Source organism: Cygnus olor, chromosome 8, assembly GCF_009769625.2.
Source record: "Cygnus olor isolate bCygOlo1 chromosome 8, bCygOlo1.pri.v2, whole genome shotgun sequence".
NCBI classification, from domain to species: Eukaryota; Metazoa; Chordata; class Aves; order Anseriformes; family Anatidae; genus Cygnus; species Cygnus olor.
This window is the reverse complement of record NC_049176.1, coordinates 8,589,443-8,650,390: the sequence shown is the minus strand read 5'-3', so window position 1 is coordinate 8,650,390 and position 60,948 is coordinate 8,589,443. Positions and strand designations below refer to the sequence as shown.

Below are 60,948 nucleotides of genomic sequence, written 5' to 3'. Positions count from 1 at the left end.
GGCTCTGCTTAAACCACACAGTTCTCTGATAGTGGACTCAAGTCTGAGGTAGAAAAGAGATTTTTATTCCCTTGTCTGCTGTAGGGAATTTGATTTTATGACTCAGTCAGTGGACCAGGACTCGCTGTATTCTATCATGGCACTGGGAGGTTACTAAACCACAGTCTCTCTGTTCTGTTCTCCCACACCTTTCATAGAAGGACCAGAATACGCTCAGCCCAATACTTGCCATTGCTTGCACTGTTAATATGGGCTGATAGAAACTTTCTCTTGAAAAACAAGAAGGTTGTCATGTGCTGAATCCCTGTGGGTTTCTGTAAGTAATGCTTAATTCCGGTAGGATATTATGGGCAGAATTTAGAGTACGTTCCCGCCTTCAACATTTCCTGTGAGTATACACTAGAAAAAACACATTTTAAAATGTATGTGTCCTAGGTAAGCACTTCCAGAAGCTGGGCATTAAAACGCATTTGTCTGACAAGCACTGATGTCATTGCTATACACTTGTGGAAAGCTAGTTGTAAACATTGAGTGGTTCAGTGGGGAAACCAGCTTCCTGCAGATTAATTGTGACAGTGACGTATGTAATATGTAAATAGAGCTAATCAGAAATGCAGGCCATATAGCCATGGGGCAGACAGGAAATGAATACTACTGAGAACTTTGCAGACTCAGTTTCTTATTTTGACCTTCCAAAAGACCAAATAATACATTTAGTTTAGCACAGATGTAAACATCTTCCATAGCAGAAGTTCTGCAGAAACTACATGCATTCCCAAAGCCTACTCCAGGTTTGATTTTTCATCTAGGATGCCTTACAAGATTCTTTTGAGACCTCTGGCTGACAGGGCCTACAGACCCTAAATGCAAAGCACTCTGTTTGTGTTTTCTGTGATGCATATCTATAAGCAATGCAATTGCGTTTCCTTCCTTTTAAACAGCAGCAACAAAAGATTTCGTAATGTGAACTATGCATAGACGATATAATGGTTCTCTTCCACTAACTCTTAAGTATCCCACATGCCAAGTTCCTCCATTATGATGAATTTTTAAATGCACCACTAAATAAATTCACTGAAGTAGCAGACTGCAAGCTCCTCTCCTTGGGATTTACAATCAAATTATCCTCCCTGTGGTATTGCTTCATGAAGCTTTTTTTTTTTTTTTAATTTGAAGACAAATAAAACAACAATAGTGTTGTTGATCATAGTGCTATTAAACTGTAGGCCCAATTATGGTTTCCAATGATGGGTAAACAACAAATATTGATGAGTGGTGAATTGTTGAGATGTTTCTGAAGGGCAGTAGAATTATTTTTCAAAGCCAAATTCATTCAAAACATGTAGTTTTCATTTTCATCACTTCAAATATCATTGCAATAAAAGGAAAGAGAAATATGGAAGAGACAAAATGGAAACATTTTTCAGCCCATGTTCTTCAGTAAAAATTTTTACCTTGCTTATTCTTCCCTGGACGATAAAGATACCTTTACATTTTTTTCTTGACATAGGGATGAGTATCACTTCCCTTCAGCAGAAAAAAGAACAAATATAACCCCACAGAAGCCATGTAGGTGGTAGAAAGGGACAGAATAAGAACAATTGTAGAGCTCTACTCAGAAATCGGGGCAGTGCTAGAACATGAACATGGATGTGAAGGAGGCAAGGTTTACACTTACCAGGCAAGTAATAAAAATACTTTGAAGAAAGATTCGGAGGAGTTGCTAACAAAGGAGAACTTCTGATTGTGTTCTAGTTCTTAGTGCTGAGCTGAAGCACTCAATCAGGGCTTCACTTGTTTTCTGCAGAACTGAAAGTCTGAATATTTCAGAGCTTACCTTTTGGAAAAAAAAAAAAAAGACATTCAACATATAATACAAAGTATTTATTGCTAATGCTATCAGTCAATTTTTCTTTCACAGAGGACAGCTATCAGTTCTATACAACTCAAGCATGACTTTATCAATCAGCTAGATGGGTCCCCATCAAACACTTACAGAAGTCAGTGCAGAGACATTTCAGATGAGAAGCAGGCCCAAAGAGATGGTGCATCACCTCAAGGAACTTCCTGCACTTTGTGATCTATTCATTTTTGCTTTTTTGTCAAGGAAAGATTGTTTTGGAAATACATATTCTATTCACCTAGTTGTGAAATGTTTGTGAATACATTTCAGAGTTTAGATAAATGGTTGTGAATTAGGACATCAGTTCTCATCCCAAATTTCTTTAGAGCTTTCTAGGGCTGTAGTCATGTCATCAGTATAATATTCTGGGCCTGTTTTTCTGGCTTAAAATAACTTACTCTTCTAGATTGTCATCTTGCAGTATATAAAACAGTCCAGAAGCATTTACAGGGTCATTTACACCGTTGCTATAACTACTGTAGCCTGCAGTGCAAAACAGAAACGCTTATTAGCACCAGCACCGTCACTGACAAAACACAGACTGACTTTAATGTAATTTGGTTACTTCAGGGACAGGATTTAATGTTAGCTTTCTATTAATGGAGAAAAAAAAGAAAAAAAAAAAAAGAAGATTGATTGCAATTATTCCATATCTTCTTTCAAAATTTCCAAATGAAGTCTCTGGAGATGTAGAGCACAATGCTGCATTTGAGACTGATGCTATTATCACAATACAGTACAGCAATATTTCAAGCCTCTAAGACATAACCTGTTGCTCTGGAGTCATTTAAGAATGGATTGGACAAGCCATTCAGACAAACGCTGGTGAGAGCCCATCATTAGTGCATGCTGGAGGAGGTGTCTCAACCATTCATTTCCATCTATAACTAGAACAGTTACTGTCCACTGGTGTAGTGGCAAGGCCACCAGAAAGTTATTCACTTATGAGTGATGTTTCATGCTACAAATCTTTCTTAAATCAGCTTATATGAACTATTGAGTCTACAATTGATGACTTTTTTCAGGAACTGCAATCACCAGGTAATAAAATTATGACAGATCAACACATAGACAGCATTAAACATCCATAAAAGGTGGAAAAAAGAGCTCACGTGACTACCTCTGTTGCAGAAAAGTGAAACAAAATAATGCATTCTCTATTTATTCTTTACTTATTGGTAAAAGGCAGAATATATTATTAAAGACAGCTGTGGTTAAAGCCAGTTCACAATAAGCAGGATGTGATATATAAGCCTACTCTGAAACTGAAAATGCTGTTTAAAACCATAACCCTGCTTCTTAAAGGTTCTTGGGCTACAAAAAGCAGTTTTGCACTGAATATTTTCCATTCAGTCTGATTTTAAAATTTGTGTCACAAAGATAATACTACGTATTTCTCTCTTTTTTTTTTTCTGTCTCTTTTTAAAAAATAAATTCACAATAGATTTTTTTTTATTATTTAATTTTTTTTGGTTATGCTTCAGGAATACGGAGTCCCAACAGAGGTGGTGGGTTTTTTTTTGTTGTTGTTTGTTTGTTTTTGACTATGAATGCCTCAGCTCTGCAGCCACAAAGAAAGGACCATGGTAAGACTCTCACCAGAACTTACCAGCATTGCATTAAGTGGCAAAAGTCATGGGAAGGTGATGAGGTCACATCACCTCTCCAGGGCTTGGTATCCTACCTGAATAATCAAAATGAGACATTAGCATTAAAAAGAGAAAGACTATATAATTCTGAATCAATGAACTACTGCATAATTTAGCTACAACAAGGAGATTTCCTCTAGGACCATCATGTAGGTTGCTCTTTTCCAAGCCTTAATTCAACTAATAGTGAAGAGGTTTCTTTGGTAGTTGTATTATTCCTGTCACATCTCCAGCACAAATCTTTATTAGAATGAGAAACTTAACTGAGACTGAGCTTGTACATGAAAAGGTTATTTGTGGTGATCAGCCTAAATAAAATAGTACATTTAGGTTATGTGAACTGAAATAAGAATTTTTTTTGTTATTTACTGCCAAAAAGAGAAAAAATCACAAATTTTGTGCTGAAGGACATTTTATCCAGGCTGGGAGATTGTAAATGAAAATAAAGCCACAGGTATAAAAGATAAATGAGAAGCTTTAAGTGGACAAGCTTGAAATTAGGCGTTCAACATTTCTGAAAAATGGTGTAAAAATTAAAATTTCTGCTTACAAAAATATCTGATTAACCACAACATCATCGAGCTCTTGCAGGACAGACTAAGAACCCCCCAGTTTCAGCTTAGCACATTGCAGATAGAACTTTGTCCAGCATATGGCATCTGAGACTGCAGAAAGCAGTTAAAGGTCAGCTAGAAGCTCTGCTAAGAGCTTAAAGAAAATTTTGCATGTTTTTTGATGTAAACTGATTCTCTTTAAAGTTCATTTTAGAGAAGCTATATACACTTCTCACAGGTTTTTGGAAGAAAATGGTGGTACCAGCCTAAGTCTACTAAAATATCAAGTTCTGCAAGCACAAAAGCAGGAGTTGCTCTCTGCTAGTAGCTGCGTTTGTCCGTATGATCAACAGCCATTTTGCAAAGTTGTAATCTCACTTCCCTAAATGACGACTGTAAAAACAGAACTCTACTTAAAGTCCTGTGTGTGTGCAGCTGCAGTGACAGCGAAGGTGGAGAACCTCCTTCTTTCCACTACCTGCTCTGGAAACCCTAACAGCCTATTGGGGGCAACGCAGCCCAATACAGCATGAGCACGCCTTCCTGAGCACACCAGTTACACCAGATGAAACTGCTGTAAGGAAGTTAAAGAAACATTTTCTAAAACTGGGAAGCTTTTTTAGAAGAAGATGGAGAACCCACTTCTTTTATTCCCCCAGCTAAACATTTCTGCTTCGAAGGATAAATCCTATTACAAAGTCACGAAGTCAGCAGTTAAGGAAGAGCCAAATAAAGCAAGCAAGGCTGGGTAAGTTTTAAGGTCATGCTGATGCTTTGAGTGCTCTGTTTATATACAGGATTCTTCTAACATAGCTCGTGGGTATGAATTTAGGGCATAGATATTTTTATTTCTGGCCAATATATGTGAAAACTCATGAATTGCAAGCCTGGGAATTGTATGCATAAAATATTAATTCATCAATTTTTATTTTATTTCATTTTAAGAACAAGAAGCAAATAAACTAAGCAAATAAGAAAGGAAGATTTCATAAAGTTCCTAGAAATGCTTTTTAAAGCCTTAATATGATCCAGGAAAGTTTCTTTTTTAAAGATTTCAAATGTCTGGAAGCAATACTTCCCTTTTCTTTGCAAAATGTTAAAAGTAGAAGATACTGAGTCAACTGTTTCATGTGTTCATGAGTTGCATTCATGTTCTCTAACATGAAATTTCACCCTCCTATCTTTAAAATAAGGGAAAGAGCTGCTGAAAACAGAGAGATGTCCATTTCTCTTTGCCAATGCTTTGCATATAAATTCATGTTAATGTAAGAAGAAGAAATTCATTAATGTGAATAACATAAATAGGAGACTGACAAAATATTACTGTAAGTGAACATTTGAGGGTCTGTGATGCAGAGGCAGAGTATCTTTTTCTTATTCAAAGAAAGAGTTTGGAAAAACCTTTAAATGAGGTTGATTTAAAAGCTACCTGAATTCTGTTGTAGAGCAAAGCAGAAGAGAAATAGGCTGAGCCTTCTCCTGCAGAGATCTGAATACCACGAAGGTGAACATCTTGGTAAACCTGGAAACTTGACAAAAGCATCAAGGTAGGCATTATAAAAGACCAACAACGGGGATTCCTTCCAGGAAGTGTGACTCAGAACGTTTCCTGCATTTCTGTGCGCATTCAGACTTGGCAGAGAGAAATGCTTTCAAGATCTATTTCATTTAAAAATCAGCTACCTAAACCAAGCATACAGATGATATAGAATTATCTGGTATACACCAAGGTAACTCACCACTAATGTTTTCATACCACTAAGTGTAGACTGGTTACCCACACACGCATATGCATAAAAGCCTTTACTCATGTCAACAGTGTTTTTCTTAATCCACTGACTATACTGAGCAAGCATTGACTCAGAAATGAAGCTGACAAATTATTGCTTTGAAGGAAATCATATAGCTACTGGAAAACAGGTTTTCCAAAGAATTCTGTGATGCATGTCTAATACTGGATGGAACTATAGTTCCTCAATAATTGCAGTAATTGACTGAACACTGTCTTGTCTCCAAAATTCAAATATTGATGTTTAAACACTGCTGTAATATCATCTCTATTACACTGTTTTCTATTAAGTTTCAGGGTGAAATCTTGTTTTTATTAAATTCGGTAAGAGCTTAGTTCCTGACTTCACTAGGATACCAAAATCTCAGTGATATACTAAGAATTACATTTGTAGGTCTTGACTGAAAAGAACTGAAAATGTACTGCAACTCCACGGCCTAAAAAATTTGCAGTTCTTTTCTTTCCATCACAGATCACTTCAGAGATTCTCATGTCATTCTTTGGTCTTGTTAAGCCTGATGAACCTTGTTTAAGCACCTACGCATCTGGTTAATTAGGTGGTGTTTGTTGGTATCACGTCCAAATATCATGGGCATCCAAATGAAGGGATGTACTCGTGATCTGGAAGACTTTCCACTCTACCGTCCCAGGGGATTTCATTACTTTTTTTTTTTCTTTTTTTTCCTCTCTCTCTTTCTTTCTTGTGCTGCTGTTGGCAGAAAACTTAATTCAATGGTTTTACAGTTCACTCAAAAATAGAAGACCTTGAAATTATGAACAAAGGTAAAACCGTGTTGAGAACAACCTTTTTCAGTACCTCGGTTCCAGACGTGTAAAATTGTGCTAAGACTGTATCTAACAATAGAAAGTACAATCTCCATATCACCTATAGGTAGACCGTACATTTCCAATACTCATTTTTATTTAAGTGGCTGATTACCCTTGGGCATCTCATACCAAGTACAGAGCCATCAAAGCATTCTTATCAGCTGTGAAAAGGCACTTTCAGACACAGATACAATATTGATAAGGAATTCTCTGAAGAATTTCCCTCTTCTTCCAGACCAACACTTCCTTGCTCAGCCACTACATTTTACCATGTTACTCTCAGCCAGATGCTTGACTAACATGGATTCAATTGAATAAAAGAGAAACTGTTTTTGGACTGCATATGTGCTCTGAAGCTGTCAGGGTTTATCTTTCACTACTGCAAAATTCATTTCTCTAGCTGTAGGAATCCATTGTTCCCAGACGTATGAGTACACACAATTCGGAGAACTGCACTTTTTGTACTTCCCATGATTAAAAAATCTCTGTAAGGGAGTGAGTTCTCTTTTTCCCCCGCTCAAGAATTCCCCTACTTTATTGGCCTACTTTATTATTTTTTTTTTTTTAAATTTCAGTTCTCCCGCATTTGTACCGCTCAAGATCTGTTTGTCTTTCCCAAGCTAAAAATTTCATTCTTATAAGCAGTGACTACCGGAAGGAGACACATGACACCTATAAAAAAATAAAGAAACCCTCCTTTCAGTTTTGTACGAAACCAAGATCAGTACTGACTTAAATTCCTACCCATACTCATTAGAATTTCCCTTCCTCTAAAATTCATGGTTTTAGAGATTTTGCCAAGGAAGCCCAAGCTATGTAAAATCAGGCTACAGAGCATACGTAAGCATCAGGCAAGAAAAAGAAATCATTTCCAGAATTGTTCAATCATAAGAACAGATTGTTCTAGTTCTCAGCCCCACTATCAACTAACTCTGGACAAGTTGCTTACATGAGGACATTGACAGTTTCGGTGTACAATGCTGTGCTACGTCAAAAATGGTTCTAAATATTAATACTCCTTCTTCACCTTCAGGCTTAGAAGTAAGCCATAGTCCTGGCCTCATAAAGTTAATTCCAGGCCTGTGCCAGCTCTGGTCTGCAAAAAATCAACGTACTGTTCAGGGTTAATTTATACAGCACACATAAAAAGTGCTTCCTGAAAATTTCATTTGGGTGAATGAAATAGGATATTGTTTTTCCCTCTCTGTATTGTTCTCTAAGACAGAATATTTGAAATCAATGAAAAATACATGTAACTTAGCATCTTTGATGAATAAGTGGAGTTTTATAAATAGAGTTCAGTGTCTCAGAATAGCACGATATTTGAAAGACGGTTGTGGTGAACAAAGCAAACTGTATGTGCTGTTACCCTAGAAGACTGTCACCTAAATCATAGTGCTACAACTTCATCTTCAGCTTATAGAATTTCCCGTAGTTCTTTAAAAATAGGCTGTGGCAACACAGCCTCAGACTCCGTGCATTCAAAACCACATCTCTGCAAGAGTATTTTTTACGTTTAAATAGGTGTCTGAACGGCTTCCCTTGTAAGTTTTGCCATACTGCATCATCTCTATTTCCTTAAAGATTAGTAGCACAACACAGACACTGAAGAGAAAAATCTCCGTTCTGACCTTATTTTTAAAAGGGAAAAAAGTGCAACTCTGCATGAAAAATGGCAGGAAAAATTTTGCCATGTGTTTCTGAAGTCTGTAGTAGAGTTATTAATAATAATAATAAATAAAGAGTTCCTTTAGCAATATAATGTAATCAAACACTTTGTGAAACAGTGTAGAGCAGTAACAGCAATTTATAACGTATATCAAAATAGCTTTGTATATACACAATACATACAATTCTTCAAAACTATCTTTTGTTTCTTAAACAGTGTGTCTCCCGAAGAAGCAGTGAAATGGGGTGAATCTTTTGACAAATTGCTTTCCCAGAAAGGTTAGTAGTTTTTTTTTTTTCCTCTTCCTGAAGACTATTATGACGGAAAATTACAAAATCCAGTTATGCATTTAAGTAGACATGGCTGTTACCTAAATTAGGTATGATGGGTCATTTATAGCAGCATGTATTTCTGCTCTGCTCCTGTGCTTAGGCTATAGCATGCTGTCAACTACTGAAAATAGTTGAAAGTAACTTTTATGTTGGGTATTTTGCTGAACAAAGCCAAATAACAGGAAGTGAAGATTTCTTGCAATAAACAGTAAAAGGCAGTCAAAAGTTATTAAATTGTTCTATTATGAATAACATACTTTTCTGCTCTATCAATTCTTATCAGGCACTTGGAAAAATCCATTATAATAGTGGCATACTAATAAATTATTTAGAACAGCACTCACATTAACAGAAACTGATATTATCTTTTCTGGACTAAATTTTTTGACGTTGCCAAGAAGAATAGCTATTTTCTGATGAGGTAACTGCTATATTAGCATAAAAATACTGAATGACAGTTTAAAAAATGCTTGGATATCTGCTGGCTACTGTCTCATCCATCATTTTGCCTCTGCCTGGAATCACACTGTATTGTTTCTGTCCTGTCTTATTGGCAGGCTTGTATAATGAAGGCTGAAAATGAATTTCTGTATTATTGTTATTATTGTACTTGGCATGAAGCAGTAATTTTTTTGTTCTAAAATACTTCATAGTGATTATTTTCCTACTAAGGATAACTAGCCATGTGTGGCATACAGGCAGTATTAAAATGAGCTTATAATAAAAAGAGGACTTGCAGACAGAAAGTGCCTCTATATTTTTATCAGGAGAAATATAAAAATAGGAAAAAATCCAAGTTTGCATGGAAATCAATATCGCATCTTTGGCCTGCATCTTTGTACAATATATGCAAGTTTGATTCTGAACTTCTTAATCAAACAGCTTATTAGCATTGTGACTTTGTCTGAAGGCTAGAACTCTGAATTATCATTATGGACACATTGCTCTTAGTAAAACATATCAATTTAAACATAGCAGAAAACGGGGAGTCTTTGCTTCTTATAAATGTCTATTTCTCATTGCTACATTGGACCTACCCTATTTAACACTTCTGTTAACCTTGGGAAAGTAAGAGATGTTGAAATGGACTTCAGAAGATCTAAAATGTCTGGAAATGTCAGAGCATTGCCTATTTCTAGTCCACATTTTACTACCCTCTTTCAGGTAGATAAATCCTTCCAGTTTCAGTGGTTTTAAATTCTTAAGAAACAATGGTGAAAGGCAGGTGAACTCAGTGCTGAGAGTATTTAGCCATATGTTCGTAGAAATACAAAGAGTCCCAAGGCAGAAATCATTTGCTTCAGATATAAGAGGTATAGGAGGCAACATTTGGCCAAATAATTGATTTTTCATGATGGGTATGAGAAAGACTTATTACATCACCTTCATTTGAATATTGCTCAAATATTCCTGACAGCAAGACCAAAAACTTAAAAATGAAAAAAAAAATTCTATGTACCTAAAAGAAGAACTTGTAACTTTTGACACAGTTGGTTTCTAAAACAGTGGTAGGATCCAAACCGGCCATTGTTTGCAAGGGCCCATTGCTTACATAATTATCAAATGCACATATGTCCCCCTCTTCCCACTCTGGATGGATGCACGTATGATCCCACTGCACTACTGGACACTCTATGGTTTTCAAATATGTTCCTTGAACAGTTGACTCCAATACAATTGCATTACTTACCCAGGCTAAGCATCTTTAGGAAATAAAATATCTTCAGCATGTGATCAACACTAGGATAAAATAAAGAGAAACAAAAAGAAAAAAGAAAAAAGAAAAAAGAAAAAGAGAAAAGAAAAGGAAAAGAAAAAATGTTACTGGAGAGCAGTCTACTTGTGAGCAAAGATTTAAACAGTGTTTGTGTTAACCTAAATCTGATATTCGGCTGGAGCAAAATCCATCACTTCCAGATTCATCTAGATCTTTTGATTGCTTCCATTTATAAATTCATAAGGTCTTGGTAATAAATTTTTACAGATGCTGAGAATTTTGTAATGGGAGTTACAGCACTCAGGATCATAATCAAAGAAATGCACTTAATTAAAAACCTTGATGTAATTTAAAATAATTATCTCTAATAGGATGTAACTCAAAGGGAGCACAACCCATTTTGTTACTTTGCATAGACTCTTTGAAAATATTAACTGTCTGATAAGTATTTATTTAACATAATTCAATATTCCTTTCTGTAGCTGGACTGGATGCCTTTACAAACTTTCTGAAAACTGAGTTCAGCGAGGAGAACATCGAGTTCTGGATAGCTTGCGAGGATTACAAGAAAAGCAAAACTACACATGAACTTTTCCCAAAAGCTAAGACCATTTATGAAACATTCATACAAAAAGATGCTCCAAAAGAGGTACAGTAAAAACATTCTTCAGTGTACACAGTATTTGTCACAACTGCATCTGTTGAAATCTGCTTTTAAGAAGAGCATGCCCAGAAGCAGTGGCAACAGTTAACTGTGTACTCACTGACTTAGGAAGACAGTATCTTAAATGTCAAAACTTTGGAAGGAAGCCTGGAAGCAACTGCATAGATTATTCTTGCTGTCCTCCAGGCTCCTGGTTACAGGCAAAAAACAATGCATTTTACTCTTTTAAGTGTAAATGTTATATCTCTGGAATCAAAGATTCCTAGGGGGCTATGGAGCCAGGATGGCTATATACAGGCTACATTTATACAGAATATATATATATATATAAGGGCAGTGTGTATATACATACACACATAAATATATACATACATACACATACACACAGAGTATTTTAAAGGAAAAATATTAATGATAAATGTTAATGTTGCCATGGGGACTTATCAGCCAGTGTTCATGAAAAAGTATTATATGTCTTTAAAGCTGCCTTCAGAACAACAGAATAATTCTTTCATTCTCTTTAACTAGTAACATTTATTAAATTATTACATAGCTGAGACTCAGAAACTTTTATTTTAAAGACTAAAGGAGAGTAGAAGAAACTTTTAAGTTAAACATGTCCTTTAAAGTAATAATTATAATGTTTTAAGCATAGATTTTTCTTGATTGATCTCCCTGCAAAGCCAAAGCTCTGGCTGAGCATTCTCACTATGTTACTGACAGCACGAACACAAATAAGTTAATATGTCAATCCTCATTAGCACTAAGGCCTTTTTGTGTTACTGTAGTAGTACAAAGTCTTCATATTTATGTCTTCGCATTGCTGAAATGTATTGTAAAGGAATCATATTATAAATGAGCAAAAAGAACATTTTTTGCCTGGTCTAGGAAGGAGATGAAGAGGTTGAGAAATGATGAACTCTCACTGAAATCAGGATCAGCTTCTTCAAAAGGCCTTTTGGACTTCCAATTTCATGTAATTCTATCAAGTTTGAGTAGATTAAATATGTCACTTGCTAATGCTCCTTTTCCCTTGTATTATTATGACTCCTATTATTACTTTTACTATTTTTTTTGTATTTATTTGTCAGAATAGAAGTTAAACCCTAACTGCTACTTCCCTGTAACAAGGGTGAAAAAGGTCTAATTCTTATTTTAAGAAGATTGCAAAATGGTGTAATTTCCACCCATAATTCCCACAGATTATCTTTAAGGTTCAGATCTGCTTTTGCTAGGACAGGGGGCCAATTTGGTAGGTCCACTTGCAAAACTTATAGCTGTTTTTATTTCTTTTCCTGCAGCATCTCAGCGGGGTGGACCTTACATAAAAAGAAAACCCCATAATTATTTGAGGTGCAACCGGTCAGTGGCAGCAGATCAGTCTATAAGCAATTATGGTAGGGCAGCAAGCACTGATGCTATCAACTCTTGAGAATGACATAAGCAAAAGGATGAGCAGGATGCAAGCTGGAGAGGGCATAGGGTGTGAAAGTCACACCTTGACCAACAGTAACGGAATGATTTCTTTAACTATCGTACTTTTGGTCTGGTGCGTGTGGTGTGGGTGCTGTTGTGCGAAAGCAGATGGCTCTGGTGAGACTTCCTTCCTTGGGTTCAACCAAGCAGCTGAGCCCAGCCAGCAGCATCTCCCTGCAGACCACTCAGCTCTGGAACTTGCATCTCCTCTCTGACTTCTTGTCCTTCAGTCTTGTCCTTCTTGTCCTCTTTTACAGACATTTTTTTACTGAGCATAGTTAGATAGGATCTTAAAGTCATAGGTCTGATGGAATGGACCGTTTTACCATCATTAATTACTCTTCAGTTTTTAGATCTAAGCTATTTGTTATAGCTTTAAGGAAATGACACGTGTCATTTCCTTAAAAAAGAGCGTGTTATTGAAGCGACTTTTGACTGGATCAGGCATTTCTCTTTTCTTTCAAAATAGCATGCTCAAACCTGTATCTGACACTTCAATAAAACCCTCATACTAAGTAAATCTTCCCAGGATTAATCCAACAGTACATGGAATAAATGATGATTTTGATATGCTTTCCACATCTCTAAAGCCTCCAGAAACCTGTTAAAATTATTTTAATATTTTAATTATTAGAATTTTCTCACCTTCTTGCCACCAAAACTCTATACAGGAGCTAGAAAGTTTAAATATGCACCAGCATATTCTAATGAGATGAAGTCCACATGGATCCTAAATGAGAATGGAGGGAGTTCTGCCTTAAGCTGGTGTTGCAAAGCTTGACAACAGGAACTATATAAAGCTCACTGTTAGCAAGTCACTTTTACTCCAGTGCTACCACAGCAAACTGGATCAGTTTTATTTTAACAGTTATTTTACCAGTTTTTCATTGTACCAGTGACATGTCTGTGAAGACTTTCTGACAGCCATTATTCAACTAATTCTGTGGCATTCCTACCCAGTTGTATAAGGGATTCAAAGGCCTCTTACCAGAAAACACTTTCACCCAAGTACAGTATCATTGCTACGGATAATAACACAGGAAATACATTAATGTACATTAAAGAAATACACTTTTCCTCATTCTCCAGGTGAATTTGGACTTCCAAACCAAAGAAGTTACAAGTCAGAATATTGAACAGCCCGTCATCACCACCTTTGATGCAGCACAAAACATAGTCTACAGGCTGATGGAGCAAGACAGCTATCCGCGTTTCCTAAGATCTGATCCTTATTTAAATTTGGTTAAGGGAAGAAATCCCAGTCGTCCCACTCTTAGGAGGAGGTCACGATCTTTTACAGTCAATGATTTCCAGGGTGTGCGACCAGACTTTACTGTTTGGTAATAGGAAACTCAACCCTTACAAATTCTAGCTACTGCAAGCAAACTGTATGTGTGTTCTAAAATCCAAATCGTTAGCTGGTGTAAATATGTAGAAAGCAAAATTGCGTGCATTTATACCAGGTCACAGTTCTGTAGCCAGTGAGTAATCTCATTTATTGTAGCTAAGTGGGTACTATATATTGCCAAGACATGTTGTGTGAACCTTTTGTACAGTATTTTTTTTAAACTCAGTCAAGAGCTGTTATCATATCTGAATTCCAACATGAAAATATTGTTTAAAAGGCCATTTGATAACATCCATCATATATTCTGAGCCTGTATTATTTAAAACAGAGTTTCATCACAATTTGAATCTATAAACATAGCCTTTGCACATAACTTTGTTTTTGCAGTATTTCCTACACTAAGCACAGAATATTTGTGGTATTTCTCATATTGCAAAACACATGGGAACATTAGTTAGGTGAAATGTAAAAATTATATGGATTTTAACTACAGCCACTGCATAATTAAAATTTAGCTATTGCATATTTTAAGAGAATCATAAGAAAGCCTATTTAATTTTATAGGGATACATTTTATACTGTTTTCTTATTATGTGTGTCTGTTCTCTCTATTTAAATTATTCTGTATAAATTCGCTTTGTCATCAAATGTGTTCTATTTTTTTGCAAGCAAACGAGCAGCAATCAAGAACCAACAATGCTATTTTAACGCAATGTGTGTTAATATGAAGTAATGTATATATATAAATATTTTTACTTTTATTTGTAAATATTCATGTTGTACCAGCTTTGTTACTTAACTTTGTTCTAAATTTTTTTTGCCTTTTATTTTGAAAAAGAGTCTGAAAATTAACAGCTCTTGGACTAAGTAGAATAACGTTCAGTTCTACCTGTCATTAATGTACTCTGTGGGTATAGAGGAGGAAGGAAGAATCCCCCATTTTATTTGTTTAAAGTAATGCATATCATTTTCGTAGCAAGCATATGCAACCACCCTGTCCTTTTCTTTCAGGATTGATGCAGACATATTTAGAAACATGGGGAAATTCTTAAAATCTTAAACATTGGTTCTGTTCAGCAACTAAGTGACTGCAGGCTTTAGTTGGAACTGTGACTTGTATATTCAGTCACCTTGCATAGAATTTAAGCTTTCTCCCTTTTCTTTCTCTTCCACTAAGTGGTCAAAGTGATGAGGTGCAGCTCATCATGAATTTTATGCTCATTACTAATTCAGAGTATATATGAACTGCTTGTTCTGAGGACTTCAGTGTCTGCTTTACTAACTTTCAATAAATCTGAAGTGATCTACTTAAAAAGTTGTCAGGATTCAGTTTATCACTATTACGTTGATTAAAAACAACAACAACAACAACAACAAAACATGGAGGCTTCACTTCACTTATAATTAAATAGTAGCTGTAATCAATAACATTTCAATCAAAAGTGGTAAGCAAAGCACAGAGATGCAGAACTCCAGGGGATGCTGCCAAGTGGCAATGACCTGGGATCAGTGTTCTTCAAGCTCTTCATTTTACCTGTGAAATAGATAGAAAACATTTGCAGTTGAGGAGTGTGATCCTTCCTGATTTATTCCATTACTCTTCTCTAACCCCAAAACTCTGGGCAGAAGTTTCACATGAGTGAATGCTGCAGTCACTATTTCTAAGACTGTAAATGGTCAGAAACTGGGCACGGTGATTCGGAAATAAACTGAATGTTTTTAGTAGGTTGATATTGTACTTCAGTCACCCTTATCAATATAAAGTGCAGCTTTGGAGCTTGTCAGCCTCCATTTTTAAAGAATCGTCAACATTCCTGTTGTCCTTGTTACAGGTGTCACATGAAGGAGAGAATGCAGTGAAATGCAACTTTCTAACCCAATTTCACTGCTGAAGTCAGTGTATTTGTCTAGATAGTCAATTTACCCTTGCTCTTTGACTGCGTCTCCCTTAAACATGAATCAATTCTCCCCAGAATCCTGCTTTTAATTAAGGAATCTCTAATATCACCAGCAATGGTGCCAGAGTTCTCAGGTATTTAAAATATGCATTTTCTTATGATTTGCATTACTAACTTTGTTTGACATAGAGAACAGACCACCTCAAGGAATTCCATTCTTTGTGGTATAATCAAATTGTTCAAACCCTTAAAAAGGAGTAGCTATTACCCTATTTGGGTATTATTCATATCAACAACTCACTCTGAGTCCTTTTTCTGCAAACATGTAGAGAAGACTGTCATTTTTTTCCTCATTTGTTTGCATGTCCAGCTCCTCACACACGTTCAGCTCTTGGCCCTAAGGTTTTGACGCCTGAAGACGGTCTGGGAAATTTAACTTCACAATTGCCTAAACCTTTACATGCTGCCTATCCCCTTCTTGCCTTGTGCATCGCTACGCAGCCATCCTTTACTGTAGGTCTCACTATTTTTGCCCAACGAGTCTTGCATGGTGTCTGTCTACAAGCAACCCTCCTTTTCTCCCCCCACACTAAGCTATGTATGAAGCCAATTAAACAGCTAAATTAACTGTTGCTCGCAATATGTAGCTCTGTGCACTAAAACTGAGTAGCCTTTACTGCACCCTAAATGTTCTTTTGTGTGCTCACCTATCTGAATGATATCCTGCCAAATGCCTCACTTGGTAGTTCACTTGGGAGGTAGCAGTGGGTCTGTTACAACACAGGAATAAGACCTACATGTTTGCAGCTAGATTCTCAACCGGTGTGATTATGTTCCTCCATACCAGCTAAGAATCTGGACATTTACCATGGATTAAATAAATTTAAAAGAATGTGTATATTCAATACTCATCCAAAACCCAGACAAATGACAAATATAGTGCTTTGAGTAAGACATTTTCTTCTCAGCAATAAAACCCCAGCTGTTAGTCGAAAGTGTCTGTAATGATAAATATAAGTAAGCAGGCGCCCTTTGTTTCATTTCACAGAAACATGGAAAATTTTGCTTATCTCCAGGGAGGCCTTCCTCAAAACCATCACTCTGTGGTACTGACAGTGCTAGTCCCTTTTATGAGTTTTATAATGACAGCAAACAAATAAGATATTCTTGGTAGCTATTTATGCATGTATGTTTTTCAGAGATAATTATGAACCAGAACTGAATTTACAGCAGACTAATGCCATGGGAACTACTGTAAGAAGACAGTCGAGATAAATTCAGAGAAAGGAAAACAAAGGGCACAAAGATAAACCAAAATAACATAATTATCTGGCAAAGGGTTCTTTTCTAGAAGTGGCTCCTTTTAGTTGCAGAAAAATGAGTGTTCTACTATAGTTCTGGAAAACACACTAAACATAGATTTAGGACAAGTCTGTGATGCTTTTCCAGGAGTCAGTGAGACAGGATTGATCAGACTGAGGGCTAGCCTTGCACTGGTGTATTTATAGTATAAACCTCAGAACAGAGCCAGAAATCATAGTTAGCTTTCTGTAGGTTTGGCAGAATCAATGTCATAGTTATGTAAATGTAAATTGTTTATCTGACCTAGTGCAAATAATACATACAAAGCCTATTGGGCATGTATTTTTATTGGGAATTATTTTATGTAGCAGCATTTTAGATGTGTGTGTGCCATTCAGCATTCAGTAAGAGCTCTCAAATACTCCTCTTATCAACACAATACTTCACACCTACAAAAACACTTCACTTTACTCCTTACATATATGAATTCTTGAGACCAAATGTATGAGGGAAATAATCTACTGAATTGTGTAGCATAAAGGTTTGTTGCCTGTTTGGATACCCAGGTCTGATTAGATGCATTGAATTAGCTAAAATTATTATCTGCCATTCTTAGTTAGCTTGAGGGAGATCAAAATACACATATATACATCTTTTCTTTTGGCTTTTAGGATTTGATTTGCAAAAGACAACTAATTTTTGAACTGACAAGGAACAAGAAGAATGAGATCTAACATAAAGAATCTCAAAGGAAAGGATAGATTTCTATCTTCCACTAATGTAGGCAATCAGTAATATGGCTCTTATATGCCTCTACATGCTACAGTTTGTAAGTGACTCACAAAAGGCAGGTCATTTTTTCTCTTTTCTTTTTGTCCCCAGCTGCTCAGCCTGCCTTAGTTGACTACTGCTTTGAATGCAGTTCCCTCTCCTTTCCAAATTCTTTTCCACACTTACTGTCAAAAAAATGAAAAAAATGCATATCATCATCTTCCTCTCTTCAGTGATTCATATGCTCATGCACATACACCTTGCTCAGATACCTGGCCTAGATCCCCCTCTGTTTTTTACATTACAGCCAAATGCCTCAATCAAATAAGCTTTAAGCTCCTGTGTGGCTCTGTGCCAAAGATATAAATAACTTTCCTCTATACAGCATCCAGCTTGCCTCCATTCCTACTTTTTTCTTGCTAATGCCTTGTTGCTACATTCCATTTTTTTTTACACCAACCATATAGAACTGTGTTTGTAAATGCTCCCTGCTTATCTAAACCACAAGGTTTATAATTTGGACTTTATCTTTGCCTTCATTATGAAACTTAGCTAAAATTCACTAGCATGAAATACAATCCTATGGATGGCAATTCATAGTTTTCAAACAGGACAGAAGATTAAACTGAAGCCAAACATAATGACAAGTCCTAAACTGTTGTTTCTCCACCATGCCATTTGCTTGTACTTTAGAAACTCTTGTTTCTACACAACTTTTCAGACCCATTTTAAATTTAAAGCTACTATTGAATCCTAATGTGGAGTGTTCCCCTCTGGGGAACACAGTAAGAGCTTTTCTACAACATACATGTACTTTGCACAGGTGACGTGAGTGCAGGCACACAGGAGAAGTGAGAGATATACTTCCAATAGTCCTTTACAAAAATAAGGCAACCGAGAACACCTATACTTTGGTTTTCCTTTTCATCCATTACCTAGCACAGCTTGGCTTGGGACCCACCACCAGCAAGGCACCACTTAAGAGAAGACTGATATGGGGAATTATGGTTCAAGAGCCTTCTGAGGCATCATGCCTACCTTTCATACATTCTTGTGTTGGTGCAATTCATATCCATCTCCGAGCATAAGGTCACAAAACGGTCTTTTACATTTGCACTATATAGGTTCCTTTCGCAAACTGAAGTTTTGTGAAGTCTGATGCTATATAAATAAGAGTTTATTCATCCAGGACGTGATCTGTGACAAACAATCTGCCAGCAAGTGCTAAACAAGAATCTTCAAGGTTGCACATTTTCTTGAGAATTGTCAATTCTCCTCTACTGTAGATTTGTGTTAGTATAGGACTTGGAAATCATGCATATAAAGAGCCTGGAATGATGTAAAACATTTTGACAGATTGTTCTTGAAATCAAATCTTTTACCTGAAGGGCACGCTTTGCTTGGGTGGAAAATAACAGCTTATTTCCTTATGCAAAAAAAACCCTCAGTGGCACACCAAAGAGATATTCACACGGAAAAAAAAAAAAAAAAAGTAGTAAGTTAACCGCACCGTGCTATTAGAAGGTGGAAGGCAGACATTTGCATAGTGCTGTGATTAAAATGTATTTGCATCCCATATGACAGGTGGTTCCCTTTTACTAGGATGTCGGCAGTACTCCGCTCATCTTGGCTTCTCCCGACATAAGGTAGGTAGTAAAGTCCACATTTACTTGAATTACTTAGACCAAGAGAACATTAACTTTTCTGCTGAGGTTATGTTATACAGAACACTATCCAACAAGGCTCGGTGTGGAATGGATTCAACAGAGGCCAGGTGCTGAAGGGCAATGACATATTGAACCCGATCCAGGGGAAACGCCAAAACTGCTGTTGGAGAGTGTGACCTTTTCTCACGTTGAGTACAAGGTGAGTACAAGGCAACCCTGTTAGGAACATATATGGATGCAAGGGATTTCTTAGGCTAATACACCATCAGTTTGAACATGAGCAGATGTTTTATGCTGCCTGTTGAGATAAGTATCTAGCTCAGGTGTGGCTCAGTGGAACACAAAATGACTTGCTTAATTTCCCTAATCAGCCAATAGCTTTTCATAATGGAAGATAACTTAGTGAAACCAATGCATAAGGATACATAAAAATAAAAGACAAATACCATTAAAAAGTCAAGAGGTAAGCCTTAAAGTTCAGAAGATTCAAATACTTAATAAATCAATGGTTCTTATCAGGTAACGTCAGCAAAGGATGAAATGTGCAACCGATAGATCCACATTCCCTTTCCTACAGTTCTAGCTCTCCTACAGCCTGTCAAAGGCACGAGACTTGGAAATCCATAGCACAGTCAACAGTTTTAAGTCAGAAGCCTCATAGATTTTTATTTTTTTAAAATACGCTGAAATTAGCTAAACAGATAAGGACCTGAGCTACTTTGCAAGTCCAGTCTGGGTTATTAGTGAACTGAAGCTGCAAACATCAACATCAGCTGGATCCAGATTTCCAGAAAGTTTGGAAGTAGTTCTATGTGTAATTTCTAGCCCATCTCTAGTACATCTTCATATTTCTCTTTGTTTGCTTAATACAGTATATTATGAATAATTAACACATCTGCACAAGCAGCTGATGGATTTTTTGTAATACCGAGACAATTATTCTCCTTATGAAATTTCAGTAAAATATTAGAGTTCCTTTTCAGAAATTATTAAATTCCAAACAGAGGAGTTATATGACAAATTCCTAAACTTCTTATACTAACAGCTAGTCATTATGGGAAGAGGTGACTGTCTAACTTCGGTATAGTATAGTTGTGATATCTGTACCGGGATAATAAGAATAGGCCTACTACCTGGTGATGACTGTTATATCTTCTTTGCAAGAGTCACATGCTGCCAAAAGGATAACTGAAAATAGATTGTATTTCTGAGGACCTGGAATACAATCAGCTTACATACACTAAGCAGGCACTGGGCAGCATATTACACGATGGTGAGTCTCTCATTTGTTCTTTGAGCTTTTGTGAACTGTGATCAGGTTCCCATCTAAGTACCTGGCCAGCTGACATCTATTTCGTCAAACCATCAGCACAGAAATAGCATGTGGCTGCCAGTCAAGCAAGGTAAAGGCCCAAATGGGCCAGGGAGCTTAAGCTATCCTATTTACACCAGAGACATTCTTCCAAACACAGGCTGGGGCATGCTGCATGCTGGCAGATGATATGGAGGTGGTACTGTGCTTCCCAAGGTCCCTGGGAGCTGCCTGTCAGTTGCCAGCTTCCAGTGATAAGTATCCCTTAAAATGCAATAGCAATCTGATTGCGTCCAGCTAGTTACTTTGTGTGCTAGTCAGAACACTCGTGGGTGTGAGCACCTACTAAAGGCAGTAATACTGAGCCTGAAAACATCTTCTCTGCATGCCTAAAGACTAAGCAAATCATGATGTCGAAAATGAGGCACTTACTTGCAAATGGAAGTTACATTACAGAGCATCCAGCAGTATCCCCAGCTAGCAGTTCAGTATCAGTTTTAAGACCTGAGCCCTTGCATCTAAATTATTATCCTTCGTGTCTTGCTTTCCAATAGATTTCACAATTACATTTACCATATCTTGCTCTATTCTCAAGGAAAAAAATGTTTTTTCTACACCATAGAAGAGATTAAGAGCATAACACAATAAATGCATCTTTTTAATTATACGTTCAGACACTCTTTATATGCTGTTTACTGTTCACACTGTTTACCATTACAAATATGCACTATCTTCATGCTGGATTTAGCAAGTTCATCTCCAAATTATGAAATCACAGCCATATTATTTAATAACAAATATGTTGGTTATGTGAAAACTGGCCAAAAATAAGTATGTTCAGCTTTGCAGAGCCTTCTATTTCTGTATTAAAATGCTAAATCAGCGATCATAAACCATAAAATAAAAAAAAAAAAAAAATTTCAACAGTCATTGAACAGTAACTAACAAACTAAAAATGTCTCACTGTTAGAAAATTCAAGTTTTAACTATTTATAGTCTGTCCAGCCACAATCTCTATAAATCAATATTGTTTACATTTTGTACTATGTTTATTCTCTTTTACCAGGCTCAAACCTGGGACTGAATCAGTCACAAATGATTTAATGTAAATTCAGATACTGGAGGTTTGCCCCCTGCCTGTAAGATGCTGAAGTTAGTCTTAATAACATAATGGATGAAAGGGTTTTGGTCTTGTCTGGCACTATGTTATAGTCCAGGGTACATATTCTGTAGAAATGAGACAAAATAACTAATTAAGGGAAATGAGAAGCACTGTAGAGAATCAGATTGATAGTTCATATTTCTGACATTCTAATATTACTTGCAGAAGCAGGTGGATTTGAAGGTAAGAAATTTGAAATGGGAAGAAAACAAGATCCACATTTTGCTGCCACGAATCTTGTTTAGCATTAAAAAAGTAGGACTGGGTCATCATTTCTAGTTTTCTACTATCAAAGGCAATAATGTAAAACAATCTGTTTCATAAATATATCAAGCTCTGTCTTTGAAGAACAGAGGAGTAGAGAGGACAAAAATCCTGCTGGGAGACCGTTAACAATGACACTTTCTGAAGCCTCCTTCTGATTTCCAGCCTAAAATTACTCACTGTCTGTTTATAACCATTTGTTCTTTTACTAATATGTTCCTTAAGCTAAAATATGTATATATTTTCCCCTCCATTAAGGGAGAATAAGGGAAGCTGGGTAGACTGGCTGAGCAAAGGATGATGCAGCAGCACAAGATTTGGAGGGAGGCAGGAAACCAGCCAGGAAGCCTGCTTGTTCAGGAAAGCAAGGAGCACAAAGAGAAAGAAAAAAGCTAAGGAGGAAAGAATAGAGAAAGAGCAGAGAGATCACATCAAGAGCAAAAGACAAAATGATATGAGAATGTTTCTGGGGCAGAATGGTGCTCCTAGAAGGGAACAACACAGAATGAGTTAAGAGTGGAAGAAATCACCACATCAAAATTTTCAAATGTCACATGATATCAGTATTTGTAGCAGTATCAATGTGAGCAGTCTTGCTCGAATAAACAACAGAGAATGGTACAAGGGCCTTAGACCTTCAAGATGTATAAGGTAATGGATAAGTTATATATGTACTACATGCTACAATATGCTACTACATGATACAACATAAGAGCAAATAAATATAATGAAAAAATTGCTAGTTATGTGCACTGAATCTGTTTTCCTTCCTTCTTTTCCACTCTCAGTAAGCCAAACACAAGATGATTTCTCTGATAAGATGTTGTTCAGAGCATAAATGTTTTAAAAGATATTTGCATATAAATTGTATTTAATTAAAACTACTTTTGGTAAATTAAGATAGAAGGGTGAAATTCTACTTTTCTGTTTTATTTTTCTGGTGAAAAATAAGCCACATTTCTGAAAGAAAAATTTAAAGGAGGTGTTATAAACAGCTTTTCAATTTGTATCGTACTCTTTGGTGATTCACGTGCTAATTGTATTGTTCCTGCTATCACATTACCTTCAGCTTGAAGATCAGTCAGAAAAAGAAATTCTGCTCTACCTGTGACAGGCAGACAGTGGAACAAAAATGCCAGTGAAGTGAGTTGTTTTTTATGCCTATTTTAATCTTAGGAGATTTGTGGGATGGTCCTTGGGTTTTGAATGACCTGGACAGTTTTTATTTTCTCTCCCCCTTTATAGTGTTATGTGACGATTTTGGTTCCTTGTTGTCAATTCTGCTTGCTATTCCTATTCAAGTAAATCCAAGGAGATCAGTGAGATCATTCTCCAAGAGATAAACAAACATTAAATTAAATAACATTACTCATGAGGAAGAGAAGCCGAATTAGGTTCATACTGTCTTGTCTTCATCTTTCATTATGCTTTTTTGTTTGACAGGAAAGTTCTTAAGTGTTTACTGAAGCACCCCAAAATTTGTTATATTTGATTAGTTTATTACAGTAACTAAAAGAAATTCTCTGCTGATTAATCCCATTAGCACACGACACCTCACAAAGTACTACATAATGCTACATTTAGGTTTCATTTATTTTTAATCCAGACTGAATATATTTGCACTCCAGTTTCCCTCCTGTATGTGTGCATATGTATGTATAAATATATATTTTTTAATTGTGTTTGAATATCATTTTGTGCAGTCTGGATACAAGCAAACTGACAACTACAAAAATGCTTCCTTCCTAAAGTTGTCAGTGCAAAAATCAATTGTAATTTTTATAAATATAACTGCAGTTACATGATATGATGCCATCACATTAGCTTTTGATAAATTTACAATTGTAAATACCATTACTGGTACACACAGTGGCACAAAGTAAGTGTTCTTGTGTAAGTGTCACAAGTCCAGCCCAGAGGAAGCAGCACAGCACGCTCGAGCAGGTGCTCCAGCAGAGCAGAGGCCTTTTCAACCCCATTTTTGGTGCTCCAGCAGAGCTTTTCCACCCCATTTTCAGCACACCCAGTTTTCCCACCCTTCAGTATCACGGCCAGTTAGTCAGTTAGTGCATTGTGGTTCTTTTCCAACCCAGCAACGACCTCCTGTACTTTTGGTTAGGCCTGTCTGCCCTCAGGGACACCAGCTGCGGCCTAGGCTGGAGGCAGAACAGTGCTATGCTCCCTGAATTTGCATGTCTGAAACCAAAAAGACCAGCTTAGAAAAACCTTTCAGTACAGAGTGACTAACCTCCACAAAAAATTAATTTTTTATTTTTTTTTTTTTTTTTGAACAGGAACAAGGACTAATCAGAAAATAAGATTTCTGTTTCTGGTAAAAATTCAGGGATTTGTTTTGATTCTGCACTGAAACAAAATGTTTCCGAATTTTCCAGTTCCCCCTTTCTTACCACCAAATGAGAAAGAGGATTAACACAAATGATTCCAGAGCTGCCAGTATGTCAAGTGACTATTATGTTCACATAGAACGTAAATTAAGTTTCAGATTCCCCACTATCATAACCTATATGAGACCGATAACCACAGGATTAGAAAGTTGGTTTCCTCTCTAGCTATTTGTATAAAATATGACAGTTTCAACAAAAGCAGCATGAGATGGTCTAAACTGAATATGAATGAAACCTTCCCACATTACAAGAAAAAAAAATCCCCCCACTTAGCACACAGTTCCCTTATCTGACACCCTTCTGCCTGTCAGAGCTTGCGGGTGCCCGCTGCTGGCCTCCACACTACGCCTTGCTTCCGAACCACCTTGGACTTCTTCAGAGCACCGAGGCAGGAGCAAGGCTCCATTTAGTTCAGTGTCTTGTTTCTAACAGAAGCCTACAGCAAGTTACAAAAAGCAAAAGCTAAAAATTTTTTCAATTTTTTATACCACTAAGAAACTGAAAAAATGCCTGTTATCCTGCTACCATTAGCATGGTAGCTGTTTAGATAATTCTACTCATTCCAAGAAAAAAAATGTCAAATTAATGGTTAATTCATCTGAACTTGAGAAGAAATTCAGTATATGCTCCAGAACATTTATATCCCTCCTATGCCTTTTTTATAGTTTAACCAATTGCAAGCACTATTACTGCTGTATCTTGGGTGAATGATCAAGTTGCCAATGTTAAATAACATTCTACTTTATGAGTCTATATGGTTCCCTACATGCTTAAAAAAAATAAAAAAGAAAAGAAAAATGTGTCACAGTTTGTGCTGACTTTCTGCTATTCAATAGGCAGGGTAGTATGAACTACCCTGCTCTCTCAATGAATAGCCAAATAATAGAGTAGCTACCGCAGCCTGCACAGGCAAAAGATCGCAATGCTATTTTCAAGGATAGATGTTGTTTCCACAGGTCAAACATCGAGGAAACAATGGCTTCGTCTGAGTCTGTGGACACACTACTAGCTAATAAAGGTAAGGAGTACTTGAAAAATATTAAACAGAACACAACCACGTGTCAAACCAATTCCCAGACATTGCCGTCAGGTTTACACACTGGTGCCCACCCAACTCGCCACGTGCTTTGAGCCACACCAGTGCTATGGCTGGAGGCATCTGAGCTTGACTCAAATTCAGACTCATTCCTTGAAAGGAGATGAAGGTGCTGTCTGGCCAGGCTAACCTCAGCTCTACAAGCAGCACGCTACTGCAGTAAGAACTCATTTTCATTGTGCTTCTTAGTCCAGGGGTCAGCCTCAAATCCTCAGTGATCAACATTTCCTAGATCTCCTTTTGAACTAGCAGCATTAGAGACACCAAACCACACTGGGAAGGTACGAGGGATATTCCTCAGTTAATTCTGAAAGAAATCCAATCAACACCTTACCACTGCTCGTTTATTCTCTTATTTATTTAAATCCACCCAACAGCCTCTTTGGGCTAACTCCTGGATGACAGACAATATCAGAAACATAAGTGACACTACATACCCTGCATGTGTATGTATATACATACACACACACACATATATAAACTGCATTGGTCTTTTGGCTTTCCTCTACCCATCATCTCATGCATTTTTCTCCAGATGGCTTGGAGGCTTTTAGGAAGTTTTTGAAGTCAGAGTTCAGTGAGGAGAACGTAGAGTTCTGGCTGGCTTGCGAGGACTTCAAAAAAAACCAAGTCCTCCACCAAGATCACCTTAAAAGCCCAAAGGATTTATTCTGACTTTATAGAAGCTGATGCTCCAAAGGAGGTAAATACTTTTTTGCATGTACTTTGGGTACTCACTGAAGATGGGAATAAAATGGAAAGTTCAGGTCCAAAATTCCTGGAATGACAGAAAACACTGTTTAACATGGTTTCTCTTCCATTTTTATGACAATTATTTACCAGGTGAAAAACACTCTGAAATTCTGAAGCAAACAAAGACGTCTTATGGTTAAATGCAATATGTCAAATACATTCTTCACATGGGGCATGTGTTTATCTTGCCTTCAGAAACTTGTCTTATGATTTAAGGAAATATATGTTCAATACAATTTGTTTTCCCTAACTGTTTTCATGCAATAAGCATCATTTCCTCCATATTCTAGGTACAAGCGTATTGGGATGTTAATGACTGTATTTGTTCATTTTCTTTTGTACAGGTATTTTTGCCATGATGAATATTAAAATGTAAATTTACAAAAATTTTTATCACAGGATTCCATTTTATCATTATTTAAAAAAAGAAAACTCATTGTGGAGGAACAAATTGCTAATTAATTGTTGCTTAGATGTGTGATTCCTGACAAGCTTTAATGCTGATGTTTTTTGCTTTTGACAGTGACCATGCTTTGAACGTCTCCACATCTTATGCATGATCAAAATCCATTTAATTACTATTAAGAGCAAAAAATCCTTACAAAATGAGTAAGGCCCAAACCTAAAATGATATGGAATATCTTCATCTCTAATTTACTTATTAGTAAACTGTACTTCATAGGATTTTGTCTGGCAAGATGAGATAATCAAAAGCAAGTTTTCCTCTTCTTTTTTTCAGTGATGCCAACTTTTAAAGAACCAAATAAAATGCAAAATTCAGCATGCTAGAAAAGAAGAGAAGACCTCCCTACTAATTTGCATCAGCCAGGATATCTGGGAGGAAATTCAACTGCTGACTGTGTCCTGTACACAGATTTCAGCTTTCCAGTCAAACTGAAATTGATTTTTTCCTTTCTTCCTACAGATAAATATTGACTTCCATACCAGAAACCACATCTCTCAGAACATCTCCGAGCCCACCCTCAGTTGCTTTGATGATGCTCAAAGGTTAATTTATAGTCTCATGGCAAAGGACTCTTTTCCCAGGTTTCTAAGGTCAAACGAGTATAAGGAACTAGTAAAGAAGCAACAGAATAGAAATCAAAAGAGGTGGCTCCCGTTTTTGTGAAAATGGAAATGCCAAAGACTTGAGTGTTTATGAATTTATAAATGCCTCCTGTTGCAAATCAGTACAGCTAGTATTTTATTAAAGTGATTGTACAAACCAGAACTAGTGTGTTTTTAAGTGCAATAAATACATGATTTTTTTCTGCTAAAGTTGGTGGAGAAGTATCCTAGAAACAGAATGGAAACATGCTAAGACATTTGAGCTAACTTTTCAGTAAAAAAAAAAAAAAAAAAGTTTGCTATTAAATTTTCCAATACTTTCTTTATTAGTCAAAGTGTTTTCACATTTTGTAAACAGAATGTTCTGGTTTCCTGGTTTGCCATTGGTTTTTCTTTAGAAGTATGGCCTCAAAAAATAAATTCCTTTCAAGGAACTTAAATACTTTTATTCACCTCTTTATCTGTAATTGATAAAAAAAAAAAAAAAAAAAAAAAATTGAAAACCTCTTATCATACTGTGAATGATAATAAATTAAGGACAATATATAATAAACAGATGCTTTCTGCTCCTGGCATTTAGAATAGTGAATGTTTCATAGTACAGCCCTCTTTAATATGACTCTCTTCCATATTCTTTGCATTTATTTCATTTAAATTTTTCATTGAAATGTCTCATTTATTAATTGCATAGGCATTTTGGAAAAGAAGTGCAAACCTTTGTACATTTTCTATTAAAAATTCATTTTCTTTGCTTTTCCAAATGTATTAATTGTACTGTCTACATGACAAAGTAATGCCAGCAATGATTACTTTTTTTCAATGAAATAAAGGTAAGCAGAAAAGTAGGCCAACAGTTTTAGACAAGTAACCACATAAATCAGAATTTAGTGCATGGTGTCACAAGATATAAAAAAGATTCTAGTACAATCTTTGCATGTCTACAAGCATGCACACTGATCTCATTCATTGCTACTAGAGGATTTATTGCATGTTTTTAGGTGAAGAAAGGAGCTATGGCATGCTCTTCAAGAAAAAAAGCATTCTAAACCGTATGGGACAGGAAGAATATTCACAATAGAAAATAGTTCTAAACATAAGAGACAAAAATAAGATTTAAAAAAAACAACCAAACAACAACAACAAAAAAACACCCACCAACTTTTATTTGATATGAATTTGATTCTTTTGCTTTGAGCTGCTCTAAATCTCCACGGATCCCTCCCTGTTTTGGAACCCTGTTCCTCCTGCCTTCTACATGCTATTGCATCCTATACACAAAAGATCCTCTCTATTTTATCAAACTAAATTAAAGAACAAGTTTGCTTAGACAATAAAAGACATTAAGCAGTCTGAAAGCGCTAGTATGCTGCTCTCAGTTATGTACTTAGGTACCACAGCTTACGTAGGTGAATTTGGTGTAAAATAGCTACTCTCTGATACCCACAGCCTAGGCTATTACCTACATTTTCTTCTTGCTTTCTGTATTTCTTTTTGTTTCTTTATTCCCCAGCATTAGTGGTTAACAGAGAAATGAACACGAGCACTGAGGTTGAGCTACAAGGAGGATGTGGTTTTGTTCTGCAGTCCCACAGCTACCATTCATTTTGCAATGATACTTCAGTGGAAAATTGCAGCTTCCGCCTGCAGCACAGCCTCGGCATCACTTCTGCACTGGGGAATTTCTGCTGATTAAAGTCACAGTGAAGACAGCGATCAGGATTGCTGAAATTATACGATTTACTCAAAAACGTAGCAAGTCATTTTTCCCTCTTACAAATCCAAACCTCATTTTCAGAAGAGAAAATGCCCACATGTAGGAAGAGGCAGGATCAAGTCACCTTTCTTAATAGGTCAAGTAGAAAACCAAAAAATTCTGCTGCATCTAAGCAACCTAAGGACAAAAAGTACCTCGAAAATAGATGTGTGATCATGAAATCTCACACGTCAGTACTCCTTTAAAAATTCCGCACTTCTGACTTCATCACGAAGAGAACTAGAAAGTGCAGACAAGGTGGCTGCTAGGGATCTTTAATTCCTGACTGTTTGAAAACACAGGATAAGGAGAAGTTAAATATAAAACAGTCTAACTTGATAAAAACAATGCATGCTATTTTTCTGATAACTCTATAAAACAATAGTAGGAAGCCCTCGGTGTCAATACATCCTACGTCCACCGCAGATGGAGATCCGACTAATTCTCTTATTACCAGCATAATTGTCATCAAGAGGAAACTGTTCTTAACATGTCAGCATTTGACATTCATTTTAATAATTACTTAATAAAGTACCGTGGATGGTTTTAAAACTATTTCAATTAATTTAGAAAATTTAAGCAGAAATGTACAGTAATTGCACTTTTAAGGGTTATCACAGACTGAAGTGTAATATAAAAATACTAATTTTTCATAGCACCTGATAAAAATTATTAGTGTTAATTAATTAACAAAGTTAATTACAAATTTGCTGAGCAGACCTTTCAACCCTTTTATAAATTAACCTATTTCTGGTGCTTAAATATGAGATGAAACTTCGCAAAGTTTAAATACACGATCAATTTAAATTCGGATATATCCAGTGATAATTGGATGTGTGTGCACAGTTAATTTTTCAAACCATCAGAGCACTATCTCACTACATAACAGGCAACCAAACAAAAGATTCTACAGTATGTTGAAGTGTTTGGAGTTGAGCAATCAAATTTCTGAAAATTTATACAGTACAAGATGTGCATTATCAAAGATACATTTCAGAAAGCATCTGAAAACACCCAGATGAGAAAGCTGGGAGCCGGTAGTCTTTATTTCTGTTTATCCTCTAGATCTAAAACTGATGCTTCAAACTTTCACGTGAAAAAAACTCAAAACCAAGCGTCCAAACTGTGGTAGTTTGGCACAGGAAAAGGCCAAGAACTGAAGTACAACTTAGAAGACTGAATTTTGCCCAAATCCCAGAGCTTTACCAAGAATTTCCAACATGAGCTCGGCCCGTTTGTATAAACTGTTGAGCAACAAACGTGAAATGGAGAGGTTACCTCCCTCTTCCATTGAAATGTAGTACAGATGTGCCCATTAGCATTTAGGGAGCACATAAACACTACAGGAAAGCCGGATCTGTGGTTGGGCTTCAGAGTGATCCCTCAGACCAAAGCCACTTAGCATCAGTCAGAGAAACATCTGCATTGCCAAAGCCACTAAAGTTTGAAAATCCCAGATATAAATTTTGTGGAGAGGGGTCACAACTAATCTTGTATAAGTTACCTATTCCTGTGGAACATCAAGTGCTAACATTTTACCAGAATTACTTATAACAGTTTTGGGTTGTAAGGGAAGAGAAGAAAAGACTGTAGTGTTAACAATATTCAGCATTATGCTTTCAACAATCATCTTACAGAATTTATGGCAGATTTTTTTTTTAAGCTAGTCTGCAATAAAAGGATGAAGAAAATACTGTTGTACCTAAATAGAAAACACTCACAGAAAGTTCTATTAGGAAGAATGTTTGCACTGCAACCCTCCCACTTGCTGTCACTAAGAAATAAGAAATGATTATTTATTCTGTTTTTCTCTATTTACAAGTCCAAGCCAGGCAAAAATCTCAATTTTGAGAACTATTTTTTTTAGAGGACTCAACCTCTTTCAGAACTAAAAAAAAATCCTGCCAAATATAAATGATAGAAATAAAATGGGGTTTACTTCTTAATAACACCACATTTCTTAAAACAAAACCAAACCTCGGCTCCTGCATGCAGTGACAATCCTAAACCTCCCACAACATCTAGACTCACAGACTGCCAGATCCATCATGCACACATCATGACAGGACTGTCCCAGAATTACAATTAAAGGCATAAAAATATTATAAATAAATAATAATAAGCAAGTAACAAACAAGTAATAAATAAATATATATATATATAAATATATATATATATATATAAATATAAATATATATATATATATATATAAATATAAATATATATATATATATAAAATAAAGGCATAATTATGTCCTCAACACAGGACTGATTCCAGGCTTGCCCTGAAGCCCGGGATCCCGAGTTACAAGCAGCCTGGTATATTTCCAATGGCAGACTAGACTTTGCAAGACTCCTACCTATGCTTTGTCAAAGGTTTGTCAAATGCTGCACACCTCTGTGAATGTTGGATCTGAAAACTTTGCATTCTGCTTTTATCAGAAAATTTCCTGCTAAAACTATAATACATAAATGTACTTGAACATACACACTGAGTCCCAGGCTTTGCACAAGACCCTCCTAGACTCATTTCAGTCTTGATCCAAACAAAAAGTTTGAACAAAAATTTCAAAATACTGAATCCCTCCAGTAGTGTCTGATGCTAAATAAGATGATTATCATGCTAAGATGATTAGAGAAGAGTTTAGCACCATTAACCTGTATTGAATAACAGTTTTGCTTGTGTACCCAAATGTGTAAGTCTAATAATATCCATCTCTGGTTACACAGTTGTCATCGTATTTAAGTAGATATTCAGTCAACAAATTTCCATGCAGTGTTTCCTAAGGTATTTTTTATTGATGTCCAAACTCTGGAGATTCATGAAATCATTATAACATCCTTACTCCTGGAACTTTGAAGCACATTGTGGGCCTGAAGCACCGAGTGTATTTTCTACCTTTTTTCAAGCCATGAAAAGAGGAATTGCCATGTTTGTTAACATTGGTTAAAGATCTCAGGTAGCTCAAGAAGTCCCTGTTTTATTACTTGAGTAACAAAAACAAGATCCTTGTGCATATTCTCCTTCAAATACTGTGTGATGTGCAGTCTCTACAGTGTTTAGGAATTATAATTGTTCAATACTGTAATTTTGAACTAACTCATTTAGTGACAAAGTATTTTGAAGGACTGATATGTGGCACTAAAAACATCACTAAAAGTTCTACTTTATATATTCTTAAGCTGTTCATTTTGAGACAAAATGCCTCCTAGAAAACTTTTCCATTTTCCCCAGTTTTTCAACTTCTATAATATTACGGTCTGTAAATTAGATTCAATGTATTCTTAGACATTTCAGAGGAGGCTCTGGATGTTCCGAGCTTTAGTGAAACAAATGAGACAGCACTAGAGTAAATGATTCCCTTCGTTTATTATTTTGTTGCTATGGTTTCTGGCTGCCATGATATCTTTTCTCTGCCCTAAATGAGACATTGCCTTGTATTGTTTTCTGTATTGCATTTATCTTTGCATATAAAATGAGTACAGCTGGACTTGTCTCCCCACCTATACCTGTTTGCATTTAGGTTTGCATGTAAGGTTATATTTGTTCTATGAATAGCTTCCCCACTATGCATAACAGTGCTGGAAAGGCAAACAAAAGAATGTACTCAATAAAAGTCTAGGGAAAACATTATTTTTTTTAATGCAGTGGTTATAACGTGAAGACTCAGAAACCAGAAAGGAAAGAAAAAACTTCTTAAAATTATGTTTCCTGAAGAATTTTGCATGCATTATGTTGTTTTCTAAACATGGTGTTTTGGTAGAGAGAAGAGGGGAGGAAGAGAAGAAATCATGAAATTCAAGATTGAGTATTTTTTGAAGAAATACCTCTTATTTTTATCTGTGTTGCTAGCAACATTCCCCTGCTTGCACAGCTGGGGAATATAGAAAGGCAGGATATGGAGAGATTGCCCAACTCGGACTCCCAGACTTGCCAATCATCCATAGGCTGAAGCTTCTTTTGGTGAGCTACCCTGTACTCACCTTTCATATTTTCACTAAATTCCAGTAGAGAAAAAAAAAAAAAAGCCTTACTTAAAATGCATTACCTTTTTCTCCTCCTGAAATACAGAAGAATTGTACTATGTTAACTACAGGCTACAGTCTCTAAACGACCAGCACACACAAACAATATTATTTAATAATATTTCTGATTTGGATATAGGTATTTCTGCTACTAACCTAAGCAAGTAGCCAACATACATGGCACAAAGGGCATTTGATTCTAAACAGATAAAAGATAAAGAACCTAAAGAAGCATAAATATATCACAATAGAAAATTATAATTTCAAGAAATTCAGAGAATTTACCAGGGTTAGCTCCTTTGAAAGGCTGAACTAGTTTGTTATTTAAAACATTCCATTCAGTAGAGGAGATGCATAGGCGAATGCAGGCTGAATTCGCTGACAACAGAAGACTTCAGAAATATTCTTGACACTGTAAAACAATGCTGCATAAACTAGGAGATATCAGAAAAAAATGCTATTGACTAAGACCAATTCTTGCGTTTTCTCTAAGTTCTGCACTCCACCTACCTGCCTAGGCTCATCACTGTGAAAAGACATCTTCAAGTTCATTCTAAACTTGTACAGCATTATCGCTTCTCTTGAAGCACTATCAGCAAAATTACATACAAAATACATATATATAATCATACAAAGTCCATTATTTTAGATTTGAATTTAATTTCCAGAACAAATGGACTGGATTTTGATCTACATGCAATCATTTTGCCTGCTAGAATGAGATAAAATGGCAGTTCTGAAAGGCCCTTGTATTTACTGATTTTCTTACTAGAGGTTCGTCTTTTAGAGGAATAAAATGAAAAACGTAGCTTGTCAAATGGCATAAAATATTTCTTTGTGACAAATTTATCTTTTCATGTCAAATGATAAGTGCAACATATGCTAGGCTAGACACTAATTCTGACACTTTTTGCAGTCTCAAGTGGTTTTCACTGATGATAGTGAATCGATATTCGAAGTTTTATATACTGAGACAGAAATTACTAAAACTGCACTTCTCTCATACCTCCTACTTTGATATTTATGTCGTTTTTCAGTTAGTCTTATGTTACACTTTATGTTGATCTCTCTGCACTTACAATGTACATACTACAGTGATGCTGAATTCTGTAGCCAGGAATACATTCATTTTCTTAATGAAATTACCTTTTTGCCTAAATTATAAACATTTTTTTTTAATAATAAACTTCCTGGTTGTAGTTCTTCTTATGGTAATTCCCCAAGTTTTTTCTAAAATTTTCAAAAAATATTTTTAGAAGGACTAACACATTACCTAGCCATACATGACCAGGTAATAAGTTTCTACTCTGAACTGAAATTAGAACCGGAGGAATGGCAAAGGTGGACACAAAAGGAGAATTTCAGTAACAGACTGCAGTTTTTAAAAAGTGCTTGTCTGCTCTTCTAAAAAAATCTCCACAGGTTTTGTGAATTAATAAAAAAGAATGCCCACCACCATTAAGGACTTTACCCCCTAAAAATGCAGTTGTGTGTCAACTGTATCTATGGATTTAATAATTACAAAAATAAAAAACATTCACTTCTTTCTTAACAAGGTTGATTTGCTTGGTTTCCTTTCAGAACAGAGTGAAATTAGACTTACTTCATACTTTATTGTCCTCTACGAAAAGCTTTTGATGCATTGGTACTAGAAGTCCATAAGGCAATTCCTTTGAGTTACTGCTTACCAAAGTGCTTATTAATGCATTGTACACAAAATGATGATGTATGTTTCTTTTTAAATTATCTAACACAATTTTTGTAATAAATTTCATTATTATTTTGGTATTACTATTTATTTTTGTAATAATTATGCATTAAAATTCTCCCAGGAGTTGATTCTTTTTAGCAATCCATGTGAAAAAAGAATTGACAGAAGGAAACACAACCCATCAGAGACCTTCTTTAAGTTCTTTGATTATACAAAAGCATGGAAAATTCATATGCAAATGAAACCTGCAGGTTTTACAAAGGTAGGTAGTACGAAGCAGTTGTACAAAACTGCACACAGCAGAATAAAGACAGGAAAAAAGGTAATGAGGCAGTTTCATAAATGTGAACTAATATACTGAAGGAAAAACACCTTGAAATGCAGCCCACTAGGCAGGTGTTACCTAGCAATATCGTTGAAGGACATTGCGCACCTTGACAAAAAAGCTTGCTTATTCAAATGTGTATTTTAATTGTTACCAAAAAAAGCTTCTCAAGATCTGAAGTAAAAACAATGTTTATACAATGCTCTTTTAGGATTTGGCTACCATGTGGAGTGTAGAAATTGAACTCCAGGGACATCACTTTTCATTAAGGACAACCTGCTGCTGAATTTTGCTTCAAGGGCTGGAAGCAATACACATAGAGCTGAGCATGCAGGCCCAACTGCAGCCCTACAATTCCATGCACATCTTGAATGTTACAGCCTGGAGATGTATTCAGGGCTCTTCCCCCCTCATGATACTACTGGCACGCAGAGTTCAGAGAACTCATCTTCTCTCCAAAAGTTTCAAAATTCAGTATTTTGAAATCAGTTGCACCCCATTTATCAGCAAATTACTAGTGAATAGCAGGGAGTTTGGCTACTAGGAAATTAGGGCAAAACACATTTGATTTATTAACAGACATTAAAGAGATAAGCATAAATACAGTGTCTTTGTCGAGGAGGTACGTGAACCATACGTGTTAAAGGAGCATGAAGACAGAAGGCACAGAGTGTGACTCAAGAAACCAGAGTAATGAGACTACAAGTATGCAATACAGATGGATTAGCAACGTTTCCCTATTTTCCCTGAGAGAAGGGACAGAATTCCTATCACATGGGATACTCACTGGAATAAGTAACGGACCAGATACTCACTGGAATAAGTAACGGACCAGAGAACACATCCTCACCACTAAATAATTATTTTCTGTCTGTAATTCACTTCAGTCTGACACTGACACCACCACTACAGCTGGCACAGAAAATGGAGTTAGAGCTCAATTCCCATACTGCAAAACTGTCCAGGTTTCCTATCCCATTGACTCCTAAGTGTCCTGCCATTTTCAGATAAATCCCTTTAAATAATTCAGGCACAACTGTCCTTGACAAAGAGCTGAAAAATGTTACAGCAGCTAGCACACAAGAGAAAGAAGGTGAGAAATCTAGATGAACATGAAGATTATTTTGCTTATTCAGACCATACATTAGGAACCTATTTAATCTGCTTCACTTCCAGCACCTAGGTAGTGCTACCTTGAGTAGTGATGGCAGAACACATTGCAAATGTTGGCGTTTTGTTCAATCAGTGTCATGGACAGACAGACCCAATTGCTCATGCATGTATAGGAGCAAATGAAAAGTACTTCTTCAAAAGTGAAAAGTACTTCTGCAGCATTAAGGGGTTTTATCTTGAAACAAGGGCATGTCTTGTGTATCCACATCTATTTTACATTACGCTGATATTAAGAAAATTTTTGTTTTGATATGGTAATTTCAACATCTTACAAAATACTGTGGTACCACCTTGTGGCAGCTTTTTAGATAGCACTAAGACTATGTATATTTCAAAAAATTATATAACTAACATTTGTACTGATTAGTCTTGAGCTATGTTCAGAACCATCTGCATACCAAGAGCAAGTAATATACTTGATGGATTTATGGTTCTCTGTGTTAGAGAATATTTGAGACAAATTTCAAGTGTGTTTCCATGAAAGCTGGACATCAGTGTTCCAACACTGTTCAAAAATTACATATGTAAGAACTTACTTATTGAATCTTCTCGGTCTGGCATTGCTCATGTACACAAATATTATCAAACCTGGGAAGGAAAAAGACACTGAAACAAGGGTAGCTCCTGCCTCTGTTACGGCCATCAGATCAGTGACAGTGTTTCAGACTCTGAGCTCTGGAAATGACAACAAATCTCTTCTGAGGCCAGGGCTGGGAGAAGCCACAGGTACATCTGTCAGGTAGGACTGGCTCTGGCTCCTGTAACCTCATCCCATTCCATGCAAGCTTGAGACACTGCTGAGCGCAGATGAGCATCAGCGATATGAGAGCGCTAACAGACCTGGAGGAGCCCCTGGTGTCCCTGTTGCCTCACACGTGCAAAGAGGAAGAAGCCAGTAAGATGTACAGAGAGGTGACAGCAGCTTCTGCTCTTATCGTGCTAAGATTAGAGGAAGGTGTGGAAAAGTCCAGAAAGCAAACAGGCATGTAAATGAACTACCACTGTAAAGATGAGCTTTTGGAAAGAAAAACACAGAGATCCAGACACTGCTGAGTTGACAGAAGATGTCGGACTAAGAAAGCATTTGGTTTAGGTGACCTGGCTGGGCCAGTCCTTAGCTAACAAGCCCCTTGTACTCTTCTGGTTTTTGACCTTATTGGAGTCACCAGAATTTAAACAACAATACTGTGTCAAGCATCTTTTAGTCTACTTCTCTGACAGCCATCTTCATCCTTCTTTTTCAGCATCACCACAGAAGATGAAGTTTCTGCTCTCAATAAGACATAACATTTATTTAGACTTTGTGCTTTGGTTTAGGTCCATCTTTGGGTATTGAAACTTAGGTATAATTTTCTCCTACAGTTTTGACTACCAAAAACACAGAGCAGAGCCGGAAGGAGAACTTCTTTTGTTTGAAAATGGTAGTTAACAGGTTGCTTGTTGTGTGTGCCGGGAAGCTCTGGATGTCTTCAAATTAATGCTTTGACTTTGAAGCAGCTTCCACATTCCATCTCCAACTCATGCTTGCTCCTGTTTTGTTCGCTATCTGCAAGCATCAATTCTGTTGTAAAAAAGATTAGAAACTGGCAAAGAAACTATGCATGAATAAGCCATTTTAAAGCAAGGACTTTTAGCTCTGCAAGGTCTGGTTCTCTGCCAGCAGCCTGCTTTCTTCTTTCCATCTGAATCACAAAGGGAGAAGCATTGGGATTATATAATAAATTTCTTAAGTTTGGTAATGAAATAGAAAAAAAATGCCAATAGAGCAGGTGTCTGTGTCAAACTGAAGAGAAGGCAGAAAGCTAAAACATAAAGCAATATAAAACTTTAACAAATGCTCTTGCACCATCTGAAGAATACTATCTTCCTTTCACATTTTTTAATCTCTCCACCGTGAAAGCATGCATTACCTTTCTATCTCAGACTCAAATTAAAAAAAAATAAATCAGAAAGAGGATCCATTAGGTGATTAGCAAAGTAAAAACAATTTGTTCTGCAGATGGATACAGATTCCTGATAGAATAATCAGATGTTTACTCTTTACTATCTTCTTCGTTTTTAAAAGCCAGCCTTCAAAAGCCCACACCACTTTGTTAGGAGCAAATGTCAGGGCTTGTTACTGGAGTAAAACATTTTCCACTAAGTAGGCACTTATGTACCTGAGACATTTGTTTTCCAAACTTTCTCATGCATACTCTATAAGGCAATGTTGACAGTAACCTGCCAAATAATCTTTGCAAATATCCATCATTATAGTAACTATAAGCCCGTGCCTTGATGTTATATTAAATAAGTTGTAACTCATGACAAGAGGAGAAGCAGAAAGAGGAGATATATTGGGCTAATTTAAGGAAGGTTTCTTAAGCAGTTTCTTTAACCTTAACATACTAAAGTCCTGTTTACCATTTTATGCTGTATATTTGTGATATACTACGTCACGTCATCTGCTCTAGAAGGAAGGCCAGTTCAAAACATGCTCAAACACATGCTTACCTCACAGCTGGTGAGCAGTGCAGGGGAAGAGAGGGAACATTAGAAAAAAAACACATGGACACAAGTTCCTGAGGAGAACAGCAGTGTACTTAAGTGTAACAGGAATTTACATTTCTTCTGACACCATCTTAGAAATCAGTTAAGGCCTATGTAAGAAGATAAGTGAAAACCCCTCCAGTCACGGGTAAGGATACTGTCACAAAGTTGTGTGTATTAACCTGAAAAAACAAAACTGAAATTGAAAACTGTTCAGGCTCATTGAGAGTCTTCAGAAGCCACAGAAAGACGACAGAGAGAGAAGGCTGGAGGAGGCATTCAGACGCGTTATTTTTGCCCAGCACCAGGCTAAATGCAGCTACCCGTCCTGCCAATGGCAGCTGCCATGCATCCAGCCTGATCACAAGAGAAACACGTGTGCTGGGTGCGCACAGCTGCGCAGTACCCCAAGGGCTGCCCTCCTGGCCTAGCACTGCACCTCCGGCCTCCTCCTGCACCTGGCACAGCGAAGGGCTTTGTTTGTAGCTTATCTGTACCTCAGTCCTCGGCCTTGTAGGCGGAATCCTCTCACGTTCGGACCGTGCAGCTGACAGACAAATGAATAGTCCGTGATTCTGTTTTTGTATGTAATGGTTTTAAATCTGGCTGGGATTTTTCAGTGAAAGCTTTTTGACTGGAAAAGTCTGAGTGACTGAAACCCTGAATTTTCTAAGGAAAATCGGACATTTCAAAAGGGTTCTATGTTTCAAAAATGTTTCAAAAGATTGAAATTTTCTCAGGACAAAGTTAAAAAGGAAAAAGAAGAAAAATCTGTTTTGTTCACCACCAACACATTTACTCTCTATCTCCAAAACAGCCCCTGATTTACAAGCTAAGCTGGGACACAGAGAGGTGCATGTGGAGCCCAGGACACATGCCTCAAGCCTCCCTCATTCCAGATACCGCTCATCTTGTGACTAAGGAGTGTCTGTCTGTCTGGTGTGGGTTCTTCTGTGACAGCAGTAGTTTCAGTTCTTCCATAATGAGGAGCAGAAGCAAACACTGCAACTACTGTATCCTTCCTGAAGGACAACACTTGTTTTCAGACCAACTTAGTCCTGACACAGTTGCTACCGACTCCTTTTTTTTTAACCCAGACCCTTTGACCCCACTTGACATTCACCTCTTGCCTTTTTATCTTGATTTGGGGTATTTTGGTTTTTGAGGTCCTGATGATGTCACCACCCTGCCTGTTTCTCAGCCCACAGAAGTCTAAATGCTACTCTGCATGGAGGTGAATTTATGGCCTTGCATGCTTTTTTGGTTTGTCTGACTTGTGGGAGGAGGTGGGAGATAGCACTCTGGCCCACATTCGAGTCTCTCCATCTATATATAAATGTATGTGTGTGATGTTTCCACAACTGCAGGTTTTGAGGGCCATCTCAGAACAGCAGAAAGAAGGTGGTGACTCAGAGGGAAACTGTCTGCCAACATGCCCACCCATAAACACACGCCCGAGTCAGTCAGCTGCGTTCTCATCTGTGCCACTCCTGAATTGCCCATCCTAACCCAGCCTGGTACATAATCCCCTCCCCTGCTCAAAGAAGTCTCCTCCTTAGACTCAGAAGTGAAAATGTAGCTTTGGCATTTGCAACTGCCTCTGTTTAACAAGTTGTGGTGAGAACACTGGAACCAGTGAATCCAGTTCTCAACGTGGAAATTGGTGACATAAAGTCTGGCCCTACTGTCACCTTCCACCTAACCCCTAGGCGATGCTTCCGTTTCTTACACCCACAACCCTTATGTTTCACGCCTTCTCCCTCCCACGGCCTGTAGACCTCTGACAAGGCAAGAAAAAGCAGACAGCATGTGGTTTAGAGACATCACGCGCTCTTTGTCAGCAGCGTATGAAACGCAGTCTCTCCCACTGAGCCACCAGTTTCATCAAGCCGAAAGGACCAGACCCATACCCCTCTGCCAAGGCCAGTTACAGTCAGCTGAAACCCAAAAGGGTTACTGTGCAAGGTGGCCAGGTAGACAGAAGAGAGCATAACTAGGCTTCATTTCCTTACGAAAGGAGTCTGATTATTCATTAGCCTCGCTTATTTTGAGGAACAGACCACCTGGGAACAAAACCTGGTTTCAGCCCTGTTTACCCACTCACATATAGTGGCAGGCACCAGCAGACCACTGGCTTTGAGGGCTCTGCCTCAACCTCCTACCAAGCCCACGTGATTGACTAAATGACCCAAATCACTCAAGCATGGGCACAAAAATATAAAAACAAAACAATGAACCAAACCAACCAACGAAACAAATATGTACCAGGTTTTAAAGGGAAAGAATGAACAGTAGTCTGCAGTAAAATAGGCTCAGACAAGACTCTGCAAAAGGTGTTTCAAACAATTCAGATTTACTTTACTCACCAGCAGAGGACAGCAAGACTATATACACACAGAGAATCTTTTCTGCTTTTCTGGTCTGATAAAAAACGAAACAAAACAAACAAAAAAATGTTCACTCTCTACATACCATTAAGCAAAGACTTCTAAGAAGAAAGTCATGAATGCTCAAATTCAGCCAGAGCTGTAGGATAGCAATGGCAAAAGACCCAGAACAGAGATTTTAAGGCTCAGTCTTGGATTAAAAATACAAATATCACCCTATTTTACTCATCCGAGGAGAGGTTTAAATTTTAAAATAAGGGTTTTAACACTATTTTACATGCTGAATGGAATCCTACCCAGCCTTAGTACTATTTCAGAAGGGCAGAGAATTGAACGTTCATTGCCATAGCTGACAGCCTCCATATCTTCAGTATCTTAGGATACCTACAGTGACACTAAACAGCTATATTTAAGGCAGCTGGCTCACACTTACTGTACTTTGGGTGGGGAAGATGCTTAGAAATGTAATTAACGATTCCTGACCACAGCTTTCCTTCCATGATTTTCCATTCCACATGATCTGATGACACTTGTCACCACGGAATGAAAACGTTTACGCAGCCCCCCATCACAGACTGCCTGCACCAACTGTGTCTCAGCAAAAATCAGGACTAGGGATTTCTTATTTAAGTGGAATAGTAAATAGTCTTCTTTTCACTTTGCCATACAAGGAAAAAATGCCACTTTTGAAACAATATCAATAATACATTTTTGGTTTATTAAAAATTTTCAAAAATGTATGTTACCATGTAAAATTGCCAGATACTAAAAATGAATTTGGACCATCTCTCAATAGCTAGCAGTGTATGCATGTGCTGCAATTCCTTTGAAGGAATTTTGCAAAATTAAAAAAGGAAAACCTTTTCTGTTCTTACTGTACAAAATCACATTCAGAAGCTGTTCATATTCACCCAAAGTGAGCAGATACCAGACCCACAGACCACAACCCTGAACTCTCTTTATGGTATACATGTGTATATATGTTTATGCATGTATATATTATATACACACTTGCATATTTTTTGTTTCAGTTATGATTATGAAGTTCTTTTTTTGTATTTTGATTGTCCATACAGAGAGGTATTAACAATCTTGCATACAAAGAAGGCCATAAATACCATCCCATGCCTAATTTTGATCTCCATGTTTAAAAAACACTGTTTCCAAATTTAAGGTGTTTATAAGAGAATCAGGGTTGAGTTCCAGCAATCTGCTTTCTAGGAAAAGAACAAAGAAATTAATGTTTAATCTGTTTAATTTATTGAGGAATAGATTCATGAATAACTATAACAGAGAAAAAAAAGCAAGACAATTTCAAACTAGAATGAGATACTTCTTAACAACAAAAATTAAGAGATGTTATGACTACGCTGAGACTTCAAATCCAGATTGGAGAACATCCTAGCATGTTTTAGTCACACCTGATTCTAAAGCTTTTATTTTACAGTGCGTCAAACTTGGTCACTAAGGTCTCTTTTGGCTTCAAAAAAATCTCTGAATCTATTGTAAGAATTCTTCTGTGAGTATATTTAAACACTGTATATTCTCATCATTACCTCTGATTTGACACCTAGAATTACTCTAGGGCTTACTGTAAACCTTCTGAATCTCACAACAACGCACGTGGACTTCAGAACTTTTTTTGTTTTGTTTTTGTTTTGTTGCTGTTCATGATGTACATGAGATGTAGGATTGTGCCAGATCTCTCTTTTTTCCATCAATAAATCTTTTTTAATGCAAGCTGAGTGTACTAACATTAATAAAATAATGTTCTCAAAAAGAGAAAACACAGAACACCCTAGCTGTTGGACATGTAACCTATGACATGCACTGGTTGCTATTAACAGCTAGAAACAGTCTTCAACTTCTGGCAGTTGTACTGTTTCATTGTCAACAGAATTTGCAAGAACTTGAAAATCAGACCAATGAGTAATGAACTTGATTGAGGAGCACTCTCAGAGTTACATTTATCCAGACCCCAGTGAAGTCTAAAGTTCAAGAACTGACACTGAAGTGCGTTTGCTGTCTCTTACTATTCTGTTCCTTGAAACTACTGATTTTTATTGAGATTCAGTGTATCTACCAGTCTAAAATCCTTTTTAGAGTCTTGAATAAATATTCCCCAGATCTCAACTTTTGCAGAAGCATTGCAAACAGTAGATGGAAGGTTTGCTGGTTCACTGTCAAACATTTGTCTCATTTAATCCACCTTATCCTTTGTTTTCAGACTCTCTCTCTCTCTCCCCTCCCCATTCTTTTTTCCCCCCATTAAATATTTCAACTAAAATATTTCATTTAAGCCAAATATTTTAAATAAATTGAAGTGATGTTAGGGGATCTCCCTGAAGTTTTACAAATTTCAGCCTGGTAAAATAAGTAAATTAATACACACATATATATACTCCTTATCCTCCCCATCCCCTAAACAGATATGTTACATCTCACTGCACAACTAAATGTCACATGTAAATAATTTCATATTGGAATTTTAAAAAGTTTGAATTACAAATCAATTGGTTACCCTTTTATGTACTAACTTTTGTGTTCACAAATCAACAATGTGTGCTTGGTCTTAAAACTGTAATGGATGCATTTTAAAGAAATGCCATTTAAATACCATGAAGATGTTTCTTTCAATGTTAGGCTTTATAAAAACTATTTCATCCTTAGATTCAAGTGCTAGAGTGACTGAGCTAAAATTCATTTGACCGCATATTTAACACATTAGAGCATTTTTCCTCAGGGTTAACTGCAGTTACATTTATTAGAATAGTTCAGGGAAGAGTATTTCCATTAAAAACTGAGTTCCATATACTGAAATACACAGTCTATTTGCTTTAATATCTAGCATGAATTACTACTGATCACACTATAAGAAAACAGAAGAATATCCTCTAGAAAATATTCCCTTAGAAAATGACATAGCATAACTGGAAAAAATATAGTACCAAAATATGTAATGAAGTTCTACTAAGTATGTTGATTTGTTCATACAACAAGGAGACAGTGCGTAAGACCAGATTTGAGTCTGTCTGGCAAGAGTGTGTGGTTATGTGGGACGTATGTCTCAAACGCAGTTTTTCAGACTACTTGTCCCCAATTTCCTTTTTTATGGTTGGTCTCCTCTATAACATGGTTCTCGGTGGAAGTCTTCTGCTTCCGTTTTAAAAGACTGACTAATCAGTTGTGACTTGTGTTACTCATTTCACTCACTATCTGTAATTTCACAGTTAGATAAAGAAAAAGCTGCGTAGGTAAAACACTTTCAGGACGAATCTAAGATCCTATTCTAATGAGGGGGCACTGTAAGAGTATGGAAGAAGCATAGTCTCCCTACATTCCCCTTTTAGTTGGGGAATGTAGGGAAACAGATGGGAGTGCAAATAAGAAAGACAGCTGTAGATGTAGTCAGTTATATATCTAAAACTGTAGAAAAAGAAAGAAGAAAAAAAGGTTTTCCGTTTTCGGTTAATTAAGTGAGCAATAAAGCAAAAAACAGAAGATACATTTTGAAAGACCTCAAGTACCAGCTAAACTAACCCACTGTTAACTGTGATGCAGGTTCAGTCTGTCTAAACCTGCCAGAAATCTACGTGCTTTGGCTATTCATACTCTGAGCAAACCACTTTGAGAAAATCTAGTCAACCCCAGGCCATGTACCTTTGACAGCTTCATAAAACTCATCAATTCACTTCCGATGCACCTTACACCTTAGGTTGGGCTAATAACCTTCTGAGTTCAGCCTTGACCAGGCTGGACACATCTAAACTGGACAAAACTCCCCTGAAAAAAGCAGCTTTTAGCTCAGGGTTATGTGAAATGCAGATATCCTAACATTCTGACAATAAAACTCAGAGTTAGTCTTTGCCCACATGAAACCATGCCAAGGTTCATTTCACATTTTTTCCTTAATAAGTTTACTCTTGGATCTTGATTTTTCTACCACCTACGGCACGTTTGCTAAATCCCATACAAATCCTCACCTTCAACTTTGGTTCTTGCCACTTAGCTCATCAATGGCCAAAATGGGTGTAAATACTTTCAACTTTTTCCTTCTTTTATATGAAAGATTACAGGTTCTGCCTTCCCTGCAATGATGTGCAAGACCCAGGACTGAGAGTTCTATGCCCCAGACTGAAGGTGGTCTCCCTGTGGGTTGCCGAAGAGACGTTTGGTGCTTGCAAAAGGCAGAGCACAGCACTGGAGCCTTTCAGTGTCTAAAGCAGACATAAACAGGACAAGACCTCTCACATCACTGACCAAAGATCACTGACCATCAAGACTCTCTAAGTTAGGAAAAATTAGAATGGCTTTTTATGGTACTGATAAAGTTTAAACTCATATTTATTAAAGACCTTTTAAAAAATCTCTCTCCTTTAAGTGAATAAAGTGACAGCCCATGTTCACACCCTGCCAAATGTTGACAAATTTGTTTTTTCTCTGTGGTATTACTTATGAGAGAGAAATATTTTTGTGAATGCTCAGAAAAGGACTGCTAGAAAGTTGTCACATAATCTCTTTGTTTTCTATATGGCTTCTAGAAAGCTTATTTTACAATCTCATTAGAGAGAACACAAATAGGATGGGGCAAGAAATAATTACTCCTTCCCTCATTTTACAGATAGCAGAAAAGAAGATTCAATTTGGTTGCCCACACGTAGTGGTGTAATGCTATTTGCTATTCACTCAAATATCACCTGATCTTCTTTCTCCTCCCCATAGGTCCTGTGTCATACTTGCCAGCACTGTCTAGACTTTCCAGATGCTCTATGCCTACTCCAGATGGGAGTAGACACCTATGCCGGATAACTGGTCTGAACTCAGAAAGGTTAAGTTTTGCTCTCACTCATACAGGAAACCCATGGCAGACCCAGAAATTAGATCCAGTTCACTTAAGTGCCATCCAGTAACCACAAGACCCCTAATTCTGCTGGCACTGAAACTTACTTAAACAGATCACCACCTTCTGGTGGTGAGAAACAGCCTTCTTTTTATACATCCTTCAACGCCAAAAAAAACCCACGTGCTCTATCTTCCAATCACTCTGACATGACTTCTCAGCTATTTTTGTCCCTAACATTTGATCTACTTCCTTCTCTTGCTCTCTGTCTCGTACTGATCTCACTGCTATAGCAGTAAATAGTGCTGATACATGACCAACATCCAGATTAAGATCCATTGAAGCACTAAGCTGCTTATCTACACGTCTAATGTTCTGGGTATTAGCAGGGTGCTCTTCAGAAGTGAAATCATGTCTTGCAGATTAGAGTTGATCTTCATGTAATGAAACTTCATAACACAATAGTTGAGAGTCAAAAAAACACAAAACAGTAACACCAGATGAAGTTTTTGAATTCAACATACACAAGTTCCAATTCCTCTATTTGTTTTCAAGTGGCAAGCTGATCTGCCTTCCTGTTTCATGTCTCCACAAGACCACATTTTCAACCAATTAACTAATTCTAAATATCTTTAATCTACTTTGATATTCAGACAGGTGAATGGCTGCATCTAGTGAACTGATATGAGTGAACTCAACAGGTTTTAGAATATTAGTGTATCTTCTGAAAGTCAGAGGACACAAAAGGAACAGCAGGCAACCCCTTGTGACAAAGAAAAAAACCACAGAAGCACAAAAGGAGGAACAAAATTCATATTAGAGACACATTAACAGAGTACAGAGGCTGTTCCATGCTAAAAAGTACCAATTAGGATCAACACCTGATCCTACAAAGTAACGTCATTCAACACTTCCGCTCAAAACTACAGCTAGGCAAAGTCAAATATCATATGGTGATACTTGGTAAAGACTAGCAAGCATTTATCTCCAGGTTTCGATCAGTAGGCTCTCTTTATTTTCTTCTCATTCTGTTAATTTTTAATGTTAAAAACATTTCCAAAAAGTCAGCAGTTTAGAACTGTGCAAAGCATTTGACAGTCTCTGAGAACAGGATGGGATCCTCATGTATGTCAACGGGATCCTAGCCCATTTGAAAGTATGGCCCTACGTATAATCTATGAGCCAATGCACAAGAATCTCTATCTTTAGGGACACCTTTCTTTACCAAACTTCAAAGACATTACTGCTTAGGGACTTGACCAAAAAGGAAATGAATTCAAGTTTCGCAGGTCCAAGGATCCTGCAAGAGAGATTCATCTAGCAATTTCTTTTTTTTTTTTTTTTTGAACCTGTAGCAGTCATGCTAAGAGCATACCAAGTTGGCACATCAGCATTTCTTCCAATTTCTTCCATAAATTCACAAACTACTATTTTTTTTTTTTTTTAAACACATGTATATGACCATGGCAGCTTTCTTGCCAGCACGTGGATTATCAGGTAGAGGGAGCAGGAGGGACACATGGAAAGCTGGAACACCTGCAGCTAACAAGAGGTGCATGTAAATAGGTGAACCACACCCCTAGGAGGAGGAACACGTGCTTGTAACATGCATGTCCATATTATTGTTAAGGGAATAAAATAAAGACAAGAGAGGCTTTTCCCTTAATAACTGATAGGAAACAGCTAGGAAATTGAAAGCATCAAGCAGAGCAGGGGCATGAGGATGAACCTTGAAAGACAGCTGTGGTGACCTGAAGTGAGAGACCACTGACTGAGCTGGATCTTAAGACTATGAACCAGTAAATTTGTCTCAACTTAAACTAGGTTGAGAGGGTTTTCTCATTTATATAGATGCATTTCTATGAAATAGTGTTGTTGGTTTCTTTAATTAGAATTTTCTAATGAACCAAATACACAGAAAAAAATCCAAACCTGTCTAACAATGATGAACAAGCTTCCTAATGCTGTTTAAGCAGTGCCACAGATTTCTGAGTCCATAGCAAGATAACTTCCTTTTACCTGCTTATGAAATAAGCAGTGCTTCCCAATGTTGTGGTTGGCTCTTAGTAGTTACTAATTCATATTTATAGAGCATCCAAGAGTTCTGTGAATGCTGCATAAAAGTTCCTCACCTGCTCCTGCAAACTGTTCTGTAATGAGCTGCCAATTGCGCAGAGATCCCAACAAAGGAGGTTGGGTGCATTTACGTGGAAAGAAGTACAGAAGGAAAATGTGAGTTAGCAAGACACTTCTACATACATACTCTGTATAAAACAGACAGTAGACTTTCAAGTTTATTTCAAAGAATCATGGCTTTGGGTTTGTCTTAAAATTCAAGTATGCCACCCCTACCCCATCTTATTGGCTGTTATAACACTGAAAAGGAATCAGTTACCTTTTGAAAAAGGCTGATAAACTTTACACAGACAGCGGAAAACCACATTCTGAAGTGGTTTCCTTTTGCCAGCCCCTAGGGACAGCAGCTGCAGATGTTATAGTGGCCACGACTGCTTCAAGTGTTTCTGAGGGTTGAGCATCATGTCTCAGATCCCATGAAAAAAGAGAGAGATGGATGCCTTACAGTTCTGGTGTTAACTCTAGAACAAATAGGTTTGTGCAGGTTGGGTTTTCTGTGTTGTTCCTACAGCCAGCGTTTGATAATAAGCAGACCTCACCAGCACCCTCAAATACTGAGACATTTAAAACAATGAGTCATTTGTTTCTAAAGCCTCACTGCACATATCCTTACAGCTCTTGGCAAGTTTTAACAAAATGAAGTTCAGTACTGTCCTAAATGTACTTTCAATGGAATGTGAACATGAGGAAATTTCAAGCTAAACTCCACTATCACGTTTAGGGAGAAAATGAGCTTAACACCTCCTTCTTCCTCTCACTATTGACCTCAGACAGTCCAGGCTTTGCACCCTCATTCCACAGCACAGCTGCAGGTCATATGGAAGAGTGTTCTCTCACTCTGTTCTACCTTTGTTTTTCCTTTCTTACCAGCTCCTCTGCTAGTTTTGGTCAGCTGTTACCATTACCTCACACCCATAAGCCTTCTGCACACTGTCAGCTCCTTGAGGTTCCTGTGCAGGAATAACATGAGGGAAAGGCTAAGTTGAGTGGTCTCTTTAGCACTACTGACAGATGCTTCACAGAAAGAAGAGGATGAGAAGCAAGAGTTGATGATCATATGGGGAATAAACAGATAAGTGACAGATCCAGCATGATCATATATATATATATTTTTTTTAAATACTGACATTATTTGTTTCCTAATCTTAGCATTAGCCCTCACTTCGTTTCTTGAAAATGCAAGCATACACAGTGCTGAATAAAGCCCTGTGATCGTCTGTCTTCAGAGACAAAAATCCCTGATGAGATTCTTATAGATTGCACATGCACTTCTTTATGAATACAAGATAAAACAAAAATTAAGCAAAAAGGAAACAGGTGCGAACATGCACCAGTGAAAGCGAGAAAGTAAAATTCACAGAAATGACATTTACAGAAATAGCAATATATACCGAAAACTTCTTTGCTCTTGAACTGCGCCTGTTAACACGTAAATCAGGTAAACAGCATCCTCCTTCATAAATGTAGTCATACACTTTGTAAGGTATACGTTCTGCATACTGTAAGTGCTGTGAGGTCTGTGACAGTCCCTTGGGTTCTGAGATCATATTTTTCCTATTGTTTTGCTCTGTGACTGGAAGCCACATGGAGCCCTGGGCTCTGTTATACCGCAGCTCCCTAATATTTGGAGTGTTCCATAGCAACACACAGTGAGACTAAACCAGATGACAAGTGAAAGTGGTGCTGGTTATTCAGTGAATGCAAAAGGAATCGAAAAGGAAAAATTTGGCTTGTAAAACACAAGACTTGCTGCAATAGAAGACAAAAGCAATAAAAAAAAAAAACCAGAACAATATGCAAACAGTATTCTGAACTTCAAATGACGCAAGCAAGCATTGTTAGGTCTATTTTGTTATGGCCTATCCTCAGAGGATGATTTGCATGAAACAAGAGAATACAGTAAGGATGCATTAAATGCTTTTCAAGCTTCACTGTAGCTTTCTGTTCAGTATATTCTGCTTATACCATCCTTGATAGTCAAAGTTAGAGATGCCATATCAAGCAAAACGTCCAATTATACTTTTTCGTTTTCCCGCCCAGCAGTATTAACACATCTTCATTCTGTAATTGTCAAAGCAGTAATATTTGTATACGGGAGGGGGAATCTGCCTTATTCATGATCCTAAGCAAAATATAACAAAGTAGAATCACTGTAACAGGAAAAAAAATCTCATGGGAAAGAATCCATGAAATAAATTCTGTACAAACAATAATCAGCTGATAAATTAAGTGGTGTGGCATGGCAATTTACTAGAGAAAAATAACCATAACATAGGAAAAATCCTGCCTTTTTTGTTCCAATGGCAGAAGGAATTTCATCAATAATCTTCCACTGTTTATCCATGTTTTTCTGGTGCATTTGAAGGCTGTTATTTCTTATTCAGTTCAGCAATTAACTTACTTGCTGAATTGTCATCCTTACTTATTTGGGTCCTAGGTCCCAAGCTTTATAATAAAAAATCTAGGATGCCTTTGCTCCACACGCTTCTGACTTTCAACAGAGCAGCAAAGTAATGAATTTACTATGGTTTTATGTTCCTCCTTCCGGAAAACAATAATGAGAGGAAGGAAGCGACAAGTGAAAAGAAAGAAAAATCTTCAGCTCTTCAAAGGGAAGTGTCTCAACGTTACAGTTTAGGTGGAGACTTTAAGGTCAGTGTGGCTACACTGATTTTAATTCAAAGTGCATTATCACCTGACTTGATTTTTTCATTAAAAGTAAATAAGTGGGGGGCTATCCTACAGTTTTCAGAAAAACAAATTCAGCAAGTGTTAGCATTTCAAGAGCATTAATGAACATGAAAAATGAGAAAGTCATACCTGAAAATATAGTTATCTTCTATTTCTTTGATTTACCGTGGATATCCCTAAATTAACTGAGTTTATGATAAACCTAAAATGTACTCAGACCCCAAGCAATTCTAAGATCACTGCTGTGCTTCTATACAGACTAGCATTTTATTACATTGTTCTTTTATCTAGTTGCAACACCAACATGGGGTTTGGCGTTTGTCACTGAATGCAGCATGTTCCTATACATTGCAAGTGTTAAAGATGACACTTTAAAGCCTAACCTTAAATGAAAACCACAAATAAAGTGTTTGAGATGACTTGAAAGTTGCAAAAGTGCTTTAAATGACACTAGTAGAGCACATGTAAAGATCTACAAACATTTCTTAACAGCTGTTTTCATCAGACCACCTGCAAACATTGTGATGTGGGTATATATCAGGTAAAGAACAGAACTCTACTTCTACACAAAAGGGATATTTGGGATCAAGTTATACAGACATGCAGATCCATATTTGTAGAAATATCTTCCATTCATAAGACAGAAAAGATATTAAGAAAAAGGTTCAGAGGGTGGATTTTTTTTCTTTTTTTTTTTTTTTTCCTTCCTTTTACACTGCCCAGGCAGTGCCAACCAATAGGAAAGCCATCTTCATAAGGGAGTTGTGATCCTGCGGTTTCTGGGCCCCATTTCTCAGGCTGAGTTTAGGAGAACATACATTGAGCTTTCACGATTGCTTTCAGAGTAACTCAGAGCAGCACAAAAATGCTCAGCAGTTAACAGCTAAACTATTACTGTCGTGAAACTCAGCGGGTTCCACTTCCTGCTGCTCGCATGAAGCCATCCCTCCACATTTGGTTATCTTGGTTTGCATGTTGCATTTTCTTCTGTTCTTGTCTTCAAATTCAGTTGAAAAATTAAAGGGAAATGGACACACACACACATTAAAGCTCACCTGGTTTACAGTACAGCAGCACTGACACGTATAGCATACACTCAATGGGGAATTCCAGGCCTAGCAACGTACAGACCACGCTGCAGAAATGAGTGTGGGGTTTTTTAACCTTTCTATGGACTCTCACAGAAACTAGGCTGAAGTAATTAGTTTTCATCACTAGTGGGGAAACTGGAGGGACACGGTAATCACTTGGTGTTTTAATAATGACACACATTAGGAAAATACATTCTGAGGTTATGACTGCCCCTCTTTTGAGGGAAGATTATATTCAGTACTCATAACAGCCAAAGCCTTTTTCTGGAGGTAGACTTTCAGATAATCTCTGAGGAACTGTACAATGACTTTGAATGACAAAGGCCCACCTTTCTATGCCCTGGAACTTAGAAAGAAATTAAAAGTGTATAATTTCCTACCCATTTTAGAGAGAGGCCAGATACTTAGTGACCCGAAGAGGCAAGTATGCCTTTTAATAAAACTGTTAGCACCTATGCAAGTTACCTAACTCCACAAAGAGAAGTTCTGTAAAGAATTAGACTGCTCTTGGTCAAAATCACGCATCAAAACTTTTCTAAGCATTCAGACTGGTGTCTTGAATGATGCATGCCTGAAAAGTGAGTGCCAAGCATACATAACGGGGGGGATATATTCAGAAATATTTGTCTTGTTAAACACAAAACCACCTGTTTGTTACAAACAGCTTGTGTTTACTAAAAAGCATATGATTAAAGAGGTCAGTTTTCAAAGACACATGGTAGGCTTACGTTGTAATAATCCTTTTGCCCTCGTTCTGACCAGGAATGAAATGCTAACTGCTGGTAGCTGGATTTTCCCTGGTACCAGCAATTCCTAAGTAGCAGCCACCTCTAGCAAAGAGGCTTCTTACAGGGTTCTTCCTTATTACCCTAAATTGACAATAACCACCCTGCTAGTCAAAAGTCAAAATCCTTCCCCGACTAAACTAGAACTTCTCAGCAACTCCATTGTGCAGGGTTAGCTCCACTTTCTTTAAGCATTTGGAGACTCTGAATCCTCAGATCCCCCACCTCCTTCTTTCATCTTGCCCCTTTCAGCACTTCCTTGGCAGCCCCCACACGTGCAGCAGCATATTTAGCACACTAAACATTAGTAGCATATCCACACTTTCCCAGCCAGCCCAAGCACTGCATGGATGAGCGTGCAATCTCAAAGCACAACTGCAGAAGCTTTTGTTTCACTGTGTGACAAGAACTAGGACTGACTGTCTTAGAGGACAAACAGATTGAGGAAGGCAGCACATCTGTCAGGAAACAGCCTTCCTGAGCATTAGGGAAACCAAGTCAGGTGTGAGGCACATGGGAGGGCAGGGAGGCAGACTGATAGGATGAGAGAGATCTCTCCCTGTGGTACAGCTTGTGGAATGTCAAGTTCCCACATAAAAAAGCAAGTACGATGACTCTGAGCAAATTCAAGTCTTTCTGTTGCACACATTCTAATACCTGGTAATTGGAAATAGAGAACAGGTGAGATTCAAAATAAATGACAAGAAAGGGAACTAAACTCTCTTCCTCTGGTTCATCACAAACAGAACTGGTTCTAACATAACATCCCTGAAGATTGCTAGCTCTTATATCTTCATATGTACTTAGATGGAGAATGTATAGCTGTCTTCCATTTTCCTATTTCTTGAAATAAATTGCTGCTACTTTATCTAAATACCAGGCAAGTATTTTCAGAGGGAGAGGGAGGAAGCGATAGTTTGATCGATGCACTTTCAGTATGTAGTTCTCATTCAAGAAAGACAAACTGGAACCCTCTATTAGCTTTTACAATTACCTTTCTTTCCTGAGCAGGACTCTTAACTCAATTACAGTTGTATAACAATATTTGTTCATGCCCCAGCCCTGCCCATCTTGGTTGCCTCCTGCTGAACTTGCTCATGTTTGTCAGTGACATTTGTATTGGTGGGGCCCAAAACTGCACACAGTTCTCACTGTGGTCTACGGAGTGTTGAGTAGGGGGGGGTAAATCACTTCCCTTGATCTGCTGGCTGTGCTGTGTTGATGTAGCCCAGGATGCTGTCGGTCTTCCTTGCTGCCAGAGCACACTGCCAGCCCATGCTGACTGCTGTCTGCCAAGCCCTGAGCTTACCCCCCTCACCCTACCTTTCTGGCAGAGCTGCTCCCCAGCCGGTCAGCACGAAGCCTGCATTGATGCACACAGTTATTCCTTCCCACCTGGAGGGCTCTGCATTTGTTCTAATTGAATATCAGAAGACAACTGCTTTTTCCTCCACCCTGTCTAGTTCTCTCTGGAAGGCAGCCCTGCACTTAGGTGTATCTCCAGGCTCCTCATTTTGGCATCATCTGAAACCTTGACAAGAATAGGATATTGATCAAGATGTAAAATAGAGCAGATCCTAGGATAGACCCTCACAGTGCTCCATTTGTTATTGCCTTTCAGGTATATTACGACCCATTAACCAATGGTCTCTAAGTCCAACTATCCAACCACTTTGTTTATTCATCAGGTGGTTCATCTGTACAATTGTAATGTCCTAACTTTATATTCCACAAGAATACTATAGGACACAGCATCAAAAGCCTTGCTAAAGTCAAGGTGATATCCACTGCTCTTCCCTCATCCTCCCATTTTAGCCTTTCACAGCTAATGTAGTGGCAGATCTGTGTGTCCTTTTACATCCCATGCAAATCTCAACTCTTGGCTTTCCAAGTTTTCCAAGAAGTTTGGCTTTCCAACAGCATCCCTACACATCTGGGTGACATTTCTAAATTCCTCCTTCGCAGTCTGTCCCTTCTTCCATCCCTTGTATGGTGGTGCTTTTTTGAATTCGAGCTGTCCTGAGTGCCTTGATTAGCCAAGCCAGTATATCCCAATACAGCTACTTGTTTTCCCAAGCGTCAGATAGACCCTTCTTGTGTCTGGAATGGCTTCCAGTAACATAGGGCAATTTTCAGGTGAACCCATTCCTGTGAGGATTTTTATGGTCAGAGGGAAAGCTAAGCCTCCATTGAGGTGATAATTCAGCTAACAAATTTATAACAGCAAGTATGAAATAGTTTCCTGAAAGTGTTCATAATTATGCTGAAAAAAGTTTTCTGTAGAACTCCACCTAATTCTTTGGTACTACTTTTCCTGTTCAAAAATGCATAAAAACATTTTCAAAGTTTTAGCTTGCTGTCCATATCCAATCAAAAAAAACCCCATACCACTGTTTTAAAAAAGAAAGGGAACCTCAGTTTAACATGTCAGATCAGTTAAAGAAAAAGCATCTGATTTTTCTCCATTAAGATTCAGATGAAGAGGAAGCCTGCTAATTTCAAAAGCTAAACTAGTATTGTGTTCACATAGCACATTTCCCTGCTCACAGCAAGAACACTCAGCAAATTCTGCTTCACACCTCACCACCTCAGACCTTCTTCTCACATTTTCTTGCTTAAAGAAATGTTGCCCTGCCTCAGTGCACCAATATGCGAGCACATACAAAATGTGGAGTAGGCAATCAGAAATGTGTGCGTTTCCCAGATAGTGCGTGGTGAACACATTTCCTGCACTGCTGAACAACAGACACAGGAAGCATCACCATCAGCCACCAAAACTCACTGTACTGCATTTTCTTCTTCAATCCAGGTGTCAGTCAGTACAGTTGAGAACCAGAAGTCCCCTGAATTCACAGAAATAAAACAGTTAATTTATTTTTGATGGAAAGCCCCAGAATGAAAATGATCTGATTTTTGATAAACTGTATAAGCTTATTATACTCTAAATAAGAAATGGCCATAAGAAAAAGGGGAGTTACCGGGTATGTGCATATCTCAGATTATGAGAGATGTGCTTTGGCAGGAGGAGGAAATAAGCATATATAACTCCCTGCACTGACTCTACAATATAAACAGGATTGCTAAATGCTAACAACATTTGTCATAAAATATTGTTAATATTTCTCTGTAAAGAGAAATCGTGAAAGTTCTAAAAGATGCCACAGAGAAAACAGTAATTTTATAAGAACAATGCATATTCAGCTTTTTTTTTTTTTTCTTAAATTAAGGATTTCCAATAGTTAATGGTGACTCACAACAGCCACATGAAGTACCAGAGAAGCTAGTAACGTGACTGAAGTCACACAGACCAAGAGTTCAGTGTCCACTGGGACAGTGTAAAAACATCTAGAGGTAGACAGCTTTTCTTTTTCTTTACACAGACTGTAGGTATTCCATAATGGATGCAATGAACGGACTATATTTTAATCTCCAAGTGATCCACATGGAACACTTCACTTACAGGCTGTCTTCTCCACAGTGCTTTCAAGAGCTCCTGACAAGTCACCCCTTTGCTGTCATGATGAAAAATTCCATGAGGTCCTCCACAGAAGCTGGGGGAACCCCTAAAAAAAATCCCCTGAAAGTATTTTACTGATAATTCAGAAGACAACAGGGCAATTTTGGACAGAACTGGCTGTTTGCAGGAGCATTTCTATGAAGATATTTTATACTGATGAAGGAAGTGAAAGAGCTAAAAACTCAGGAAAGGTCTGGTTGTTTATCCTCCAGACTCAAGTCTCTGGCTCTGTCATGCATGAACTGAAACACTAAGTATGTCTGTTGCACATTTTAAGCTGCCCTAAGAACAAAACATAACAGAACTAAGTGGAAGATATCTACCCAAATTTCAATGCATGGCATCCCTTGCTGTAGGCTGGCACTAGGATTCAGATATTTTTCAAATATACAAGTTTTCCTTCAGTGCTGGTTACATCTTAGTGATTGCCAAAATAAAACTCCCATTAAATTAATTAGGAATAAAAGCTAACATGGGGAATATCAAAAAGTTCAAGCCAAATAAATATAAAAACCAAACAAAATTCTCAGTCAAATCAGTCCAACACCAAGAGTGAGACCATTAAAAGCACTTGCAAGATATTAATCTGTGTCCTTCTAGACACAGACTAATGTGTGTCGTTCACTTGTAACAGAAAGAGTTAAAAGAAAATTCATAAGGGATATCATCACTCCATTATGGACTAACTATATGATAGTAGATAATAAAATTAATGTTCCCAATAATTATCCCCACCACCCAACAGCGGACCCCCCGCTTTTTGTAAAATGAGCACTATTTCCTCTTCACACAGAAACTAGTTTCTATTTCCTTTAAGTGCCTCTTTTGCTTAAGTGATGGATTATCAGTAATTTACCTCTTTAGGTCACGTAAGAAAGAGTAGCATTTCAAAGAAATCACTTGTTTTCATAGCTAAGCTAAAGCTCAGCGACACAACTATCAAGGGGATGAATATTCTCTACTGGGACACCATTGCTTGTCCGGGCACCATGGAGCTCATCCCTCCAGCCCAGCACCAGTTTGGCCAGTTAAATCCAGAGAAGTGTATGGTGAACAGCAAGAATACAGTAAAGCTAAAAACCTGTAAAGCTGGCCTTACACTAGCATGGGAGCTAACAGCTCATCTAAAGCCAAAATGTAGTGTTCACGAACAAAACTGGGCTGAAGTGGAGAAGGAACGAGGGTAAGGTCTGTCAGAAGAAACCTAAAAGAAAGTTTAAAACAGAAGTCAGAAGGAGAAGTTTGAAGTCATTTACACCAGCAAGTGGCACATAGAAAGTTCATAGGAATTTATTTTTTTTGTTTTACCTAAAATTGTCCAGTGTTGTAATCTTGGAAAATCTCTCACATGTTCTCTTGCACTCCACCAAGTGGTTGCTAGAATGAATGGGAAATAAAGCCTGGGAACAGGTAGAGTAAGAGCAAGTATTTAGAAGTTTCTTCTGTGTACGTTAATCTCTTCTATATGCATTAAGTTAGATGAATTACTCATCACAAGTCTGTAAGAGAACCGAAAAGCAGTAAAAACAGCTAGTGATAGCCAACTGTACTACTGGAAAAAAGATATCTCTGTCCATTGGGCAGATTTAAATAGAGGTGATACCAGCCTCAGGACAAATATACATTATTTGTATCAAATAATGGGGATATTCTAATAAGCTGTAAAACTGTCAGACTCAAAATACATTATTATAATAATCAAAAATATATATAATATATATAAATATAAACATATATATTATATATATAATTATATATTATTTATATATATATAAATAATATATATATATATATATATATATATATATAATAGAAGAAAAGGAGAACAACTATTAAAAATGAAAGCATTTCAAGCAGTAATCCATAGTCAGAAGTGGGGAAAACTATTTTCTAGATAGATTAAGATGGTGGGAGATGAAACAGAGGGGTCTGTTACCAACTGTCACATGATGAAACATGATGAAAAAAAAAAGCAAAATTTCTGACCTCCAAATATCTTAAAAGCTTACTACTGAGGCAGGACACAACTATTGCTCATAGCATCACACTCAGTCTTACCAGAGCCTGGACGACACTGTCTGTCTACAGGAAACAAGGATAGGAAATGAATTTGTTTCACTTTGCAAACTACACTGTTGTCCAATACCAACATAACTGATCTCCTCTACCAAAAAACAAATTATCTGGTAAACATAATTCAGATCCTGTGGCACAGCAGTGTTACATGGATGTAAGTGAAAGGAATATTACTCCTTATTTACTCAGAGTCCTTATTTATCGCAAGAAGGTTATCTTCAATGTCCTTGCAGTAGCACATGATAATCCCTTTCCAGAAGAAGGTCTGAAACAACACCTGCAACATGTACTGATATTTTTAATATATCCCAAAGGTAAAGATAGTAACTTCATTTCAGATGAACAGTAGTCATTCCGTGTCTGGCAAACAAACCATCAGTCCTGCGTCAATACTGGGCACGAAGAAATAAACCAGCCAGTTCTTCAGAGGAGCAAGTCTGTCTAGTCCCTCATCCTAGACTCACAGAACCTAACTGGTGACTTACAGCTGCTTGTAACTGGAAGTACCAGTGGTGCCTTCCTCTCTTTTGACTTGAGGCTGCAAAGTGCAGAGAGATGTGGTAGAGGATAGGCTCCCTTGCCTTCTCTGCTTCCAGTGAGAGCTGAACCAGCAGTCTGCACTCTGTTCTGGAGCACGAAGTCTTTAAATTCGACTTCCAAATGAACATTCATTTATATATCCAGATCTCCCCAAATGTAAAAGTGGGCATTTACCCATCTAGCAATCTAAGCATACAAATACACCGTGCGCTGCCCATGTCTGAGGACTTGGTCCAGTATACTACAGATTAATTTAAAATCCTGCATTACCTTAGAAAAAAAGAAGTCCAAGCACTTCAAGTAAGTCTTTTTTTTACAGAACAGAATCATAGATTAGCTCAGAAGAGACCTCTAGCAACTATCTAGTGCAACCTTTGTTCAGAATAGGCTTAAGAATTACATCAGGTTGCTCATGACTTGGTCTGTTTTGAATATTTCCAGGGAGGTAGATTACTCAGTCACTACACAGCCTGCTCCACTGTTTCCACTCTTGCTGTAATTTTTTTTTTTTTTTCAGAAGAAAACCAGTAGTGCACCCTTTGAGTATGGTCTGGATCTAGCATCCCTATAACCCTCCCAGTAATTAACTGAGGAGAGCTACAACCTGAAGAAGCTCAGCTCCCTCAGCCTCTCATTGTTCACACTAGGTATGAAAACAAATATGGTACTGATACCATCTCTTCCTTCCTTTCTTGTCCTGTTCAGGGGGGTTAAGAACAGTTGGTAAATAAGTCTGTCTGCGTGAAGGTCAGTGTTTACCTGATAACGTGAAGATAAATGTTTCCTGTGGTACAGACTATACAGGGGCATTTATGTCACTACTAGCATTCAGAGGATCAGTAGCCTCCTGTGGTTAAAACCATCCTGATACAGAGTGTCCCTGCATGTGCATCATCGTCCTGAGTCCTTTGTACCACAGTCCACTACAGGACTGTAAATAAGTGAACAACTCAGTTACCACAGCCATACACAGCCTTGTACAAAACATTCACGAGCTAATTCTAGGTAATCAAAGCTGTGAGCATTAAGATTTTTTTTTTTCCTGGACAATTTAAAAAACACCAAAAAACAAAACAAAACAAAACATGGAGATGTCCAGGGACCAGATGAAGTACTTACACCTCTAAAGCAACCCAGACAAATACACAGAGGCATTTTCTCTCTTTTCAGGGTAACAATTAATTCATCTTGCCTTATATCCATGGTGTCATCTTTGCAGCGGAATTCAAGTATATCTGAAAAATGCACATCTCCCTGGAACACCCTGTAGTGTTCACATTGCCTTTACAAGAAAGGACTCTGTAACTTACATCAATCTTTAGACTGTTCTGAATCACCTCATGTTTCAGAGACTTTCCTGAAATATGTCAGTGTACTTCCAAATAATCTGACTTGGAGAAATTAAATGGAATTTCCCCAAGTTTTCACTACACAAAACCCTTTCCTATGAAAATCACTTTTAAACATTTGCACTGCATGTAGGGCTGAACAAATCAGATGCCTCTTTTCTAACAGTATTCTTGTTTGAAGAGCAACTGGTACATACACGACTTGCAAATAGTTTGTTACATATGGAATATTAATACTGGCATATCTGAAAGCACTCATTTCTAGTTTGCAACCAATTTGATGGGTTGAAGCAAGAGTATGCAATTTCAGAGTACACCTGGTATAACGGGCATGTAGCAGGTGGGTTTTGTCAAGATTAAACTGCAATATTTGGAGCCCATTAGATAAACTC

The 60,948-nt window shown here is 37.4% G+C and overlaps 2 protein-coding genes across 2 annotated transcripts; both read left to right on the top strand.

Annotated features, from left to right (window-relative positions):
• The first annotated feature begins 4,175 nt into the window (after positions 1-4,175).
• Positions 4,176-16,711, top strand: RGS18 (regulator of G protein signaling 18). Its single transcript, XM_040564683.1, has 5 exons — positions 4,176-4,854; positions 5,552-5,653; positions 8,609-8,670; positions 10,924-11,090; positions 13,671-16,711. Exons 1-5 carry the CDS (start codon positions 4,736-4,738, stop codon positions 13,923-13,925), a joined length of 705 nt encoding a protein of 234 aa, XP_040420617.1. The 5' UTR covers positions 4,176-4,735; the 3' UTR covers positions 13,926-16,711.
• A 6,141-nt stretch (positions 16,712-22,852) lies between these two features.
• RGS21 (regulator of G protein signaling 21) lies at positions 22,853-27,866 on the top strand. Its single transcript, XM_040565736.1, is given in 5 exon segments — positions 22,853-22,956; positions 25,667-25,728; positions 26,342-26,424; positions 26,426-26,509; positions 27,485-27,866. Coding segments are annotated over 5 exon segments (537 nt in total). The 3' UTR covers positions 27,689-27,866.
• The last annotated feature ends 33,082 nt before the right edge of the window (positions 27,867-60,948 follow it).

What these genes read in the sequence shown, in the direction of transcription:
- RGS18 (XM_040564683.1), top strand. Translation starts at nt 4,736, where the DNA reads ATGGAGAACCCACTTCTTTTATTCCCCCAGCTAAACATTTCTGCTTCG. An exon ending in AATAAAGCAAGCAAGGCTGG is followed by an intron (nt 4,855 to 5,551) that starts GTAAGTTTTAAG and finishes ATTCTGTTGTAG; the next exon opens with AGCAAAGCAGAAGAGAAATA. An exon ending in AACTTGACAAAAGCATCAAG is followed by an intron (nt 5,654 to 8,608) that starts GTAGGCATTATA and finishes TTTCTTAAACAG; the next exon opens with TGTGTCTCCCGAAGAAGCAG.